The sequence below is a fragment of the Hemicordylus capensis genome, chromosome 2 (genome assembly GCF_027244095.1).
Source record: "Hemicordylus capensis ecotype Gifberg chromosome 2, rHemCap1.1.pri, whole genome shotgun sequence".
NCBI lineage: Eukaryota > Metazoa > Chordata > Lepidosauria > Squamata > Cordylidae > Hemicordylus > Hemicordylus capensis.
This window is the reverse complement of record NC_069658.1, coordinates 66706007-66778095: the sequence shown is the minus strand read 5'-3', so window position 1 is coordinate 66778095 and position 72089 is coordinate 66706007. Positions and strand designations below refer to the sequence as shown.

The 72089-nt window shown below is 44.2% G+C and overlaps 1 long non-coding RNA gene across 1 annotated transcript; it reads left to right on the top strand.

Moving 5' to 3' along the window:
* The first annotated feature begins 33696 nt into the window (after window positions 1-33696).
* On the top strand, window positions 33697-55611 carry LOC128346120 (uncharacterized). Its single transcript, XR_008316793.1, has 2 exons — window positions 33697-33767; window positions 52080-55611. It is a non-coding gene; the product is annotated as an uncharacterized LOC128346120 (long non-coding RNA).
* The last annotated feature ends 16478 nt before the right edge of the window (window positions 55612-72089 follow it).

Sequence of the window (72089 nt, the reverse complement as noted above, 5' to 3'; positions counted from 1 at the left end):
GAACACCCCATTGTTCCCCATGGGTAGCTCCTAAGGACACCAAAGTGAGTTGGGTGGTAGGACATGATGGGTGTTAGGGCACTCAACCCACAAAATATATGTACATGTGGGAATTTTTTTTAAAAAAATTAACCTTTCCCCCAAACCCCCATAGGATCCTATAGGGAAAGGTTAAAATTTCGTTTAAAACCTCTTGTTTTCCTTCTGTGGGTTGGGTACTAGGTAGTACCCATCATGCCCTACCACCAACCCACTTTGGTGTCCCTAGGAGCTACCCATGAGGAATAATGGGGTGTTTTGTGTTCCCCATTGTTCCCTGTGGCCAGAACAAGCAGAGTGCAAAATTTTGGAACCCTGCCTTGAAAAACACTGCGGAAGTACACAGTAAAAAGGAATCTGTCCCTCCTGACACAGAAAACACGTTTCAGAGATAATCCAAAAATGGTCAAAAAAGGAATAAGTGACCCAGAATCCACTGCTACCCACAGTGCCTGCGCTACAGTAATATCATTGGCAAGTTGTGGTTTTGTTTGTGTGATAGTGTTGTGGTGAAAAATTGACAGTTGTAGCTGTGTGTGTGTGTGTGTGTGTGTGTGTGTGAGAGAGAGAGAGAGAGAGAGAGAGAGAGAGAGAGAGAGAGAGAGAGAGATTTGTTGGTGGTTGCTGTGATGAGCTTCATGTCTGGCCCTGAGACTAACTTGTGCTTCACTCACTACTCAGGTGTGCTCTGCAATCTGCATTGCAAGGTCAAAATGTGGTTGATCTTGCTCTAGTTAAGCATATGGCTATGCTTGCTGCTAAGGGTGCTGGTGTGGCAGCTGCTGCAATGCTAGGAAATAACATAAAGGAGTCATAATTGTGTGTCTCTGTGTGTCAAGAGCATTAACAGGCAGACTAACAGGCAGACTTGTTTGGGGGTTGGCCAGGGTGGGGCAAGCTGCCAGTGGTGTTGCATTGGGTAGGGGTGACCATGAGTCACTCACCCTCCATGTCCAGCTCTGGATAGCCCGGCAGGGGGAGGTTGGCCTTCAGGAAGGCCAGCCACTCCACCAAGTCAGCATCCAAGCATGAGCAATGGGGTGTCACCACATCCCCAGCCATGGAGAGGAACCGTCTGGCAACCGTCGCCAAGTCCAGCCAGACTTGGTGATGTGTTGCCCCAAACTGGACCAGCTCCATCTCCCTGCCTGCTACGGGCTCCTGCAGTACTTCAACACACACTGCTCAGCCCTGCAGACTTGGTGGGCTCCTCCTGTTCCCTTGGCAGGGTGCCAAGGAACCCCTTAGTGAACCACCAGATGGAACATGGAGGCGGAACTGTCGGCTCACTTGTCCCTTCCAGGAACACCATGCTGCTGGACCAAAAAGTGGTGGTGATAGTACTGCTGCTAGGGGTGGGCTGTGCACTAGCAGTAGGCACTACAGCACCCTCCCCCTGGTTGCGCCTCTGCAACCAGCAGGTCCCTCCACCTGGGCAGCTGGTCACGTGTTACAGTTTGCCCTTCATCCTTGGGTCACATAAGCAGGATAAAACATGCACTGCCAATGCACCCAAGGGTGTCCTGTGCTGATCAACCACTCCAGTCCACAGCCAACCTGCCAAGGTTATTGCTTCCTCAGTGGTCAGCATGGACGTTCACCCATTGTCTTCTCGAGGAAAAGAGCAGTGGGCAAAGCCTGGCTCAGCATTGTTATCACAGCACACAAGCTGTTTGTGACAACAGAAAATTGTTCGAGTGCCAAGACAACCTTGGAAATGAGTGCCCAGTCCTGGTTGGACACTTCCAAGCCACGCCTCCTTGCCAGGCTGTGGATGGCCAGCTCTTGCTCCTGCAGGTGCTGGAATGAGAGAAAGGTGGAGTTCCAATGGGTCAGAACGTCCTGATGGATCGGTTGATAAAAATTTTGGAATATGCTGAGATGGCAAAACTTACAGTACTGATAAGAGATCAAAACTTGGAATGTTTTAAAGAAGATTGGAAACCATTCTTATTATACCTAAAGAACTATTTTTCTAATATTGATGTTTCAACAGGGTTTGAAATTTAGTAATATTAGCAGGTTGAGTAGAGTAAAATCGAGTTTGTAAGGTATAGGATATATGTTTTGAATTACTATAGCAATGGTTGAATTGTATAGTTAGTGATTCGCGCGGATGGGTGAGCAGGAAGTCAACATTTGTTTAATTGGATGTAACGAGATTGTTAAGATATTGTAAAAATCAATAAAAATTTTAAAAGCAAAAAAAGAACATCCTGATGGATCAGTTGTTCAGGTAGACTGAGCGCAAGCTGCCTCTCCTTGAACATCTACCTACCCTTTTCACGATGGTGGAAGTAAGCTGCTCTCTTGTGGCACCTGTCCACAAGAGCAGCCATGGCAGCAGCAGGCTGGCACTCAGCGCCTGCAGCGTGAATGTCTCATCTGGCTGCAGCCCCAGAAAGGCCAAGCGCATCCTGCATGGCCAGGCCCAGAGTGTGTGTCAGACAACAGATGGACACAAGCTGAAGCCACTCGTCTCCATTCACTATGTTAAGAGCATTGTCAGTCACCATGAACCCATGGCGAACATTTGACAGCCCAGACAGCCACCCCTCCATCAGTGGGGTGGCCACCGACAGCTCATCTGCCTTTCGATCACTGTCCAGCATCGCCACATGCAGCACAACGCACCTGTGCACTGCTGCACGGGAGAGGCTGCTCACACCACCAGCAGCAGATGTCCCCTCACTCTCCTGCCCCCACCAGTGCACCGTGAGGGACAGGAAAGCAGTGAGGAGCCCACTGCCACTGGTCCACAGATCTGTGGCAAAGTGCACGCTAGTGTCAGGAACTGCTGCGTGCAGCAGCCCCGGCTCAGCTTCCCTGCATGATTGCCTGCACTGCAGGACCACCCTCCTCCCGAAAAGAGAGCCTGGGCCCAATGGGAATGACTCAGGGAGTAGGCCGCTCTCACTGTTGCCCATGACCAGCATCACCCCTCCCTCTATCTGCCAATCTGCTCCTGGCCCTGCATCGCACCATCTCAGACATCTTGGGTGGTGTTTGTTGTTTTTATTCAAGTTCTAACTCTGATGGGGGAGCGGGAGAAGAAGTGCCTTTAAAGCAGGTATTTTAAAAGGGGTCTGTTTACAGTGCCGTCTGTATAGATAGATAGTGTGCATTACACTGTAGTACACACACAGAAGCTAGAAAAATCAAATTCCTCCAAATAAAGAAGCAGGCTTTATTTGGGGGTGGGGGTTGGGGGGGTTGGAGGGGAGTGAGCAACAATGGTGTAAGTCCAAGGGAAGGGAAGGGGAAAGGGAGTTACTGTAGTCTGTCGCCTAACCCACCCCTCTTGTCCTATAGTCCTATGTACTACCTGGCAAGTACAGTACCTAATCCCTTCCCCAAACTAAGCCTTATTTAAAGAAATATTACCTGACCTTCCAGTGATCAGTGTCTTCTGCAGGAGGTGCTGGTCCTGGTGCTGGTCCCGGTGCTGGTCTCGGAGGCACTTGGGTAGATACTCTTGGACTCAAGCAGACACTCTTGGACTCAACAACTGGGAATAGAGCGGCACCCACCTACCCAAAAAAGAAAAAAAGAAAAATGCACACAGCAGTAACAAAGGTAGTGCAGCTTGGGACTGCAAATTTGTTTTTAAAAAGTCTCAACACAGTACTCCAGTTATTAAAGCAACTGGGGGCTGGATACAACAAGAAGAAGAAAATCCACAAAAAGGGTGGGGGGAGAGATTCACAGCAGCACCCAGGTATGGCCACCGGAGTTGCTGGTACAATTAAAAACAAATAAGAAAAATTTAAAAAAAACCAAACAGTTGGCACTGCAAAGAAGAGGGAGAGAGAAAGAGGGAGGGAAGGAAGGAGAGAGAGAGAGGGAAGGAGAGAGAGGGAGGGAGGGAGGGAGGGGGGCGGCATCACAGGCACCCTCTGTCTCTCTCTCCACTCTCCACACAGACAGGTCCCTGTCCATCAGTCTCACTTTGTACTGCAGTGCTGAACCTTCCTCCTCTGAGAGGCACACTAAGAGAGGGCTTTCTGGCCTCCCAGTCCCTTAAATACCCCAGTAGAGCTACAGTTGCCCATGACAACATTTGATTTGAATGATAACAAGCCAACCAAGAAGCAAGAAAATTGCAAGCCAGTCAGAACGCAGTTCCAAAAAACCAATCAGAAGGGGAAAACAGTTTTCTAAAATGGGGCTTGAAACACTCAAAACGTTTCAAGTCGAAACAGGGTTATTTTGTTTTGAGTTCGAAACAGGCCCTTTCTTCTAAGGGTGATTTGTTTTGAGCTCAAAACATTCAAAACAACGGTTTTGAGCTCAAAATGTTTTGAACATTCAATGGTGCAGCGGGGAAATGACTTGATTATCAAGGCAGAGGTTGCCGGTTCTAATCCCTGCTGGTATGTTTCCCAGACTGTGGGAAACACCTATATCGGGCAGCAGTGACATAGGAAGATGCTGAAAGGCATCATCTCATACTGTGCGGGAGGAGGCAATGGTAAACTCCTCCTGTATGATACCAAAGACAACACAGGACTTTGTGGTCATCAGGAGTCGAAACCAACTTGACAGCACACTTTACCTTGAGGTGGGTCTCACCATCAGTGAGACCCACTTTTGCTGGTTTTGTGGGGAAGGGGGGTAAGCCCGCTCTACCCGCAGACCATCGGGCAGACCTGCCTGGGCAGCCAGATAGGCCGCCCACACGACTGCTGGCTCTGTGACGGAGCTGGCAGGAGCTGGGGAGTTCAGGGGCAGCGTGGCCCCCGGAAGCTCCCGTATGCCCTGCGTGAGTGCGCAGGGCATACTGGAGAGACTCCCAAGCTGGGAGGCTGCTTTTCAGCCTCCAGCCGGGGGTGTGTGTGTGTCTATTCATGAGTAGTTGCAGTGCGGAGCCACGCCATGGCTACTCATGATCCCAAAAACTGGGTTTGCGGAGCACTCGCTCCGCAAACCCAGTTTAAGAGACGGGCTACTTGAGCAGGTTACCCGATTAGGAACCACTGGGCTCACATCTGAGCCCGGTGGTTCCCACGGTGGGACAAAATCGGGCTAGCAGAGGCTAGCCCGATTTCGTCCCATCGTGTGAATAGTCTCCTTTACTTCCTAGCACTGTTGCTCGGGATGTAACTGGGGGCTTGAACCTGGGACTATTTTTGTGGAAGTCTGTGCTCTCTGTAAGCTATGGGCCCTCCCAAGGTAGTACACATGACCATCTTTTACATTGGAAAATACCCTAAGCCCAAAGAGTTAGTCATATCATCTTTTGCAGCTACCCGATGGTGAACATCCACATGTACAGGTGAAACTTGGAAAATCAGAATATCGTGCAAAAGTCCATTAATTTCAGTAATGCAAATTAAAAGGTGAAACTGATATATGAGACAGACGCATTACGTGCAAAGCGAGATAAGTCAAGCCTTAATTTGTTATAATTGTGATGATCATGGCGTACAGCTCATGAAAACCCCAAATCCACAATCCCAGAAAATTAGAATATTACATGGAACCAAGAAGACAAGGATTGTAGAATAGAACAATATCGGACCTCTGAAAAGTATACAGTGTACTGTGCTTGATTGGCCAGCAAACTCGCCTGACCTGACCCCATAGAGAATCTATGGGGCATTGCCAAGAGAAAGATGAGAGACATGAAACCAAACAATGCAGAAGAGCTGAAGGCCGCTAATGAAGCATCCTGGTCTTCCATAACACCTCATCAGTGCCACAGGCTGATAGCATCCATGCCACGCCGCATTGAGGCAGTAATTGCTGCAAAAGGGGCCCAAACCAAGTACTGAATACATATGCATGCTTATACTTTTCAGAGGTCTGATATTGTTCTATTCTACAATCCTTGTCTTCTTGGTTCCATGTAATATTCTAATTTTCTGGGATTGTGGATTTGGGGTTTTCATGAGCTGTACGCCATGATCATCACAATTATAACAAATTAAGGCTTGACTTATCTCGCTTTGCATGTAATGCGTCTGTCTCATATATCAGTTTCACCTTTTAATTTGCATTACTGAAATTAATGGACTTTTGCATGATATTCTAATTTTCCGAGTTTCACCTGTATTCCAGTCTTGTGAGTGCATTATTTCAAACCACACTTGATCACAGATTAGCACAAGGTCACTAAGACATGTTGAATCTGTACAGAAAGGAATGCATGGAAATCTCCATGCTAGGGTAACTAAAAGTCACTGAGGAAAGAGTTAAGAGAATATACCACCTTTATTACTCCACACAGGATGCTTCATCTATACCTTATTAGTCCAAAACTCCTTATCAGAATCCACACATAGATAGGATGTTGCTTGCTGTAGGTACTCTGCCCTGTAAGCTTACTCAAGTAATGCTCCCCTTTTGCTAAACATCTGATTATCCAAATGCTTTGGATGATCCCCATGGACTATCAATCCATATAAAGACTGTTATGTTAGTCATAGCTAAACTGATGCAGCAGACAGAATGTTTAATGGTTCCATACCAGATAGAGGAATTAAGGTTCAATGAGATTAGATTTAGGGCAAACCTTGTTATTGATTTCAGTGAAGAAGGAATTAGGCACTCCGATGTGATCAATGGTCTTTCTAGAAGCAGTGACATGACGATGACACTTAGGAAGTATTAGTCATTATAAGCGTTAAATACTTGTTTTTTACCCAAGCTTTAAAACTTGGTTGAGGTTTTAATTTTTTAAAGGTTTTTATTTTTGTCTTAGATATTGTTTTTGTAAACTGTCTAGAGACCGAAGTTTGGGGTGGACTACCAACTAGATAGACAGACAGACAGATAGATAGATAGAATAAATTATGGTATATGGACCTGATCCAGCTTCTATACAAGACAATTTGCTTTGATTCCAGTGAAAGGCAGGACAGACTCCTTGAGACATCGGTCTCATTTCTGAAGAACGCTGTGGAAGCTGCATTGATTTAGACATTTAATATTTATAAGTGGGCACCACATGTAGAACTGCTTTTTAAAGCCCCTCATACAATCTTAAAAGGAAACCAATATATCTCATTGGACCTATCCCACCACCTCATAATCCTCCAGGCATTAATCAGACTGGAAGGAGGCATACATACTCAGTTCTTGTGGTATGTTTGATTTCCTTATGGCAGCCCACTAGGCTCTCCCTTTGGACCATTTCAGGCATCAGGTGTTCTTGTGCTTTTGTTATCCATCATGTTGGGAACTGTAAAGAGAAAGGCAATGAATACATGTTAAACAAATAACTGTCTCTTGGAGAATACCTACAAGAGAAAAACTGAGCAGTCAAATTTATCTAAATGTTTTCTGTATCTCTGATATTTGCGGTCTTGTTCCATTTCTACTGATGGGAAAGCCAAAGTGGCATATTGGCTAGAGTGCTGCAATAGGATCAGGGAGACCAGGGCTCAAATCCAAGATTTTTAGGTTAGTCACTGGCTGACATACAGAGTAACAGAGTAACAGAGCACTGGTGCCTCTGAAAAGTTCCAGAGTGACTAATGTACTGGCACTCATGGTGGTGGTGCAATTTCAGTGACCTTCCCTTCCCCTGAAAGTGCTTTGTGCCACCCCAAAATATGTCTCTGCAGGCTGTGTGACCCTCAGGGAAATATTTTCACTTGGGACAGAGTAATTCCAGGAGAAGGGGAGGTAATCAAAATTAATCCAACTTCCAGAATAAGCACCAGAGTTGGTTTAGTCAAACTCCTCAGAAGCAGTGCTTCTCCTGTTGCACTGGTTCTTTGTTAGTCTGGATGTCGGCCACTGAGGCTCTTCACATGATCAGTGCTGCATTTGCAATACAATATCAAGGGTCTATCTGTGATGTCTTATCTGTGATCACTCATTCACACATGCCTGCTGTCTCTTGATGCGGTTGTCATCTAGTGATCACGAATATCAGTCTTATTGTGTGGAATGTCTGCTTTAAAAAGTAAGAAAACATTCCCTAATAATTGTATTTATTCTGCCTTTGAAGTCAATGTCCTGATTGCAGGGTCATAGCTAGACTTTTATGAGTGCTTGAAATGAGTAGTATGTAGCAGTTTGGTCGCAGACATCATTAAACATGCAAATAAATTATGTATTAAAATGCAAACAGTCTGGGAAGCAGCATTGGGCTGGCTTACACATGCAAGCTAGCCACTTGTTTTCTCATGAGATCCTGTCTGTGCATGAGATCATGTGAACAAATGTCTGCTGATTGCCACGTGCTGAATACAGGAGAGATCTCGTGGAGAAAATAAGTCACTGATTCAGCTTTCTGCTTTCCAAATTCCAAATAAAACTTTTAAAAAACAATTCCTGTCACACACCTTTCTAAAAATTCTAAAAATAGAAGCTTAACATCTATGAAAGCAACATAAATTGTTCAGTGTAATGCTACTGCTGAGTACTACCACAATAAATTTCCCAGTTAGTTACCCTGCAAGTTTTCACAGCCACGGTGCTGGCAGAAATCCACCAAACAGTTATTTGCCAAAACCGTTTTTAGCATGATTACCCACTTTGCTTTTAGATACTTCATAAAAACAAACAGTAACTTCTGGTATGGTTAATGATGCACTTTCTATTTGGTACTGATAAAAAAGAAATGAGGTTGGAGTTACTTTTTTGTAAATAAATGAGGAGTGCTTGGAAATCTCATTCCAGAATTATAATGCAATGGTTATTAAACTACTAAAACCACAAATTGTAGATTCAGTAAAGGTTTATTGAATGCTTCTTAGGGATCAGTTCTCCATAACGTTATGTAGTTAGAAGTATGCATTTATTCCAAATGTTCAGTGGATGTAAGAAGAAAATGCTTTTCAAAATAAATTGAAACATACATTAAAATACACCCCGAGCTACACCAATTTTGTATCTTTAGAACAATGATATTCAGTAGATCAGGCTAAAATATAGTGAGGCTATTCTCACGATCACCCAAAAGAGGGATAAGGGAGCCTAGCCCACTTTGGGGCAATCATGTGCTGCAACGGGAGTAGTATGGCTCCTGGCAGCAAACCTCGCTAAGTACCCCTCCCCTTAGTTGAGGTTAACAGAGTGAGCACTCTGTTAACCTCATCTTTTTGCTCGTGTGTTGCCACGGCACGCAGTGACACATTAGTAGACCCCCCAACCGGGAAGCTGCAAGCAGCCTCCTGGGCTTGGAGGTCTCTCCAGGATGCCCTGCGCACTTGTGCGGGGCATCCTGGAATTTCCAGGGGGCGTGCAGCCCCCGATCTCTGCAGTCGCCGCCAGCTCCGTGATGGAGCCGGCAGTTGTGTGGGCAGCCGAATTGGCCACCCAGGGCTGCATTTTGATCATCTGCAGGGGAGAGTGGGCTAAGCCTGCTCTCCCTGCAAACCCCCTTATGGCTCTTCACTCTGATTTCCCCCCCACTCCCTTTCTGCTGCTGAGAGAATCACTGCCTGCGCCTGCTGTCTGTGCAAATCAATTTGGGTACAAAACAATTTGTACTCAAATTACCTTTTTGGGGAGATTTGTGGACAAAACAAATCCCCCCCCCCCCGTGCTAGCTGGTCAGATTTGGACCCAAAACAAATCAAGGGTGATTCGATTTGGGTACAAATTGAATTTAAAAATAATAATAATTCATGCACATCCCTATTTATGAGGGCGGAGCAAGAGCAGCCCTCAGGGACATATTTCTGGCTTTTGCATGGAGGAGAGAGGAGTGAATATCACCTCCCTCCCTCCCTCCCCATGTGCTTGCAAGCAAGCCTCACCTGCATCTAGTTTTTAGGCTACTTGTGAGGACTGAGCTCTTGCTCTGCCCTTGTAAGGCTGCATATCAGATCAGCTACTGGAATTAGTTCCCATGTTCTGCAGCTGACAACTATATAGCAATCAATTGCAGATAAATGAAGTGTTATATAGGTACATGCAAATTGACCCTAGACATCATTTTCTCAAAATGATTGTTACACATTTGCAGGTTGTCAGAGCTTTATGGAAGATGTGAATGCCCAAGAGGGAGTACTCTCACAACTGTGTGCTACTTAAGTTGCCAAACTAGCCTCGTTTGAATCAGTCCTTTTGAGAAGCAGCGTCTCTAAAGAGTTGGATTTTGAAATGATTTACATTTGAAGACTGAGGATTATAACTTAAGTTGCACACAGTTGTGAGTGATTTCAGTGATTAATTCTGAAGCCTTCTTTGTGTTCATATTCAGTTGGGAGCTAACATGTATGCTGATACAGAATCATTAAGGAGTAGGCGTCACATCTTGAAGATAGGGGTTTGAAATCCAAGTTGCGCACCGTAGTGAATAACTTATTCCATTCTGAAGATTTCTGTGTGCATAATGAATTGTGAGATAATTGCTGTTTGTGAAAATACAACTGCATAAAGAGTTCTGAAACATAGAAAATAGCATTACATATGTTAGTGCTGTCTTCTCATTCATTTGGTCATTGCTGTTATAATTGCAATATCTGATGTATATACTTTGTAACTTTCACTAGTAATTTTGTTTAATAAAGCATTTATATTGGCTGACATTGACTAATGAAAAGCTTGTGTAAACAGGTTGCAGAAGTACTAGCTAGTTGTGCTAAGAGCCACCTTAAGTGGCACAGTGGGTAAATGCTTGACTAACAAGCAGAAAGTTGCCGGTTCAAATCTCTGCTGGTATGTTTCCCAGACTATGTTTCCCAGACTATGGGAAACACCTATATCGGGCAGCAGCAATATAGGAAGATGCTGAAAGGCATCATCTCACACTGCGCAGGAGGAGGCAATAGTAACCCTCTCCTGTATTGTACTAAAGAAAACCACAGGGCTCTGTGGGCACCAGGAGTCGAAATCAACTTGATGGCACACTTTACCTTTACTTTAGTTGTGCTAAGTTATGGAAGGAGAGCTGGTCTTGTGGTAGCAAGCATGAATTGCCCCCCTTCCTAAGCAGGGTCTGCCTTGGTTTGCATTTGAATGGGAGACTACATGTGAACACTGTAAGATATTCCCTTTAGGGATGGGGCCTCTCTGGGAAGAGCACCTGCATGCTTACATGCAGAAGGTTCCAGGTTCCCTCCCTGGCATCTCCAAGATAGGGCTGAGAGAAAATCCTGCCTGCAACCCTGGAGAAGGTGCTGCCAGTCTGTGTAGACAATACGGAGCTAGATGGACCAGTAGTCTGGTTGTATAAGGCAACTTCCTATGTTCCTGTGCTATGTTGGGAGCCTGTATTCCATTGCCCTAGCACAAACATCCTTGTGCTTACACAATGTGCACAACTTGTGGTGCCCCCCCTGCTGAGAAACCGCTTCTCATTCATTCACTCAATTCATTCACCCTGAATGAATTCACCATTCATTCATTCATTCAGTTTATATACCACCCTTCTTAAAGTGGCTCAGGAATCTTCTTTCCATTTATATTAAAGGGAACATCTGCGGAAAAAGTACAGCTTTGGAAATTTGTGCAGCTACTTGATCTCGTGTAAGCACTTTGTCAATCTGGATGTCAGCCATCGAGGCTTGGCTGCTCATGAGAACTGCCAGGATCCACACAGATCCTGGTGGTGCCAGGGTGCAAAACCCAGCACAGAAGCCCAGCTCTTAGCATGGCTTAACGTGGCTCCTGGGATCGTGTGTCAGTGTGAGCTGCTTGCAGCTCACGCTGACAGAGAAAGGTGCTTATCCCCTGGGGGAATCCCCCAGTGCATTGCATTCAGCACGTGGTGCACTATGGGATTCTTGGAGGCTGAGACAATGACTGCTGGGCTCTGTTTACCTGTGCTGCTTCATGCGGGTGTATGGCTTGTGCACTGCAGAGGTTTAGAGCATTCATCTGGGGGAAGGTAGGTTGAACCCTGCTTCCCCACCACCACCCGACTGCCCATGTGATTAGCCCCATTATTTTATAGTCTTGTTTTTGTTTTGGTTCATTTTGTTTGACTTTCTGCTTTATGGAAGTTGCCAGCTACTCAAGACTCATGATGATTTCATAAAATGTCAGTTCTGTGATATGTGTATTCATACATGTTTCTGATTCTATCTACCGATCAGCAGAAATACTTAAGATTGAACACAGTCATAGGAGCATAGGAAGCTGACTTATAGAGGGTATAAGGCATCTAGCTTAATATTTTCTTCTACAATGACTGGCACTGGCTCTTTAAGGTTTCATGCAGAAGTTTTTCCCAGCCCCACCTGGAGATAGCAAGGATTGACAATGGGGCCTTCTGCATGCAAAACTGACGCTCTACCATTGAGCTATGACCCCACACCCCAAACATTGTTTAGGGGAACAATGCCACATGGAAGGTACATAGACCATTGGTTCATCTAGCTCACTATTGTTTATGCTGACTGGCAGTGAGGCAGGAGTCTTTCCCAGCCCTACCTGGAGATGCCAGGGATTAACCCAGGGACCTTCTGCATGCAAGGCAGATTCAATGTTATGGACCCATAACACTGAATCTGTTAAACAATCCATCATATTCTTGACATGCTTATGACGTTATGAATGCTGGCTGACATGATGAGGAAAATTATAATGCCTAACTTGTCCTTTTGATTTCAACAGGACTACTTTGAGTAATTTTCCTAATTTTACCAGCCACTGGCATTACCATTATTGATTTCAGTTAGGTTTCTATCAAATGATCACTTAGTAGACTGTAGCCTATGAGTAATGTGCCAGCCAATGCACAAATGGATATAACTATATCCATCTTAAGAGGGAAATTCCCCATCAGTTTCAAAATGTTCACACTAATGCTACAGTCCTATACACACTTATTTTATTCATTCATTCATTCATTCATTCATTCATTCAATTTCTATACTGCCCTTCCAAAGATAGCACGGGGCAGTTTACACCAAGAAATAACAAAAAAATTAAGATGGATTCCTGTCCCCAAAGGGCTCACAATCTAAAAAGAAAAGAAAAGAAAAGAAAGATAGACACCAGCAACGGTCACTGGAGGTACTGTGCTGGGGGTGGAAAGGGCAAGTTACTCTCCACCTGCTAAATAAAGAGAATCACCATATGTAGGTAGAATACATAAGTCCTTATACAGGTGGAATAAGACCCACATCAAACACAGTGGGTATTGTTTCCAAATAAATATCCAATGAATTGTGTAATCCTGAAGTTCAAGACTTTTCAGTCACTATATTTCATCCTGAATCTTATGATGTATGTGTGATCTCCTGCAGGTACAGGAAAATCTGTACCTCCAGGCTGTGGTCATGCATTACGATAACTGGAATAATTTTTCATGGTCATAGCCCATTTGAATTTTGATTCTAAAATCCCACTGTAGCCAGAAAATCTTTTGAGATTTCTTTCTCCTGCTATCCATTTAAAATAGATTTCCTCAGACACACCTTCTAACCCAAATCAAAGGAAATCAGGCTAATGTGGTTTTAAGCAATTGAGAAAAAGGCTATTAAAGGAAGGTGCTGTCAATGTATCAGATTTAGGAGGAATAGAACAGCCAATGCAAAGCTCATAGAAATGTGGCAGAGGTTGAGCAGAAAAAAAGTGTGTATACAATATGCAAATATGTCCAACCCAATTCCCTTTTGCACATAAATCAGTATACAGTGCTTTTGTATACTGGTTTTATTTTACTGTTTTCATTATGTCCCAAAATACAGTTGGGAAGTCCTTGCTCAGATTTCATAAAATGGTCATGTGCTTATTTTCCTTTGAATAACTGCAAGGCTCAGATAAAAAACATGAGTATTTTAGAGCAATGTTTCAGTTGCAAGGCAGGGATAACCTATGTGAACAGAAGGCATTATAATCACCGAATTTGGACATACTAGGAAACCAGAGGTCCCTTCAGGTCCAGTTTCCCAAGCCAAATGTCTGAATTGGCAAAACCAGCATTAAGGGCGAGTTAAGAGTGAGAAGGAACCCACTGTTAATCTTCCCAAACTCCACTCTGAACCTTCAGTCAGACTGGAGTTTTGCTGCCCTTTCCTCCAGTTTTGCGGTGCCAGCATTACATGTGAATGCCAGCACTGCAGTTTCAGCTCCAAGGAATGGGAGTTGAGGGAGGAAGTTCATCCCTCACTCCAACACTATTGGCTATGCGGACTGTCCTTCTGTCAACAAGGAAGCCCGCACAGCCAGCTCCTCCGCTTCTCTGCAGTCTTGCTGCAGAGAGGCAACTCTCCCAAACATCTGAAAGCAGACAGAAGAGTGGAAGGGGGGCATGGAACCACGGGTCCATTGGATCAGTGGTTCCATGTTATGTATGGTTTGAGTAATGGATAATGAAAATAAATTAGCTATAAGACTGTAGAATTTGGCTTTATTGAAATTTAGTGCCAGCAGCTCTCTACTGCCTAGTTTGTCTGGAAAACTGCACTATTCTCTCTCTCTCTCTCTCTCTCTCTCTCTCTCTCACACACACACACACACACACACACACACACACACACACACACACTTGCTTTTTACAATACTTTATTTATGTAAAGCCTAGTAGAATATAAGCCTTTCCTTATGGAAGTAAGCTAGAGCAACTCATACACCAAATTCGGATGTACTAGGAAACTGTAGGTCCCTTTCAGTTTCCCAAGCTGCATGTCTGAATTAGCAAAACCAGAGTTAAGGGGGGAAAGGTGTTGGAGCTAGGACCCTGGCAGCATCAGCTCTCAGCTGCAATGTCTCATAGTGACTACTGAGATGGGGGGTTAGAGATAAAAGTGCTGGACTCCTCCCCTCTTTGTTCTTTCAGTGTTAGTCTCCATTTTGTCTCTCTAGATATGGCTGTTTGTTTTGGTCTCTCTTCAGCCATGAGCTACAACTGAAATTAAGCTGCAGGCTTTCTCACATTTGTTTGTAACCTTTTCTTTAAATAAATCCTTGTAGTTCTTCAATATTAAAGAACTGTCTCAAGACCTTTTTCTTTGCTGCTTTCTGTCATGGCTCAGACTTCTGACTCAGAAGAGTCAGAGCAGGAACGGGAGGATTTGCCTGCTAGTGAGGGCTCAGAGGCACAGCAACAGGACTTGGCAGGGAGCCCAGACTCTGGAGCTGAGGATTTGCAACAGCTGCCAGACATGATTTCTGATGGGGAGGAGCCTGGGATTTCACCTGTCTTGAGAAGATGGCTCAAGAGGGAGGCTCAGTGGAAGTCATGCAGGTGCAGGAGATCACTAGAGAGGAAGCCAAAGTGCTGACTCAGGGAAGCCTGATTGGCTGCTGGTTCTCTTGAGCCATATATATTTGGTAGTCTCTCAATTAACGTGGCAGGTACCTTGCCAACAGCGACCAATGTGGTCATCCAGAACCCAAAACCCTTCACCAGCTTGTCTCGAGACCACAACTTCACAAAGCCCTGAGCATATTGATGCTCCTCATCTCTACCCCTCTGGGTACAGAACAAAAGCAGCTGCAAAATATTTCAGTAGTCCATGGACAAAAATTAACCATTTACGTCTGCCTCAACAGGTCGCCGCCCATAAGAACCTGCCAGTTCCTTAAAACACATTCCAGAGGGGTGCCAAACTCCCCTCTCAATCTGCTCTGAGCCTTCCCCATCACTATGTGGGGCTTGGGACTTTAACCCAGTGAGTGGGACTTAAACCAAGTGGCTAACCCACCCTGTGCACCTTGACTATGTCCAGGCGTGCACAACACTCACCCCAATACATCAATCTGCCCACTCACTTTTGCCCCTTCTGTGCCCTCTCTAATTTTTCCTGGTGCCACCACTGTAATGACTTTAATCACATTGGCTTAGATGATGCACAGCATTACACCTCCATAACACCATTGTGCCTCAGAGCTGCTGTGGACTCCTAAGCAGCCCTGATGCTATTCTGAAAAAAAACTTGCTCAAGTAGTTTTACTGCCATTTCCCTCATTCACAACATTGGGGGAAACAGTGGTAGTGCTGCTTACACAACCACTTCTTCAGAGCAGTGTTAGGGCTGCTCAGGAGTCTCCAGCAGCCCTGGGGCACAGCATTATGGAGATAAGACACAGTGAGGTGCTTCACACGACCCGTGTGAGGTATCAGACAGGGTTCAGTGGGGAGAGCGGGCTAAGCTTTCATGGGGAGAGTGACTAAGACTGCAACTAAGTCTTAGTCAACATAGAGCAACTAAGACTAAGACTAAGCAGTCACAGGGAGAGTGGGCTTAAGGGGAGGGGATGTTAGGTGGCCTAGCCACCAGAGAACCACTGGGCCCACCCACAAGACTCTTTTAGCCCTGTTTCCCCCCATCGTGAGAATAGCCTCAGTACATCATGTAAACTATTGTTTGCTCTTACCTATTCTTTGTTGTTTCTGTAAATAACAGTCTCAGAGGATCCTAATCCAGATTTCAAGGACAGATGAGTAACTCTTCTCCTCACTGAGACCCAGATATGCATTGCAATATGCATTGCATCACTGTGGCTATTGTTTGTCTCAGGACTCAGAAAACTGCAATTGGAGGCATCCCCCATCCTGGCACACATTCACTGAATATATGGAGGGGAGTGCACCATTGCAACAATGGGTTTCTTTAGGATTTATTTATTTCATTTGTACCCCACCCTTCCTTCAAGGAGTTCAGGTCAGCTGAGTTATCCCTATCTATCTATCTATCTATCTATCTATCTATCTATCTATCTATCTATCTATCTATCTATCTTTCTATACTGCCTGACATCTCTAGGCAGTGTACAAAGTTAAAACATAACAAATTTATTTATTTATGTTTAAATAAAAATTAAAATAAAATGTAAAGATGATATAAAACAGTTTAAACTCATAAAATGGATAAAAACAATCTCAGTAAATAAAAACATTAACATTTAAATTTCAGTTAAAAGCCTGGGAAAACAGGAACGTCTTGAAGGTCTTCCTAAAAGCAAGCAGAGAAGGAGATGTATTCCAGAGCCCCGGGGCAGCTACAGAGAAGGTTTGGTCCTGCATCTCCACCAAACAAGCTGGCGGCAACTGTGACAACAGGCACTTTCTGTGCTTTTGTCAAGATCACCCAACGTACTTCATGGACAACTGAGGATTTAAACCCAGATCTCCTTGGTTCAAGTTCAACTTTATCCAATATCCCACAGTGAATGTAAAGCATCCTAAAGATGTGCCTATTATCATACTGGATATATTATATATTATCATACTGGCTCAAGGTTGACTCAGCCTTCCATCCTTCTGAGGTCGGTAAAATGAGTACCCAGAATGCTGGGGGCAATATGCTAAAATCATTGTAAACCGCTTAGAGAGCTCCGGCTATAGAGCGGTATATAAATGTAAGTGCTATTGCTATTGCTATTTATGAGTTGGCTGTTAATGTATAACTGAGACGTGGCTTGAGGAGGTGAGTGGTCCAGTGTGGGCTCAGCTTCTCCCTCCAGGTTATTCTGTTGTGGAGCAGGTTAGGGGAAGTGGGAGGGGTGTGTGTGTATGTGTGTGTGTGTGTGTGGAGTGGCTGTGGTCCATAAGAATACCATTTCCCTTACCAGGACCGCTGTGAGGCAGCTGACTTATATCAAGTGTGTATTTTTGAAGCTGGCAACGAGGATAGATTGGGGATTCTGTTGGTGTACTGATCACCCTGCTGCCCAACTGACTCCCTAACTGAGCTGTCCGAGCTGGTCACAGAGTTGGTGTTGGAGTGTCCCAGGCTTTTGGTTCTGGAAGACTGCAATATCCACTTTGGGGCTGGCTTGTCTGGTGTGGCTCAGGAGTTCATAGCAGCCATGACAACTATGGGCCTATCTCAACTAGTATCTGAACCAACTCATGTTGCTGGCCACACGCTCTATCTGCTCTTCTGTTTGGATCACAGGGGTGTTCCATGGGTGGGGGATCTGTTGGTTTCCCCATTGTCATGGACAGACTACTACCTGGTTAAGGTTGGTATTACGGCCTCAATCCACTCCTGCAGGGGTGATGGACCAATTAGGATGGTCCGTCCAAAAAAGCTGCTGGACCCAGAAGGGTTCCAAAAGGCCTTGGAGTGTTTCGAAATTGGTGCTGCTGGTGATTCTGTTGATTCCACTTCTGGGAACCTGGAACAAGGAATTTGTCAGAGCAGTAGACATGATTGCTCCTAAGCATCCCTCCAGACTCACTTCAAAATCGGCTCCTTGGTATACTGAGGAGTTGCCAGGGTTGAAGCGGCTGGGTAGGCGACTGGAACGCAGGTGGTTGAGTACTTGGCTCAAATTTGACAGGATGCAGCATGTGACCCACTTGAGGGCTTACACAGAGGCAGTGCATACAGCAAAAAAGAAGTTCTGGTCAGCTTGCATTGCTTCCGCGGATTCACGTTCGGCGGAGTTATCCCGGGTAGTAAGGAGTCTAATTTCTACTCCTGTTTCTAATCAGCTCCTGGAGGTGCTCTGCTGTGATGCCCTCAGTGGGTTCTTTGTGGATAAAATCTCCTGTATTCGGGCCGACTTGGATTCCACTTTTTCTGCAGCATATACGGAGGAGGTGTCCAGCAATCCTTCTTGCAGTGTTAGGTTGGATCAGTTTCAACCTGTGATTCCTGAGGATGTGGACAAGCTGCTTGGAACAGTGCAGTCCACCACTTGTTTTCTAGACCTTTGCCTGACTTGGCTGCTTCGATCTAGCAGGGAGATTATTCAAGGAGGCCTCATGAATATCATAAATGCATTGCTGAGGGAGGGTAAGGCGCCTCCATGCTTGAAGGTGGCGATAATTAGACCTTTTCTTAAGAAGCCTTCCCTGGATCCTTTGGCGATGGATAGTTATAGGCTATTCTCTAATCTCCCTTGGTTGGGAAATGTGATAGAGAGGGTGGTGGCTGACCAGCTCCAGGTGGTTTTGGAGGAAACTGATTATCTAGAGCCATTTCAAACTGGCTTTAGAGCGGGCTATGGGGTTGAGTCAGCCTTGGTGGGCCTGATGGATGACCTATACCAGGGAATCGACAGAAGGAGTGTGACTTTGTTGGTTCTCTTGGATCTCTCAGTGGCATTCGATACCATCGACCATGGTATCCTTCCGGGTTGCCTGGGTGAGTTGGGGATAGGAGGCACTGATCTGCAGTGGTTCCGCTCCTATCTCTTGGGCAGATTCCAGATGGTGGAGCTTGGTGACAGTTGCTCTTCTAAACCAGAGTTGTTATATGGAGTCCCTCCATTCTGTCACCAATGCTTTTCAATATCTACATGAAACCGCTGGGTGATGTAATCAGGAGATTAGGTGCTGGGTGTTATCAGTATGCTGGTGACACCCAAATCTACTTCTCTCTTTCATCTGCTTCATCAGGAAATGGTGTTCATTCCCTAAATGCCTGCCTACAGACAGTAATGGGCTTCATGAGGGATAACACTGAATCCAAGCAAGACGGAGGTGCTCATTATAGAGCTAAGAATCTGAGGGATGAGTTAGATCTCCCTGTGATGGACAGCATTACATTCCCCCGGATGGAGCAGGTACACAGCTTGGGGGTACTCCTGGATCCAGACCTCACCCTGGTATCACCCTGGAGGCTGTGGCCAGGAGCGCTTTTTATCAGCTTAGGCTGAGTCCATTCCTAGAGGAGGATGACCTCAGAACAGTGGTGCACCAGCTGGTAACCTCCAGGCTTGACTACTGTAATGCGCTCTATGTGGGGCTGCCTTTGTACGTAGTTCGGAAACTTCAGTTAGTTCAAAATGCGGCAGCCAGGCTGGTCTCCATGGCAACTTGGAGAGACAATATTATGCCTGTTTTGAAACAGCTGCACTGGCTGCCGATACGTTTCCAGGCAAAATACAAAGTGCTGGTTATTAACTTTAAAGCCCTGAATGGCTTAGGCCCAGCTTACTTTAGAGAGTGCCTTCTTCAGTCTGATCCCCACCACACGTTAAGATTATCTGAGGAGGTCCTGCTCCAGTTGCCACCGGCTTGTCTAGTGGTGACCCAGAGGTGGGCCTTCTCTGTAGTCGCTCCTAGATTGTGGAATGTGCTCCCTGCAGAAATCTGTAATTTGAATTCTTTATTGGCATTTAGGAGAGCCCTAAAGACCTACCTGTTCAGCCTGGACTTCCAGGGTTTTAAAATTGTTTTAAAAGGTTTTTAATGTATCGAGGTTTTATAAGGTTTTGAATTGTTCTATTTTTTAGCTGTTTTATTGTATTTTAAAATTTTCATTCCCGATCATTGATTGATTTTAACCGTTTTATGATATTTGTGAACCACCCTGAGCTATTCTGTAAGGGCGGTCTAAAAATCGAACAAACAAACAAACAAACAAACAAACAATGAGCTATATCCAAGCAAGATGGATATAGGTATGAAATTAGTGAATTGTGCTTTTTTCTAGAGATGATAATCTTGCCCTCAATTAAAAAATATTTCCTAGAACACCAGTAGAGTGTTCTTAGAAATGGATGGATATAAGTAATTGTTTTCAGTTCTAATATAAATCTGATTATGTTTAAAAAAACAGGTAGAACATTATAATGATGTTCAGATTGCAGACTGCAAAGACTATTCAGTGCCCAGTAATAGGACATCCAGAATCAGTTGCTATGCTGGAAGCTGCTCGATGTATATTTTCCTATTGCTTTCTTTCTGCTTTTTCAAACTTTAGTGGAGTTTCTCCAAGTCAATGACTTTCTGGTGTGTAGAATACAAATTTCTGTGGATGTTACTTTTGTTGCAGTTACTACAGATGTTCTTCCAGGGAGCGCCTGGCTTTTGCTTTCCTCTACACCTATAAGCTTCTGATAACATCTATTTGGTATATGTGGCACATACAACTTCTCTCAAAATAAAAGGTGCGGTTCTCCCATCTGTTTCTTTTGTAGAGATAACAAAGCTTAGTTTCCCATTTGGTTGCACTGGCAATACTGGTTGTTTACTGGAGCTAAAGAATTAAAAAGAAGAAGAGTTAAGATAAACATGTCCAGAAGAGAATATAAATCTTTGCTTGATTGTTTATGCAAGGAAATTGCAACAAGCAATCAGATCTTTGTACTGACAGGAGCAGCTGATCTGACTTTAGTATGGCTGGTCCCAGTGGTGAATATAAAACTTTGTGACAGATTTAGGTATGAGAATACCAGTTTCACTGAAGTTTGCTCCATCTGGGTCAGCTATATACAGCTCTATGCTGCAACTGGCAAGCGTTTGTTTGTATACTGCTGTGCATTTTTATTAATCCACAAAAGCCTTATGCCCTTTACTCCAGGTACGAGGTCATGTGTGTGCTCAGGCTTCATGCTAAGCAGGGTCTGCCCTGGTTGCATATGAATGGGAGACTAGAAGTGTGAGCACTGTAAGATATTCCCCTCAGGGGATGGAGCCACTCTGTGAAGAGCAGAAGGTTTCAGGTTCCCTCCCTGGCTTCTCCAAGATAGGGCTGAGAGAGATTCCTGCCTGCAACCTTGGAGAGGCTGCTGCCAGTCTGTGAAGACAATACTGAGCTTGATAGACCAATGGTCTGACTCAGTATATGACAGCTTCCTATGTTCCTATGTTCCTAGGTTCATCCCTGCCTTCTCTCCCCTTCCCCCCACCCCCCGCTCATGGTCATGTGTATGACCTTAGTATTTAGAGCTCTCCAAACACACTCAGTATGCATTTCCTGTGTATTTCATGTGTGACAGTGTCATGTCTAAATCAGTCTTCTCAACTGCATCTGGAATTATGAGGAGGCCTTCCAGATTAGAAGATGTGGCCTAAAACTTGTCATTTCAGAAACTGGTCAATAATCCAGCTTGATGTAGTGGTTAAAGTGCTGAACTACAACTTGGGAGATCTGCGTTCAGTCCCCACTCACGAGTAACCTCAGATCAGTCACCACATTTAACCTAACCTGCCTCAGTGAGTTGGAAAGCTGGAAGGCAGAGAGACAGTCAAAAAGGCTGCTGTTGTATTCTTAGAGAAAAGGTAAGATAGGAAGGTAATAAATACATAGGGCAGCATCAAACGACCACTGGCAAGCCTGTAAACTGCAAACCGAAAGTTTAATCCAATGAAACTGAATACCAGGAATTTTAGAACCAACAGAAGGAAGTATTTTTTTCACGCAGCACATAATTAATCTATGGAATTCTCTCCACAGGAAGTGGTGATGGTCACTAACTTGGATGGCTTTGAAAGGGGCTAAAACAAATTAATGGAGGACAAGTCTATCAATGGTTACTAGTCTGTTGACTATAGGCCATCTCCAGCCTCAGAAGCAGGGTGCTCTAAATACCAGTTGCAGGGGAGCAACAGCAAGAGAGAGGGCTCTTGCCTGTGGGCTTCTCAGAGGCATCTGGTGGGCCACTGTGTGAAACAGGATACTGCACTGGATGGGTCTTGAGACTGATCCAGCAGAGATGTTCTTATGCACTTAATGTGTGTGCTCCTGGCAGGCGGGATGTCTGAATCCGTCCAAGTCCAGTTTCCACACTCTCCACCTGACATTCTTCCGAAATTCTCCACCTGACTTAAAACTTAGTAACTGAAGTTGGGTGGAAGTTGGGAGAATGTCAGATGGAGAATTACACTGGGAGAATGACATTGGGTAGTGGAGAATCTCAGGAACCCAACTTGGGTAGGTTCAAACATCACACCCACTGGGAGTATCTGTACTCAGTTCCCAACATATACCCAACATTTCCTCCACTTACAGACTTGCCAGCAAGTGTATGAAGCCACACACAGATAATCCTTGGATAAGTAAACGTTTCTGTAAAGATTGGTGTAATAGCGAAGTAACTAGCGTGATAATACGGATGAGCATAATAAATATTATAAGACATTTTGCAGGTCAAATGGGAAGAGAGCTGGTCTTGTGGTAGCAAGCATGACTTGTCCCCTTAAGCTAAGCAGGATCTGCCCTGGTTGCATGTGAATGGGAGACTAGAAGTGTGAGCACTGTAAGATATTCCCCTCAGGGGATGGAGCCGCTCTGGGAAGAGCATTTAGGCTCCAAGTTCCTTCCCTGGCATCTCCAAGATAGGGCTAAGAGAGATTCCTACCCGCAACCCTGGAGAAGCCACTGCCAGTCTGTGTAGACAATACTGAGCGAGATGGACCTATGGTCTGACTCAGTATATGGCAGCTTCCTATGTTCCTATGTTCCTATGTGCTATATAAATGACTGTATTATATTGAAAATTGGCCTAACATATTATGCCTGTTTAACCCAGGTTAAAGCCTGGGTTAAAAACTCGGGCTTGCAGGGCAGGCAGTGCTGGAATCGGCCCCAATCCTGGCACTTCACATGGGCAGCCAAACCCTGGCAGGCCTGCTAGCCTGCATGATTTTGATGCTCGTGTGAACAGCCTCATGGGGCTATAAAATGAGATATAAGTATGTTAAGAAAGAAATATAAGAAATATATAAGAAATATAAGAAATATATAAGAAATATAAGAAATATAAAGAAATATAAAGTAATATAAGAAAAGAAAGGAAGAAGGAAAGGTAGAGGAATTACCTAATTCACGGAGGTGCTCACACATTCTCAGCATGTCCTTTACTTATGTGTAATGTATGATCAGCCAAATGGCCCCTCTATGTGCTGCAAAACCCTATTTAATCAGGGCTTTGCAGCGCTTGTTGAGGGGTTGTTTGGCTGATCACCCTTTACACACGAGTAAAGGACATGCTTAGAATGCATCCCTGAGTGAGGTAGGGTCAGGCATATTTCTGATGAGGCTCCAGTTTTATTACATGTAAAAAGGACAACGGGTTGAGGTTCCTCTGAACTGGCCCAGTACTCATTATTACTGTGCTATGCATCAGGGCTGATCTCTAGTATTGGCTGTAGGTTACTTAATTGCTGCCAAGATCAACCAGCAAATCTATGGCAGAGGTTGTGGGGGATAAAACCATCTTACCTAGCCTTCCATCCCATGGATCACTCTTTTCCTGCCTATATTTTCTTTGATTTACCCACAAGTAAGAATATTTTATTTATGTTTGACAACTCTAGACTGCAGAGATAAAGATCAAAGATTCACATCTAAAATTAATTAGGAATATACTGTGGTAACCTTTTATTCAGAAGCAAAAGAGCGAAAGATAAAAATGTTAATGCAAAGGGCAAATCAATCTATGCATTTATAGGAGTAATTAGATGACCAGTGGTGCAAAAGTCAATCAAAAGACCTAATCGCCAATCAGGTTCTTGTTCTGCAGGTCAATTTCTTCATAATACTGAGTCCCAACATTTATTGATTCCATCACCAGGAAGCTGTTTTTGAAGCCTTTTGCTTATAGCATTTGAGCAACCAGACACTCCAGTAACAACTAATAAATAATGAGAGCATTAGTAGTTTGGTTCAGAACAAAAAACATAGACCAAAGGGTGAATTAATGAATGAATATAAGGCTTTTAAAGAAGAAACACAGCTTTGAGAGGGTCTAATTTTGAACTGGTGAGTGGGAAAGGGTGCCATCAAGTCGATTTCAACTCCTGGTGCCCACAGAGCCCTGTGGTTTTCACCACCAGCCCGTCCTTCTCCAAGCTGATCCCCTCCCCCCCTAAGATTGCAAGTTTATGTTTGCTTACATCTGGGACATCATTGGGGAGCAAAGTGTTGGAAATGGCAATGGCAGTTGGATTATTCCAGAAAGTAAAGAGTTAATCTTAACTTTAGAGGTGGCGCAGCCGGGAAATGCTTGTCTCACAAGTAGAAGGTTGCCAGTTCAGATCCCCGCTGGTACTATATCGGGCAGCAGTGATAGAGGAAGATGCTGAAAGGCATCATCTCAGGAGGCAATGGTAAGCCCCTCCTGTAGGAACATAGGAACATAGGAAACTGCCAAATACTGAGTCAGACCAGTGGTCTATCTAGCTCAGTATTGTCTTCACAGACTGGCAGCGGCTTCTCCAAGGTTGCAGGCAGGAATCTCTCTCAGCCCTATCTTGGAGAAGCCAGGGAGGGAACTTGAAACCTTCTGCTTTTCCCAGAGCGGCTTCATCCCCTGAGGGGAATATCTTGCAGTGCTCACACATCAAGTCTCCCATTCAGATGCAACCAGGGCAGACCCTGCTTAGCTATGGGGACAAGTCATGCTTGCTACCACAAGACCAGCTCTCCTCTCATTCTACCAAAGAAAACCACAGGGCTCTGTGGGCACCGGGAGTCGAAATCGACTTGATGGCACACTTTGCCTTTTAGAGGTGAATGGAGGTGGGGGGATTCATATGTAAATAAACTCTCTCTATACCTGCTCTGTGTCACTTAAAGGTAAAGTTGTGCCCTCCAGTCAGTGTCAACTCCTGGTGACCACAGACCCATTTGGTTTCCACACAGAAAAAGACAAAGATGCAGTCACAGACTTCTCTCACTCTATTCAAAACTGACATGTAACTCAGCTAAGTTTTCCTTAAGTAAAGTTTCTCACAGTTATGGATTGTGATTCCTTCCAAGTGGTTTCTTCAGAACCCAACTCTGCTAATACAAAGGAGGCTGAGGGACAATTTGGAGCAGAATAATGGTCCAGATTAAGCACCCCTATGCGACTTCTCTTTTCATAATGGGCCTTTCTAGAAGCAGATTTTCTCTGGGGTGGGGGGGAGCAGCCATTAGGACCATTTGTTTATAATGTGTAGTTTGCCTCTGAGTGTACGTATTACTTTCATGACATGATTGTTTCCTTTTCTCAGCTGAGTTTCACATTGCCCTATAATCATTTGTATTTAATTCATATCGTTGAACCTGTGTCTTATTTATTGCACTTGGAAATCTCCTTTCTCTGTGAAGATCCTATTCTGTGGCTCCATTTTTCTTTCTCATTACCTCATGAGAAAGCCACTTAATGGCACAGTGGGGAAGCTGCCTAGAGAGCAGGAGGCTGTTGGTTCAAATCCCTGCTGCTATGTTTCCCAGACTATGGGAAACACCTATATTGGGCAGCAGCGATATAGGAAGGTGCTGAAAGGCATCGTCTCATACTGCACAGGAGAAGGCAATGGTAAACTACTCCTGTATTCCACTAAGAAAACCACATGGCTCTGTGGTCACCAGGAGTCGACACTGACTCGATTGCACAACCAGCCAACAACCTCATGAGAATCTCTCTGTGTGCTTGGGTTCATGTTAAGGTATCTTAAAATGAGAGATTTGCTCTGACTGTCCCAGCATAGGTAGTTGTGAAAGGACTGTTTTGGAAGCTTCTCTGTGGTATTTTAGCAGGGCCAATGGTGTATTCCGTTACCAGATGTTCATACCTCTTGTCCATAAGGGCTCCAGCTAATGTATATTCATGCTATAATGCTACATTCTGACCAAAGATTTTTTTTAACCATCCACGTGTTCCTCTTCTTAAATCATGCACCTTTAAAAACAAAACCATAGACTGGAGAAGGCCCAATAAAAGAGAGAGAGGTTTCAAGTTTGCTATGTGTATATCAGTGTGTCTACGTGTTTTTGTTTTGTTATTTAGGGAGGTGGTCATAGTACCTGATTGCTCTTTCGCCCATGATCTTCTTCATTCTAATGTTATTGGATGAAGCTGTACAAACTGGGGGCATAGTATACTGCTTCTGTAAAGTAACAACCGGTCATAAGAATGTTTGTTTTTGCCAAATCCAAATGCTAATGATTCTATGCTGTTCAAATTATTTGTTCTTGATTTGCCTATTGTGTGTAGTTTATTCATTAAATCCTGGAATGCTAGAGTGGGAGAATGGGGCCATCTCTCACTTTAGTGCTATAAAGCTTTAGAACTATATTTGGTTATAGTAAATGCAGTTTGATTTCTCTTGCCTTTCGCAGATGTTATACATGTTCTTCCTGCTGACCTCTTCTGATGTTCAGATCCATCCCTATCTTTAATTCTCCACTAAAGCAGTAGGAATTCTTTGTGGGGCCTGGGGGAATTGCTCATGTTTGTGTTTGCCAAATGCTGGCTTAACCTACTACAACCACATTAATAATCTCAAAAATGACTGGGTAAAATTTGCTGCAGGTGCTCAACTTTCTGAATAAATTGTAACAGGTAGGAGGAATTTCTATTAAAAAATTTCAGGGGAAGTTTGTACATTTTTATCTGTTTCCTTCAGCCTTCCTTCATGTGAATTGTCTTCTTGATATTTTTTCCCCCATACTTACTGCTCTCATCCGAATCTCTTTCAGTCTGTCAACATCCTCTTTGAACTAAAATGCTCAGAGCAGAATGCATAATTCTAAACAACATTTTTCTAGAAATTTCTAGGGATGAGAAAGAACCAAGTTTGACCCTTGGAAATGATGATCTTCACAATGCAGCCTAAAATGCATTCTTGAGTCATTATAACCTTTTAATTTTACTTTCAGAAGTACCCCATACCATACAATTACTTGTTTGACTGTACTTTCTGGTGTATATCTACAGTTACGTTGGCATGAATATACTGTAGGGGCACATAGCAGCTGACATACTGTGCATGGGTACATCAGCCCAGTAATGTTGCATGTATGCATGTTGTGCCAATGCAAAAATTAAGGAAATGATATTACACAAGACTAAGAACATTAGTTCCAATAGGCCTACACTTGTGTAATGTCATTTGCTCAATTTTTGCATTTGTACAACTTATGAATGCACAGTGTTATGGGGCTGGTGTACCCTTAGGTGGCATGTCAGCCAGCACATTCTGATGAATTCATTGGAGTGCCTGATGGCAAGATTTTGACAGTGTGAACCCAAATGTACAACTATTTCATTTATATCAGATTTTGCTATTCCTTGATTAAAACAGTGTCTGATCTTATGTAAGAACAGCTCTGCTGTATCAGGCCCAAGGCTTATCTAGTCCAGTGTCCTGTTTCACACAGTGGCCCACCAGATGCCTCTGAGAAGCCCACAGCAAGAGGGGAGGGCATGCTACCTTTGGTGGGGAACTTTGTCAAATGTATTTTGGAAGTCCAAGTATACTATGTCAACTGCATCACCTTTATCCACATGCCTGTTGACACTCTCAAAGAACTCCAAAAGGTTAGTGAGGCAAGAACTTGCCCTTGCAGAAGCCAAGCTGGTTCTCCTTCAGCAAGGCCTGTTCTTCTATATGTTTAACAATTTTGTGCTTACGTATGCTTTCCATCAATTTACCCAGCACAGAAGTTAAGCTAACTGGCCTGCAGTTTCCCAGATTCCCCTGATCCATTTTTGAAAATCTGAGTTACATTAGCTACTTTCCAGTCCTCTGGTACAGAGCCTGATTGTACAGACAAGTTATATATTTTTGCTAGGAGATCAGCGATTTCACATTTGAGTTCCTTCAGAACTCTTGAGTAGATGCCATCTGGCCCTGGCGATTTTTAATTTTTTTAGTTTTTCAAAACAGTTTATAACATCCTCTCTTATCACCCTAAAGTGGCCCATTTCTTCAGCTTCCAAGCCTGAGAAGCTCGGTTCCAGAGTGGGTATATGGTCAGTATCCTCCTCCGCAAGCGCAGAGCCACCACTGGGCAAAAGGTTCAAAGAACCCGGGCCTCTGCCAATCAGAGGCCACACCTCGCGGCCCTAGACACACACACACACACACACACATCTGACGTCAGATGTGGGGGTGTGATTTTGCTCCCAACTGGTGATGCATGGCCCCATTTTCAAGCCAGATCGGCCAGTGCTGCATTTGCAGTGTGGCTGGAGCAACTCTCCCTGCCTCCAGGCACCACCGTCTCATCCACACATTGAGCTCCACCTGTCTCACTGGCCCTGTGCATGGAACAGGTAGCACTTCAAAGAACACTACCCTGGATGTCCTGGACTCAAGATAGCAAAGAAAAAAATAACACCCAATGAATAAAGCGTAAACAAATACAAAAAGCAATGATGACCAGTATACATATCAAATATCACTTCATTAATCACTTCATTTTTGACAAGGTTTCGCAATATATCCTATCCTATACGTAGACACTGTGTGACATCCACAACCTTTGCACCAGGCAGGCAAGTCAACTACACGTGGGTCACAAACCCATCTCTCTATGCCCCACTGATCAAATCACCCACTACTAGGAGACCACCAACCGCTGGAGGAATATTCTCTGTGTGTGAGAGGATATGGGTGCATCACCCAAGAAATGGGCCCCATCTAAGGGAGCATTCCCTTTTTCCTCAAACTGATGTCCTCCTTCCCTTAGACCTTCATTCACCATGGTCGCAGAGGAGCTGTCAGCTTGGGAGTGGGATGCCTCTATCATATCCCTGAGGGCCTCATCCACATATCTCTCTTTCTCCCCGAGCATCTCCAGGTCAGCCACCGAGGGAAAGAACTTGTTCCCTGAGAGCTAGGAGCTCTTTGCACCGAGTGCACACCCACGGCATGCCCCTCAGGCATATAGTCATACACACAACACTCCATGCAATACACTCGGAAGAATCCCTTCCCCTGCTGGTATTCTACCTTCATAACTGGTTTTATTGGCTATTTAGAACATATAGAGCTTGTTTACTTGAAAGCTCAGTCCTAGCTGCAGTTGTCAGCTAAATAAAGGTTTTAAGCTCTGTTCTCCAAAAATTTACAAAAGTGGGGTAGTCCTTGTCCTGGGTGTCTCATTTGTGATAAAGGGAACCACTTGTGCACCTTCCCTCACACTTCCCCACCAAACTCTAGTCAAAGCTCCTTTGATATATGTTCACAAAGTTCTGGATAGCAAAGTTCCACTGCTCTGAGACTTGTCTTCTTGAGGGCTGCTTCCAAATTGAGCCACCTCAGAAATGCAGCCCCTCCTACAAGCTGTGTGACTCACCTGCAGCTAATCCCCACCCACTGTCTCTCTAGGCACATCTGAAACTGAAACTGCCCTGTCAAAAACAAATCCCTAGCCAGCCAGAAATCAAACCCTAGAAAAGATTAGCCCTAACAAACTTGCCTTGTCCTTTCCTCCTTGTGTTCTTGTTGATTGATTGTTTGATTGATTTATTTGCTTGTTTGCTTGCTTGCTTCTTTAGGAAAGAAAACAAAAGTTTGCTGCCTCCTTAAGCCTTGTTTTCTCAAGAGCTGCTTCCAAACAGAAACATTGGAAACACTGAGAGCAGCAGTCAGACGACATAGTGGAACTGCATCCCCATGCAGAGAAGCTGCTGCTATCTCAGGGCTGGAATTGATTTTGAGTATGCACGGAAGACAGCAGTGGTCTCTTCATGGGTCAGCTACAGACCCTACTGGGGCACTGAGGCCTCAGCAGCTGTCTGACAATAAATGCTAGTCCTTGACTCGAGTACTGCTTGGAATTTCAATCATGGAGTGCCAGTAAGCATCTTGATCCAGGTGTAGTAGAAAGTGAATCCTCACCTTCTATTCATCTACACTTTCTTACTTTCTTCCCAATGCAGCTTACACTCTAGGAGAGGTCAATAGGTACTCTTATTGCCCAGCAGGCATTATTCAAGCATAGAATTGCACTGTAAAGTAGCCCTGTGCACACTGTATATATGTATAGATCTGTACACATGTACAGTCATTGACACATTATGTTGAATGTAACTGCACCATGCATTTAAGGGACCTGTATCCAGGTTCGTTTGTAAAATGAATGCCTGCAAAGTCATTCACACAAAAAACATACATATATGTATGAACACCAGAGTACAAGTACAATGTAATGTCTGAATGAGGCTTGTTAACCACATTTTGGCATCTCATTCTACTTTGTCTTCATTATTGACACCTTGTACCTTCTTTTGTTTTGGCACTCAAAAAATGAGAGTCTGCCGAAAGTGGTTTTAAGTTATCTACACTTAATTTTGAAGACAATGTTTCAACCATATAGGATATCATTAAATTTTAATTTCCAGTCCTGATTCTGGGGGATGAATCCTGCCCATTAGATATATTCAAGTTGGTACTTTTTAGTGGCTGATGTCTAGAATAGACATCTGGGGACACCTCTGAACTGTGTTCCCACACAGAGAGGCTGCTCTCAGCCAGAATCTTGCCTAACAACAGAGCATGTGTGCAAGGTAAAGGAGGGGATGATTTTGCTGCTCTCCCCTGTGCCTGTAAATGCTCTTAACATTTGAAATATATGCCCCTGAGGGTCTCTCTATGTCCCTTCAGACAAGGTTGGGCATCCTCTGGTGGGACTCAGCATTGTGCTGCTGTCTGCAATGGCAGCGAATCATCTTCCTTCCAGTCTACTGTAGCCCACACCACAGAAATGGAAGCTGTGAGAGCAGTCAAAGCTGCCATCGACACCAGCTTTCTCTGTCTCTGAGGCAGTTGTGGGGGAAGGGAGGATGCTTGCTGCTGCCTGCAACATTGGTGACATCTAGGGGGCGGCTTGCCTTCCCAAACCTGGAGCTGTTCTTGTGTGGTCTGCTCTATATGCCTGTCAAAACGGACAGTTGTATGCAGACATTAAGGTCATGCACACAACCATTTACCCTGGATAGGGCTGGTGGGGAGATAGGCTCACATGCGGGATGTCAATTAAACTTTTTCGCTCATGCACCCACATGAGTGCCAGGTGGTGAGCGGCAGAGTGCTGGCAGGAGAGGGAAAGCTCACTCTCAGTCCTCCAGGGACCCAGGATGTAGCGTACAAGCAGCAGAGCAGCTGCTCCCAATATTGGAGCTGCTCCGCTCTGCATGGCCCCTCCTTCCCCTCAGCTCACTCCCTAAAATGATGGCAGGCTGGTCGGGAGCCCAGCTACTTGGGGCAACCATTCACGCGATTACCTATTGAGGTAGAATGGACTTTGGGCTCATCCTACCATGGCAAATTCCTGGGCTTCCCAAGTCTGGAGCAGCTGGGACTGCAGGTGCTTCAGACAACACGAGCTGCCTGAGTCACCCCAGGTAGCTCGTGTCATGTGAACAATGGCCATCTGAGGAGATCTATCTCCAGTGACCACAGGTACGTTTGGTGGCCACTTGGAACAGGGCCTTCTCTGTAGCTGCTCCTGGGCTGTGTAATGCACTCTCAGCAGAAATTTGTGGTTTGGAATCATTGTTGGCCTTCAAGAGTTTGGCCTTCCAGGCTTTTAAAACTGCTTTAAAATGTTCTTAATTGTTTTAATGATTTTAAACTGTTTTAAAATTTGTTTTTGTATTGATTGTTTTAAATGATTGTTGTGCACCACCCTGAGCCTTTGGATGGAGCGGTATGAAAAATGTAGTAAATAAATAAATAACCAACCAACCAACCAACCAACCAACTTCACTCTTTGTGAGTTGCCAGAGACTGAAACCCAAGCAGTAGCAGCCTGCACAAATAGAGTAGGGGGCTGGTGAACAAGCTGCAGATGTGGCTTGTTCCCACTCAGCTCTCCCCACAACAACCACCTGGTATGTTAACCCCAGGCACGCTCTGCTCATTTGCCTGGTCACAGGCAAATGCACAGACTGTGCATCTAAGTTTCACATGGCAGCAGAGGAGGTAATGGAAAACAAGGTGGCTGGGGCAGGGAGCGGTGAGTGGGAATGAGCCACACCTATGACTCATTTACCACCCTCCCTGCTCCACCCTTATGGACTGCTACTGAACCCAAGGAGCATATGACTAAGGGTGTCATGGCTTTCTGTCCAGTGCACCAAGGTGGTTGGGGTTCTGTCGTATTTTCACAGGCGCATGATTGTGTGTGGACTGGGTTGAGAGACATCATGGGATTGTTTGGGGCATCGCCATTTATGGATCAATACTGCATGTGCATAAATAATGCAAGGGTATTGGTCAGTGACCTTGTGATAGGAGGAGACTGGCAGGGTTTCAAAAAATGCTGTGGAAGTGTCTATCAATGTTGCTAGTATCAGTTGCTGTGAATGCATCAATTCATAATGCATAATGTTGAATGCATAAGTTGCGGGTATCAGGTGCTGTGAATGCATAAATTACTTCAGAATTAACCATCTAGAGGCCACCAGCATAGCAAGACAATAGGCACACACCATCCATCCATTCATCCATCCACCCATCGATTCATTTAATTTCATATATAACTCATCTTTCTTCCATCATGGAATTCAAGGTGGCATTCTTGTGCCACCATTCTAGGCACTGGCTAAACCTAAACCTCCTTAGCTTCAGCATGGTAGCTGTATCATGTACCCTCAGACAATAGGATCAAGCTATCTACATAGATAGAATCATGGCATCTTGAAATACAAAGTAATCTCGTATGCTTTGTGCTAGCCATGGATTTCTCTTTGGATTCACTCAGATTTTATTCATCTCATTTTCTTCTGGTGTAATAGAAATGCATGCTGTCACTGCAGTGAAACAAATAACTGCTTATGAGAATGTAAAAGGAAGAAAATTAGATATTGACTGAGGAGAGGAATTTCTAATTGGCTGTGAAAAGTTAATTCACTATGGTATAGAAGATGAGTTTCAAAACGGATTCTCAGCTATGCCTATGTCCTTTTGACTGTATATTTGGCACCAGCAATGAGATTCTCTCTCTTTTGGTTATTTACTCATCCCACCAACCCCCTGCCTTTTAATGCTGGCATTGCATATTTTCATATGAGTGCCTGGGCTACAGTTCCGTGTAGCTCCAAACAGGCGCGTAACAACGGATCGGGCAAGGGGAGACGGTTGTCTGGGGGCCCCACTGCCTGGAGGGGCACCCCAGGGGCACCTCACGTGACTCCCCATTGCCCCCTGCCCAGCCCCAAGGCCCCTCAACCACTTGCCCTCTTCGCCGTCTCTCCTGCTTGTTCTGCTGGCCCGCAATCGAAGCAGCAGGCAAGCTGCAAAGAGCTCCTTTTCTCCCGCCTCTCAGCTGATCGGCAGGTGGGCGGGGCTTCCACGGAGGCCTCCGTGTAGGCCGCAGTGAAGCCTGAACTCCAGTAGGGCCCAAGCCAGCCAGGAAGGAGGAGGCAGCCAGAGAGGCCTCCACTGTTCTCTGCAGCAGAAGACCCCCTGCTGCCAGGTAGAGTGTGAACTCCTTTTTGTGGTTACCTTCCCCACCCCCCCACCCCCAGATATATAGGGATCTGCTTGCCATAGGGCTTTGAAATGGGGGGGACTGAGAAGTCTCTGAATATTTATTTTTAAACAGCTTGGAAAATTTGCTGGCTTAAAAAAAACTATCTAAAAAGTCCTGTAAGTGGCTTGTTTCATGGCAGAAAATTACAAAAACTTCTGGAAGAAACAGTATTATATTTATGTTATTCATTCATTTATAAGTGCACTTATGTTCAAGTTGTTTTGCAACCCAGAAGGTCTGAGTGAGAACTGTGAAGCATGTCTTGTGCTTTTATTTTATTTTATTTTTCTTGTGTGTGAACTGCTCCCCAATAACTTGCAGGGACTTCAGGGTAAATCTGGCCAACATGTGAATGCAGCACCTCTATTCCAGAGGAGATGTGTGTTAAAGGGCTTTAAAAGCCTCCTGTGAAAAACCTCCTGGAATCAAACTTGACTGAATTTGTTCAGAATTCTGAGAAAACAAACATAGGCTCACCCTGCATGGTTGAAAGTCTCCTTTGCTAATCTGCAGCGAGGGGGCCATTTTAATCATTCATCTTTCTAGTGTGTTCTAGGCATTAAAAGTAAAACAAATGTATAGTACTCAATGTATATCACTATATATTGTGACGTGTGCGTGTGTGTATTCAGTGAAATGTATTTCCAGGCAGCATACTTATTTTGGAATATCAGACTTAAATCCTTGGGGGCCTGGGGTGTGCGGAGGCCCTGGACTTTGAGTGGGGGGGGCCCATTTTAAAATCTTGTCTCTGGGCCCACTCCAATCTTGCTACGCCCCTGGCTCCAAATCACGCAAATTAAAGGCAAACATATCCTATCGAAGCAACACCAGAGAGTCATTCATAAAGTGTGCCACACATCAAGGGAGAGGGTTAGGGCAGCAAAATTATAGCAAGAGGGGCTCACGGGTTTTTTCCCCCACAGTAAGCAACTCCTGCAATAGCTTTGCTGTAAAGAAATCTTTCTATAAATGTACGCAAATGTTATGGCAATTGTCAAGTTACTGCTTCCAATGGCCAGGATCAAGCCTCACAGAAAGACCCTCTTTTGTATGCAGAAGTGCAAGTTTTTGCATAAGATATACACGTACGCTGACATTCACTGCAGCATTGCTGTGCTGTGGCACCACTTCCATTCCGGACAATAGGGAAACTTACAGAAGTGTGGAGCTCTGGAGGCCAAGACAACGCATCCTGGTCTCAGGGTATTCCACAATGCACCATGCACTGAGTGTGGTGCATTGGAGGATCCCCCCAGGAGGTGGGTGCTCTAGGCACCTGCAAGCAGCCTGCATGGTCACACAGTCATGGAGCCTGGGTTAAGGGAGTCCTCACACCCCCAGGCTAAAAGTTGGGCTAAAACGCCAGGCTAGTTGGCGGCACTGCCCTGCTGGGATCGAGCCCAATCCCAGTGGTTCTCATGTGCAGTCTAACCTAGGCTGGGCTTCCCTAGCCTGGATTAGGCTGTATGTGAGAACAGCCTCAAAAACTGTTCTGCCAGGTTTGGAAGCTGTGTTGCTCTAGGGATGTGCACGAACCGGTTCGGAGGTCCCTCTGCCGGGCTTCAGACCAGTTTGGCAGTCCGGCATTCGGCCGGTTTGGTGGCAGGGAGTTACCTTTAAGGATCAGGGAAGGTGTCCTTAACACACACACCCCGCATTTCCCCCACCAGTGCTCTTGCCAAAATCACTGGCGTGGGGCAGCATCATACCTCCTTGCTGCCCGGGGGCCACAAGGAGGTATGCCGCCTGCACCGCCCGCCTCCCTGCACCAGCGATTTTGGTGGGAGCACTGGTGGGGGAAACACGGGAGGTGAGGTGAAAGTCCCCCCTTTTGCATTAAAAGCAACAATACTGCTGCACGGAGGTGGCAGTATCTGCGGAGAGGGGGTGAGGAGGGGAGAGTTCCCCTTTACCAAAATATTTGCCTTTACCCAGGGAGGGTGGGTGGGATGGGGTGCAGCAGTGGCAGCAGTAGCTGCAGGGAGGGAAAACGAGGAGGGGAGAGTTCCCCCTTTTACCAGGATGGGGGGCAGCGAGCTCCTTCCCCTCCCTCCTCCCAAGTGACTGCATGGCCCTCTCATCTCTCTTCTGAGCAGCCCATTTACGGCCTCATGGAGGAAGGCCAAAAGGGGCTGCTCAGCAGAGAGGTGAGAAGCCCATGCAGTCACTTGGGAGAAGGGAGGGGAGCTGGAAGGAGCCCCCTGCCCCCCATCCCAGTAAAAGAGGGAACTCTCCCCTCCTCACCCCCCACCCTACTTGCAACCGCCGCAACTGCTGCACCCCATCCCACACTCCTTCCCTGGTTAAAGGTAAATATTTTGGTAAAGGGGAACTCCCCCCTCCTCGGCCCCCCACCTTCCCCACAGCCTACAACCACCGCTGCACCGTGGCTTTTTAAGGTAAAAGGGCAGCAAAAGCCTTTTTGCCAATGGGTGGCAAACAGGTTAATCCACCCCTGTCTCCCTGCCATGCTAGTTTTATATGCACAGAGAACTCTGTTGTGGAGGAGACTTCAGACATCGATCTCCTACATGCAGTCAGAATTGTCCAGTCTACCAACAGATGCACCGTGTGGGGCTGCATGGTTATGGAGTTTGGCTCTCCGTGCCCCACACCAATATTGATCAGGAGCAGCAGAGTTGCAAATATTGTCAAGAAAGACCATAACAGGGAAAGTGCATGGACAGTTTTTATTCGCCATAGGGAATGTCAGATGAACGAATGGCTGAAGAAAGTCATTTGTCATACAGAAATATAAATGACAGCAGAGATATTTCTAGTCATTTTTCTTAGCTGTTAAATTTCCCATAGCAGGGAAGATTTGGGGAAAGTGTAAGATCCTTAAAAAGAGGCAACATATGGTATCTCATGAGGCTAAATCAAGACATATTGGTCATTTGTTTCTCAAGTTCATAGAGAGCTGAGATTCAGATTAAAATTGTGGATCTTTGGTCATATCATGTGGGTAAGGCAGTAATTTTGGAATAGTGACTGAATTGATAAGGAAAATTACTCAAAGTAGTCCCATTGAAATTAAAAGGGCAAGTTAGACAATGCTTTGAGTAATTTTCCTCATTGAGTCATCAGCCACTGTCTAAAAGGCACACACTTTAGAGCTGCTGGTAATTATATAGTGTATCTTGGTTTGGCATAGTCTCCTTTGCTTACAGACTGAAATGCCTTTTAGACATATTTATACTTTATCCTGCTACTAACAAGCTCTGAACATCTTACATAGGTCTCAGAATCTGCAGGTCTCAGAATCTGGGACAGGTAGGCTCTGTGGAAGTGCAAATTCCTAGAGAGAACAAATGGTAGGTCCATCATACCCACACCAAGGTACTACCATGGTATCATGGACTGTGCACTCTCAAGTCTCCCTCATCTACTAAGCGCTGATTTACAGCAGAATTAGGTCAAACCCAATCATGTTAAATCAGAATGGGTCCAGTCTTTCCACTCTTTTCCAAATTCTTGGGGAAAGCCCAATTTTCTCCCAAGAATTTTCTGGGAGATCTGAAAGTCAAAGTCAATTCAGGGTGCTTTCCAGATTAGATCCTGCAATGGGACCACGTTGTATCTTGGAAGTGTGCTTCCACACTTCCTGCATCTTGACACCGCATTCCCTAAGTGCATAGCAGTATCACATTTCCAGTGTCTTGTTTCAAATTTAATCACTGCTATATAGAGCTAGGATGTCATATATCCAGCATTAAAAAGTTGCTGTTGTTTTGGTTGTTAGTTTCCATGAGACTGCTCCCCCTGCTGTTTACATTTTGAATGTGACTTGCCTGAACTGAGGCATTTTGCTGCTGTTGAGCAGCTAGCCTGGAAAGCGCCCAGGAGGTCCACCTGAGGTCCATTCAGGAGCTTCAGGCTTTCCCACTTTTTGTTTCCTTCCTCCTTTCATTTCCCAAATGTGCCTTATGAGGGGGAGGAGGATGGGGAACTGTGGCAAAGGAGAGCTTGTAATGGTGAAGGGCCCATTTTTAAGTTTCCCCTGTGCTCCTGTGACACAATGGAAACTCTGAGCATATTCAGAAGACTCCACCAGTGCTGTGCATGATGGAACCTGGACATTTAATTCCTCTGACTGAATAAATTAAGCAGGAATAATTAAAATTACAATGACCAGCATTTCAGTGACAATGGAAGGCTTTTGAGAATGCTAGGAAACCACCATGGTGATCTCTGAAATTCTGGGATATGAAGTTTTTATGAAGTTTTTATTTCCTTGGCCAGATTTAAGTCTAGGAGTGTGCACAAAGGGGTGTGCTAGGCTTGTGCACAAAACCACCTGGCCTGGTTTGGTTTGAGTTTGAATTGAACTCAAGGCCCGTTTGGTTTTGGCCCCCTTCGAACCCCCTGCTGTTTGGTTTGGTTGGGGGGGGGTGTCGACGAACAATTATTGAATTTTTCCTTTTTCTTGAACTTGCCCCCTTGGGGGAGGTCTTCTCCAAGGTGGTGGAGGGGTCAGTGGAGGCCACGCAGGGCTCCACTGTGCAGGCACAGCAGCCACCACGCCAGGTAATAGGCCCGGAAAGAAGATGCCTGAACTGGGCAATCTTTAGGAAAAGGAAGCCGGTGGAGGGAGGTGGAACCTCAGTTGACCCCCACCCCACCACCTTAGAGAAGCCCCTGGAGGTGGTAAGTTAAAAAAATATTCCCCCTCAAAAAAAAAAAATTGTTGGTCAAACCCCCGAACTGGGTGGGTGGGTGTTGGTTCAGGTCCAGACCAACCGAGGGTGATTCGGCTTGAACCTTCGAACTGAATCAGTTTGATGTCAAACCAGTTTGGATTTGAATGAGTTTGTACACCCCTAGTAGATGCAGCCAGCCAGCTAACCAAACAAGCAAAGCTGGGAAAAGGCACTTGGAACAAAAGCCTCCACCTGAGTTTCCAGGTGCAAAATTGCCAGATGTTTCTCAGATCCTCATTTATCAGAGTATTATGTAGCAACAGGAAGATTCATGTCCTCGCTGTTGTATACCCTACAGTTCTTAGGAGTAATGGTACATAGACCATGGCGTCATGAAAAACCATGCTGGCAAGGGCCACTACCTTAGATGTTGGAGAACTATTGCAAGCCTGTTAACCCCTTCTTACAATTAGTGAGATGGACTTGATGGTTGTGCGGGGAGGAAGGCTGCTGAAGCTTACCTCCTCAGAGACTATTGTTGTGTCCGTGCTGGGCATGCAGATCGCACCCCCCCAGGCAGGCATGGGCTGCCCCAGACAGCTTAGAGGGCCAGGGGCAAGACATATCATCCCTGCCCCCAGAAACTCACAATAATACACTCCACAAGCACATGGTGCATTGTGGGGAACCCTGCAGTGACGGGCAGGTGCATGTCACTGCTGCAGCACTGGCTGAAAACAGCCTATGGTGCGCATGATTAAAAAAACTGGGGCTTAAGCACTCACCCCCTTAACCTCATTTAAGAGGCTGGCTCCACAGGCGGGTTTGCTGCTGAACTGCCACCAGGATCAGGTGCAATCCCAGCGGTTCTCACGTGCAGCCATGGCTGTCCTTAAAGAGCCCTGGTGGGGTGTGGGGCCCAGGGCAAATCAGCCAGTGCAGGCCCCCCTACCAGTTAATTCTAATGGGAGTTAAAAGAGTGGGGCCTGGGGCGGTCACCCTGCTTGCCATGCCCCAATGACAGCCATGCGTGCAACCAAGCCCAGGCTTGGCTGCCTTAGACCAGCCTTGGTTATGCATGAGAACAGCCTCAGTGTCTGATTGACTCAGTATATTTATGCACTCCCTGCTTTTCTGAGGAGTGAGAAGTTCCAGGGACAGCATGATCCAAGTTTGGTTTTCTTGGATGAGAGAGCACTGTAAATGTTTGACAGTTTTGTAATGTTTATTTACAAAAAAGCAAGCAGAACACAAGTGGTGACAAATAGCAGGCACTTAACAGATCCTCTATTCCACATCAGACTACCAGAAATTATGGAGATTCTCTCTGGTAAGAGATACCCTTCTATTACAGCAGAGTACACTGAGACACAACACAACAAAGTCTGCCTAGGCATGTATGCATGCTGAGAGTAAAAGAAACTTGGAGCCAGTTCATAGTTTCAAATCAATATAAGGAGTCTTTATTGGTGAACTCCATTCTAGATAGGAAAGTGGAGAGATAGGATCTCTAATCTATATAGCTAGATGGATGCAGAGAGATGATTTCTGCATCTCTGCACACATGGTGCAGGGAGAGAGGAGCATGTGTGTTGCAGGGGAGAATAAAAAGGAAAGAGGAAGTGGCAAGGCAGGCAGGAAGGAAGTCCCTGAGAATAGCAATCTACATATCAAAGGGATAGTGTCAGAGCAGTAGAGAAGGGATGACCAATGTCTTGACCCCTCTAGCCCTCTGACTCACTAGTCTGTCCCCCTCTGTCACTGAGATATGAGACAGTGCAGAGTCCTTCACTTCCAACAAGAAAGAGGCCCTACATCCTCAAGGTGCCTTCAGCCTACTTTCTCTCTGCCTCTTTCTCTCTCTTCCAAAACATGAAGTGCTGTTTTTACACACACAAATGCTTGTTCTGAGCACAATCTCAATTGCTAACTATCTTCCAATGCTTATTAGATTATTATTAGCGAGCAATCTCCTTCAGAAATGAGTGGTCGGTCACTTCTAATACCATGTCCACCCCTTTGAGATTCTGAAAATGGCTGCTCAGCATGGGAGCTTCATCCTGGAGTTTCAGTCCAGCTGGGATATGGCAAACCTCATAAACTTGATTCTGCAGATGGGAGCCTGATTGGGAATATTGCCTTTCTGGGGACTGCAGGAGCTGCCCATGTGTTTGTTTTTCTTCAGAGCCATCTGTGATACTAATCAAACATTCTGGGACAAATTCTGCTCTTATTTACCCACATATTGCTTCTTTTACTTAAAGGGAGCAGCACAATGAAATGAGCTCAGAATGTATCCCAATGTGATTTAATATGCCATGTGTGAGAAGATGAATGAGCAGATTTCCTTGTAATCCATCATCCAGCTCCCTCCCCAAAAAACAAACCACTGTTAGAAGGAAGTCAAGCTTGAAGATCTTGATTTAAACAAACAAGTTTAAAGAAATATGGCATATAATACATTGTGAAATAATTACAGCATATACATATATGCTTATTCATATACTTCATAATTCCTGAAGGATTATTTATTTATAAGTAAAAATGATTAAGTAAAATAAGGCATTACAGAAAGGAACTGCTTGCATGAGCATTTATATTTCCATTTAAGGAGGGATTTAGTCAGGTAAAGTGTAGAGATTGCAAAAACTATTAAAGCTGCATGATATTTTACTTGAATAAAAAGAAACAACCCTTGTGGACTGAAATGCATATAGTTTCTTTTTAGACATATTCATAATTTATCCTGCTGCTCCTCTAACAAGCTCCAAACATCTTACAAGTGATTTTCCATTGTATCTTTCTTTATACAGCTGAGGGCTGACTTGTAAGGCAGACCTCTAATCTGTAGACCTCATAGGAACTTGCAAATGTCTTGTTCCTTTCTACAATGCCCTTGTTCATTAAAAACTAGTGTTTAAAAGGAAAAGGAAAAAAACTAAGCCTGTTTAGTTCAACTTTCACCACAAATGATGGAATCACCACCTAACAGTCTTCACACGCCTAATAACTGTATACCACAATCAAAAATCTGGGGCACCACATAATAAATCTGCAGAACACCAAATTCCACCTTACTGAATTGTAAAAGCTTTCTTCTTCTTTAAATAAAGGTAGTGAACTTTGATAAAATAACACAGAAAATAATTTGCATGTGTATTTCATATTTTTCACACCCTTTAATGCTGTAAATTCCCCTAAAGGTCTTTCTGAAATCTGAAACTTAGGAGTCAGCAGAATAACTGGTACTGTAATTAATATACTTTACACACACACACACACACACACACACACACACACACACCCCGCATGATTTAACACACTACATTACCATCTGTTTTGTTCTCAATCCCTAAAGTAAATATGTTGCTCTTTTTATATGCAGGCTTTCACAGTAATCTAAAATAAAAACACTTAATAACTACAACAGAAAAAAACAGAACTATATAAACTTCCAAACTTAATTGCAAGATAGAAGTTTGCTGAGCATCTTTTATATCCCACGATATGACAAATCTTAACGAATATTCACAGAAGCTGTTTTGTTTGGTCATAATTCCCCTTTCCTGGTGCTCCTGCCCAGCCTAACCCCATCCCCAAGACTGGCTCTAAGCTGAGGTTAAGGGAGCAAGTGCTTCCTTAGCCCGGCTGCCAGGATCGTGTGTCTCCTCAGGCTCCACGCAGCCCGAAGAGACACATAGGTTCTCTGCACTTAGAGCACCCATCTGATGGGGATCCCATCAATGCCCCACGCACATGGTACAGTGCATTGTGGGGATATTTGGATACCGGGACACAGCCTGGCCTCTGGAGCGCCACATCACATGGGGGAGCACGGTCCACGCTCCCAGCAGCATTTATGTGATCATCTGGCAGAGGGAGGGGAGGTGAGTTGGAGCAGCCTTCCAGCACTCTCAGTTGTGTGAATGGCGCCATTTACTTTCCCCACTGCTGCCACCTGCCACATTTTAGTCAACTATTTTTCTGCTCTGGGAACACCTTCAGTTTTCAGTGTTTTCTGTTTTGTAAAGACAATCTTAGCTGCCACTAATAAAGTCAGTAGAAACAGTCTTGTTTTTACCCTTGTGTCCTTGTAGAACCCCAACAAAATTACCTTTCCGGCCTGATTTGGACAATGCATCCATCTGTCCCTGCCTACCGTGATGCGATGTGGGAGATAAACATCCACATTCTGCTCTCGTTCCTGGTGCACTGTCCCAAAGCCTCATAATTGCAAAGGTAGTAATTAGAGATGTGCACAGAATCGGTGGGGGGTGGTTCAAGGCAGGGGAGGGTGCCTTACCCCTCCTGCCATGTTTCCCCCGCCAGCATTCCATTTAAAAAGTTGGGGCAGCAGCATACCTCCCTGCAACCTCGGTGTCCTCCTTGGCTGGAAGTAAAAGGAAGTACCTGGCACACGTGTGCACATGCCGGGCGCATATGCGTGCGCGTACATGTGCATGTGCATGTAATGTTCGCTAGTGCACATATTGAGTGGGCATGCTAGCGGGTGCAATGTACACATGCTGGGTACTTCCTTTTACATTTTAAATGGTGTGGAAATGTAGCAGGAGGAGTAAGGGCACCCTCCTCCGCTCTTAAAGGTATGCCCCCCCACCTTCGAACCAGCAGAACCGCCAGTTGTTCGAAGCGGTTTGGAGGCCCATAAAGGGCCTCTGAACCAGTTCTGTGCACATCCCTAGAAGTAATTTGGCAAAACACACCCTATCACATGATTTAAATATTACATTGAAGTAGTATTTAAATCACATGTGTGGGCAATTTTCATGAACTGCCCCCCCCCACCATATAATTGTGAGACTCGGGTGTGGTGTGCAGGAAGTGGGGTGGGACAAAGAACTTTCTTATGGGCCTTGTTTCCTGAGCATCCTCATGTTCAAGGTTTGTCTGAAGAGAGCAACAGGGAACATGGAGAGAAATCCTCAAAACGAAGAACTCAGGCTGGCTCTGCATAAGGCTACTGTTCTGACCATTTCCCTATATGTAATAACTCTATGGCATCAGAACTGTATATAATCTACATCTGAAATACTACATTCTGGGCATCTCTACCAATTGATTTCATATATCAAATTAATGCTCTTTGTTGTTTAGGACCACATACATGTAGGCTTATACTGAGCTTTATTTAGATTAAAAGCAGATGTAACATACATGTAACTGTTGCTTTTATATGTTTTCCACACGTATGCTGGTTAAGTTTGATAGTGGCTGACATCCAGACTCATGAAGTTTCTGTGCAGTGATACTGCACTGATGTTATGGTTGGGGAGGGGTGATTTCCATCAGTCTCCCATTCCTTCAGAAGCTGATTGTGCCTCCCAAAAATGTTTCCCTGAGGGCTACACAGTTCGTAGGGACATATCTTCAGGAGCCACCATCAGCTTCAGAGGAAGGGGGCTGTTGGCTTTAAAATGCCTACTCCTGTGCCTCCAGGCATTGTCCAGTGCTTCATTTGTCTGGATGTTGGCCAGAAACTCTGTTCCATTGAATTATAATATAATCTTCATGCCCTACACAGATTCCATCCCCAGCTTCAGAACAAACAGGAGTTTACTTGCGCAACTGTGTGCATGCTGTGTTACAGTACATGCATGGGAGGAGAGCTGGTCTTGTGGTAGCAAGCATGACATGTCTCCTTAGCTAAGCAGGGTCTGCCCTGGTTACAAATGAATGGGAGACTAGAAGTGCAAGCACTGTAAGATATTCCCCTTAGGGGATGGAGCTGCTCTGGGAAGAGCATCAGAAGGTTCCAAGTTCCCTCCCTGGCTTCTTCAAGATAGGGCTGAGAGAGACGCCTGCCTGCAACCTTGGAGAAGCTGCCCTCAGTCTGTGTGAAGACAATACTGAGCTAGATAGACCAATGGTCTGACTCGGTATATGACAGCTTCCTATGTTCCATGGCAATTTGTTCTGTATGTGAGGCACTATAACTAAAATGGTAGTGGGTTTTGCTATTGATCAAGTGCTTTTGCTTTTTATACCTTACTCCAAATTGTATATTTCATTTTCTTTCCGGTTTGTATTCTACTGTATGTGTATGGCTTTTCCTCTTTGTATTCAAAGGAGGAAATTATTTCTTATTTTCTTTTTATATTTATTATATAATAATAAATATACTATTAAAATTATTTCTTCCTTATTTGGTATATTTCCAAATTTGCCAAGATCAAGGGTGGTGCTCTCAAATTAGATACCCAATAATGAAGTATGTTGTTATCTATTTTTCTAGCATAAATGTCCCCCCTCCTCCAATTTGTTAGGTATTGTATATACATGCTCTATAAGATGCTGGTTATACAAAGTGCTACATTGTCTATGGTTTTCTAAGTCAGTACACGTTTCAAAGTTGTTGCACAATGATACACCTCAGAATTTTAATTCCTTCCTGCAATGATCAAAAGTTTCAAGCATAAATCTTTTTCATTAATTTTCAGTAACAACTGCTTTATTAATTAAGATATTTTAAATACAGATGACCTTACAGTACAACTCAGTGACGTATTTGCAGAAAAAACCTTGCATTTAATTTGACCTCTTATTTTAATTCAGTAGTCTTTCCAGATAGTTATACATGTAAAGTGCATTATTGTAGCTGAACTGAACTATTTAATTAACACATTAAAACTTTATGCTGAATAATTTAAGGTTACAAATATTGCTCTTTAATGTTGCTAATTTACTTTCCTAGTGAAGTTGATTAAACATATTTAATGAAAATTCCCACAAAGAGCTATTTAATTAAATACAACAATTTACAGTGGGTGGGATCAGTACAACCAAGAACAGAGTTTCGGCTTTCCATTTTCCCTCTTCCTTCCAAGTTCAGCCTTGCTTGTGCCCTCTGTAATGCTTGAAGGGGGAATAGATATATTTTGATGTTGTGTGACTAGAAGTGTCTTTCTTCTACACAAGGGGCTCTCTCTTAGATTCCCCATCCCCTAAGGGGAATCAGCATAATTATGGTCAAACTAGATGTTCTTCAACTTACAGTAAGAGGCTGTTTATTTGGTTCAATAAAAGCAGTCATGGGAAGTGCTTATTCTAAGCAGCACTGTGGTACATGGGGAGGTGGGTGTTAGCCTCATGGGTGATTTTCAGTAAGAAATCAGCATGGTGGTAAAAAGCTAAGTGCCCCAAAGCGGCTACCTGAAGCATTTTGAAGACATATAAGAGATTTGGGGAGCTGATTTTTGGGAGGAATATGCATAATGAGAAAAGACTAACCTCTTCTTCCTGGTACACCATGGTCCCAATCATAATCAGGCCCACAAAGCTTATTTTAGTCAAATAAGAGGCACTTCTGCTTCTCAGCATGCAATTCATATTAATGCAAATAGGGACATACCTAATTAGTATGGCTGTAGAGAATGTTTTGAGCTCAAAATGAGCCGTTTTGAGTGTTACGAGCTCGAAACAGAACACCCTTCAAATGAAGGGCCTGTTTTCAGCTTGAAATAGAATGACCCCAAAACAAAATGTCCTCGTTCTGATTCGGAATGTTTCAAGTGTTCTGAGGACCATTTTGGAGACGTGTTTTCCACTTGCTGACTGGTTTTGGCACTGGCTTCCAGTCTCCTTGCTTCTTGGCTTGCTTGTTATCATACAAATACAAAAATAAATAAAATAAAAATACAAAAAACAAATACAACAAATATTTATATACCGCTTTTGAAGAGAAGTTCCCAAATTTTGAATCCGAATTTGCAAAGGCCTACCATCTAGCTCAGTATTGCCTACACTGACTGGTGGCAGCTCTTCAAGATTACAGGCAGGATTCTGTTCTAGTCCTATCTGGAGATGCCAAGGATTGAACCTGGGACCTTCTGATGCTCTACCAGTGAACTATACGGTCCCATCCCCTAATAGTTCACATCACTCACATGTAGTTACCCATCCAAATGTAAACCAAGATAAACCCTGCTTAGGAAGGGGGACAATTCATGCTACTATTGCAAGACTGACTCTTCACCCCACAGCATGGTATGAAAATAATTCATTCCCAGGTCCTATAAGGGTGACCATGACCACAAATGGAGGGTGAGGTGTTCTAGCGCTGCCTGATTTGTCCCCAAACATACTAGCCAAAGGCATGAACAAGCTTTATAGTTCCCCTTCTTGCACCTTTTGGTCCTAACATTCCTCAGTGATCTGCAAGAGCAAGTTATCTAAAGAAGTCAGGATGTTTCCACCCATTTCTCCTGCAGCCACCTCCCAGGCTGCACTGGGAGCTAGCGAGGAAGGGACCCTTTTCTACAACTCAGAAACATTCGGAAAAATCTGCTGGAGATGCCCTTTGAGATGAAATGTCAGTTTCTCTTTGCATTTGGTTTAAATGTCTACATGTGAAGCTTAGAATGTCCAGAAATGACAACTTGTACACAAGAATAAATGTAGTTGCCTGGGACCACATTGGCCTAGCATACAAAATAGAAATTAGACCTCTGTCAAATGCATCAGTTTTATGGAGCAAAGCTTGACAAGTGCTGGACAGGCAAAGATTGTATGTAAAGCAGATTCTTTCTAACCCAAGGCTCACTGTTTCCTAGCACTGAATATTCAGCATAAAACCATAGACCATGAATGCATACCTGCCAACATGTCCCTATTTTTCCCTTCAGGTGAATTAGGGACATTTTGGCTGGTATGCATAAGCATGTGGAGGCATCAAAGACAGAATGAAGGAAGGATCATAGGAAACTGCCATATACTGAGTCAGACCATTGGTCTATCTTGCTCAGTATTGTCTTCACAGACTGGCAGCGGCTTCTCCAAGGTTGCAGGCAGGAATCTCTCTCAGCCCTATCCTGGAGAAGCCAGGGAGGGAACTTGAAACCTTCTGCTCTTCCCAGAGTGACTTCATCCCCTGAGGGGAATATCTTGCAGTGCTCACACATCAAGTCTCCCATTCAGATGCAACCAGGGCAGACCCTGCTTAGCTATGGGGACAAGTCATGCTTGCTACCACAAGACCAGCTCTCCTCTCCTTCAGACCAGCCTCTCAGGGTTAGCGTCCTGAGAGGACAGGAGCAGGAACACTATTAGGCCATGCCTGCCTCATCCAACCAAAGCTATTGGGTCGAGGGTAGGAATTTAGGAAATCCTCTATCATCACATCTAATGGGTGTGTGGTGATGAGAAAATGCAAACAATGATTTAACTGCTCCTGAGGATGGAAGCATGAAAGGGTTTGCCTGGATATTTGGGAGATGAGGAAAGTGGAGAAAATACCTGTTGTGGCATCCTAGGGGTTCTACTAATACTACTATTACCACTACTACTATTTATATACTGCTTTTCAACAAAAGTTTCCAAAGTGGTTTATACATACATACACATACATACATACATACATACATGTCTACCCTGAGTAGTGGGAGTGACATAATTTAGTAGCAGGTTTGTTAAATAGTCAATAATGTTGTGCCTCTTGCTATCCCAAAAGCTTGTGTCTCATCTCCTTATTGCCAGGTGTGGTCCTGATGAACTTTTCCTTTGCATATGCTTTTCTGAAATATACCCAGGATCCCCCAGGGTCCCGTAGCGATCTGTACTGGGACCAGCTCCTTTAAATTTATTCATACATGATCTAGAAGTTGGGGCAAGAAGTGAGGTGGCCAGATTTGTAGGTGATACTAAACTATTTAGGGCAGTGAAATACAAAAGAGGTTGTAAGGAGCTCTAAAAGGATCTCTCCAAACTGAATGAGTGGGCCACAAAATGTCATATGTGGTTCAGTTTTAGTAAGTGTAAGTGAAGCTTATTGCAAATATATGTGGGGCCCCCCAAAAGTGAAGATTATTGCAGCATATGTGTGTGTGGTGGTGGGGAACCTCACATATATGCTGATGAGGTCTGAGCTATCGATGACTGCCCATGAAAGTGTTCTTGAGGTCATAGTGGTCAGGTCATTGAAAGTGTCAGTTCAATGAGCCAGTGTGGTATAGTGGTTGGAGTGCTGGACTAGGAAGGGAGAGACTCAAGTTCCAATCCCCATTCAGCCATAAAACTCACTGGGTGACTCTGGGTCAGACATGTATCTCTCAGCCTAACCTACCTCACAGGATGGTTGTGAGGATCAACATAAGAGGAAGAGTGGGATATAAATGTTTTTTTTTAAAAAAATGTGCAGCAGCTGCGAAAAAAGCCAGTTCCATGCTTGGAATCATTAGGAAGAGGACTAAACATAAAACTGATATTATCATGCCCTTATGCAAAACTATGGTGCAGGTGCATTTGGAGTGCTGTGCACAATTCTGGAAGCCAGCGTGGCGTAGTGGTTAGAGTGCTGGACTAGGACCGGGGAGACCCAAGTTCAAATCCCCATTCAGCCATGAGACTTGCTGGGTGACTCTGGGCCAGTCACTTCTCTCTCAGCCTAACCTACTTCACAGGGTTGTTATGAAAGAGAAACTCAAGGATGTAGTACACCGCTCTGGGCTCCTTGAAGGAAGAGCGGGATATAAATGTAATAATAATAATAATAATAATTCTGGTCAGCATACCTCAGAAAGGACATTTTATAACTGGAAAAGGTACAGAAGATGGCAACGAAGATGTTCAGGGGCCTAGAGCACCTTCCCTATGAGGCAAGGCTACAACACCTGGGGCTTTTTAGTTTAGAAAAAAGACAACTGAGTGGAGACATGATAGAGGTCTATAAAATCATGCATGGTGTGGAGAAAATTGATAGAAGAAAAATTTTCTCCCTCTTGCATAAGACTAAAATCAGGGGTCATCCCATGAAACTGCCAATAAATTTAGGTCTGGCAAAAGGAAATACCTTTTCACACAACAGATAATTAACCTATGGAATTCTCTGCCACAAGATGTGGTGACAGCCACCAGCCTGGATGGCTTTAAGAAGGGTTTAGATAAATTCATGGAGAACAAGTCTATCAATGGCTAATAGTCTGAGGACTATAGGCCACTTCCAGCATAAGAGGCAAGATGACTAAATACCAGTTGCAGGAGAGCAACAGCAGGGGAGAGGGCATGTGTGAAAGAATCCCAGAGGCATGTGAGAAACAGGAGGCTGGACTAGATGGGCCTTAGGCCTGATCCAGCAGGACTGTCTTTTGTATCTGATTTCTGTTGGTTTATCCTCCTTCACTCTGTATTTGGCAGGGCCGCTTAGAAACGACATTCTGATATATAAACATGTCATGTGAGCAGCTTATATGGGGAAGGGCAGGAATCAGACTGAATCATTGAACCCAAAACCCAGAAGAATAATGGATTTGGGACCCATGTTATTTGCAAGAGAAAATCAACTGCTTCAAAGCCTTGCCTCTCATATTTATTCTTTTTTTAAAAAATTACCCTGCTAAATATTCACTAAGAAGTTTCAAAGTGACTTAAAGACACACAATAAAAAAGAGTAAAAATATAATCAAAGTATAATGCAATAAAACAATGTCAGTAAAGCAACAGTTTTTACATGTTTTTACATAAAAACATAAGCAGAAGAAAAACCAAATCATAAATTAAGGGAAGGACCCTGAAATAGGTATTGAATTTCCATTTAAAGTGAAACAAGAAGGAAGCAATCCTAGAATCCATATTCTAGTGAATAGTGTTAACTTCTGTATATACTCTCCTGTTTTGATACTTTAGCACTTATTGACTTGATTATATTCAATAGGCATTGGTCATTTGTTTTAAAGGTAGATGTTAAGGAAGTCAACTATCCCTGCAGCAGTTTGTGTTACCACACAAACAAACAGCTTGAGACAAGCCCTTGCCTACAGAACTAACAGAAGGCGAAGCTCTTGCAGAGTGTTGTAAATAAAACTAATTTAAATAATGCCTTCAATTGTATTGGAACACAACAGGTTGTGCAAATGTTTGGGTGGTTTCGCACTTCTCAGTATGGGTAAATGGACTAAGGCACTGAGGAGATTTCACTTCTCAGGTCAGAGGTTGGGGCTAACAAACTGCCCAGAGATGCAGGTTTGGGGCGGTATAGAAATATAATAAATAAATAAATAAACAAACAAACAAACAAACAAACAAACAAACAAATGAGTTCCTGCCAAAGGGAGCAGGTCTTAGGGTAGCAAGCATGCCTTGTCCCCTTTTTAAATCTGGGTCTGCCCTGGTTACATTTGAATGGGAGACTACGAAGCTCTCCTCACCATCAGTGAGGAGAGCTGCCAAGGTTAACTGCAGGGAAGGAGGCTTTACCTTCCCTTCCCCAAAGACGATCCGAGGGTGTTCCCTGCATGGGCGGATCGGTGGCACAGACTAGTGGTGGCTCTCCTGTCATCCACTGTGTCTCACCCAGCAGCTTTGGGGGTTGAGTGAAAGGAAGCACTGCCACGCGGCGCTCTGCCCCCCAGAATCCCTGTAACGTACCATGCAAGTGAGCAGAGCATTCCTGGGGGACCCCCTCCCCGAGTGTGTCCACCATGGCTGTAAGCAGCTGCGGCAGCCACACAATCAGAAAAATTGAATTAGTGAAGCACTAACCCAGGGGGGCATTTAAAGAGGGGTATTTAAGCTGGCTTGCTGCTGGGAGCCATGCAGCTTGTGTTGGAGGACACAACCAGCCGAAACCGGGCTGGGGTCCCTTAGCCTGGTTCCGGTTGGTCATGAAAATTGCCTCTACATGTGAGCACTATAAGGTATTCCCCTTAGAAGATGGAGTTGCTCTGGGAAGAGCATTTCCTATGTTCCTTTCTGCATACTTGCATGCAGAAGGTTCCAAGTTCCCTCCCTGGCATCTCCAAGATAGGGCTGAGAAAAATTCCTGCCTGCGACCTTGGACAAGCTGCTGCCAGTCTGTGTAGACAATACTGAGCTAGATGGACCAGTGGTATGTATGTGCGTGTGTATATATATAAATACCTGAGAAAAGTTGTAAGATCTCTATAACTGATCTACTTTGAGGACTGTGTTTTAAGCGGCATGGGTTCATTTTGACATTGGTAATGCTTTAGTTATAGTTTTTTTTAAATGGATATTTTATGCATTCATTTTTATCTATTGTTTCTTCCTTTCAAAAGCTGTGTTCTGTAAATTGGTTGATAAATACAATGCAAGCAATTCTAGCCAGCGGGGGACGGGGGGAGTGCGTATCTAGAACAACCGATATCATGAAGTATTCAACTGAATTTCAAACAAGAAGTCATTTAGCTTCCGTTATCAAAACCAAGCCAAGAGTCAGTGCAAGTGTTATTTTATCCCCCTTTTAAGGTACTTGAGACAGCCATGTAATTGATGTGCCATGGCGTGTGTATGGGGGTGGGGAGCTTATGATTAATCTGTAAGATTTGAGTTCTACAATTCACTGAATCTCTGGCTTGAATATTTAGAGTGCTAATAAAGCATAACCTACAAACAATTGGCAAGGGGATGCTGTGCTGTCATAGGCTTTAGAATTAGTTCCACTGTTTGAGTCAATTCATGTATTAATGAACTCGGGCATCTACCAGCTCCTAGACATCTGTGATGGCAAAGGGGGGGGGGAAAGTGCATTATTATCTTTGCTATCTGGGTTGTGAAGTCATGTTGCATTGAAATGCTCTGTATGTTCTTATGCCAAACTGCATTAACATAGCACAGAAATGCATTTACATCTTGCCAACAGGAGGCTGAGAACAAGTCAGTGTCCCCAGACTTGCTGCATCTATAGTGAATATCAATCTTTCAGACATTGTGCATGAAGGTAGTGACAGCACTGGATCAACAGAGAAGTGTCACATCGTAAGAAAAGAGGGGATGTATGTTCCAGACAGACGGATGAAGAAGCTGGGGGGGAAATCAGGCATGAACTTCTAAGCCTTTGGGCCAGCCTGAACGCATACAGGGCATGTTTATTCTGACTGAACATTTTTGAATGGAAGTATAATTTGATCGTTGGTGTTTTTACAGTAAAGGTTTATATTTTGCAGGAAAGGTGGCTCTAAAAGAAGAGGTACAGTTTGTAGATATAACTGCAGTTGTGCCCCCAACAAATATTCATTTCTTCAACAAGCAAGTGTCCTCCTAAGCATCCTCCTAAGTGTCCTCTCTAACCTGCTCCAAAGTCAGCCCCGCGGTGTTCAGAAGAACTACGGGAGCTGAAGCGGTTAAGAGTGCAAGTGGAGGAAGACTCAGCATGGATCTGACAGATTACAACACAGAGCACATTTGAAGCGCTATACTCTGGCAGTGCAAGCAGCAATGAAGCAGTTCTTTTCTGCCTGCATTGCTTCTGCAGATTCACGTCCAGCTGAATGTGAACATCACAACCAGTCTAGGGTTGTGAGGGAGCTAGTTTATGCCCCATCCCCCTTGAATTTGAACGTGGAGCCATCAGTCACTCGCTGTGACGCTTCCAATGACTTTTTTGCAGATAAAATCTCTCATATTCGGGCTGAACTGGATTCCAGAGTCCAATGTGGAGAGGTAATCAGCTATTCCTGGATATCTCCAGGATACTATTACTGCCAAGTCCAATGTGGAGGTATCCAGCTGTTCTTCTTATATTGTTATATTGGATCACATTCAGTTTGTGACTCCTGAGGATGTGGACAAACCGCTTTGGATTGTGCATCCCAGCCCTACAACCTGTTCTCTTGATCCTTTCCCAACTTGGCTTATTTCATCTGGTAATCAGAGAGGGTCTGGTAAATATCATAAATGCTTCTCTGAGTGAGGGCAGGATGCCTCCTTGTCTTAAGGAGGCTATTATTAGACTTTATTTGAAGAAACCTGCATTGGACCCCTCAGAGCTGGCAAATTACAGACCTGTTTCTAATCTTCCATGGTTGGGCAAGGTGGTTGACCAGATGGTGGCCTCTCAGCTCCAGGCAGTTTGGGATGATACAGATTATCTAGACCCATTTCAAACTGGCTTCCAAGTAGGCTATGGGGCTGAGACTGCCCTGGTCAGCCTGATGGATGATCTCCAATTGGCTATTGACTGAGGGATCTCTTGGTGGCTTTCGATACAATCGACCATGATATCCTTCTGGGTTGCTTGAGGGAGGTGGGATTGGGTGGCACTGTTTTACAGCAGTACCATTCAATACCATCGACCATGATATCCTTCTGGGTTGCTTGAGGGAGGTGGGATTGGGTGGCACTGTTTTACAGCAGTACCATAACAGATTATGTCTCTTAGAGACTGCTGCTCTGCAAAGCAGGAGCTAAAGTGTGTGGATCCACAAGGTTCTATACTATAGCCAATGCTTTTTAACATCTATTCTACACGAAAATGCTGAGAGAGATCATCAGGGGTTTTGGTGTTATCAATATGCTGATGACACCCAGATGTATTTCTCCATATCAACTTCATCAGGAAATGGCATAACCCAAATTGCCTGCTTGGAGGAGGTAATGGGCTGGATGAGGGATAACAAACTGAAGTTGAATCCAAAGAAGACATAGTTACTGACTGTGGGGAGTTAGGACCCGAGAGATGGTTTAGAACTGCCTGTTCTGGGTGGGGTTACACTCTCCCTGAAAGATCAGGTACATAACTAGGAAGTGCTCCTGGATCCCAAACTCTGTGGTTTCTCAGCTTGAGGCAGTGGCCAGGAACACTTTTTTTCAGCTTTAGCCAATATGTCAGCTACATCCATTTCTGGAGGTAAATGACCTTTAAACAGTAGTACATATGTTGGTAACCTCCTGTAATGCACTCTGTGTGACGCTGCCTTTGTATGTGGCCTAGAAACTACAATTGGTACAGAATGCGACAGCCAGATCGGTCTCTGGGACGACCCGAAGGGACCACATAAAACCGATTTTGAAAGAATTTTACTGGCTGCTGCTATGTTTCCATGTGAAAAACAAAGTGCTGGTTATTACCTATAAAGCCCTTAACAGCTTGGGTCCAGGGTACTTAAGAGAGTGCCTTCTTTGTCATGAACCCTGTTGCCTATTAAGATCATCTGGAGATCCATTTGTTTGGGACTTGGGGCCAGGACTTCTCCGTGTCTGTCCTGGGGCTTTGGAATATGCTCCCTGTTGAAATCAGAGCACCTCCTTCTCTGTTTGTTTTTTGGAGAAACCCTTAAGATGTACCAGTTTTCTCCAGCTTTTAACTGAAAATTTTTAATTATGTAATGTGTTTTTATCTTTGAGCTTGTTTCATTTGTTTCATGAATTTTAACTGTTTTATACTGTTTTTACATTGGTTGTGTTTTTCAAAATATGTACACTACCTAGAAATGTATATATCAGGAGGTATAGAAAGAGGAAAATACCAATTCCAGGCATCCCCCTCTCAAAGTGTTAAAATTAGAATTTAATTTTTATTTTATTTCTAACATTTATTTTGTGCTCTTTCTCCAAGGCCCAGGGCAGTGTAAATAGTTGTGTTGGACAGAGCTGTAATTGTATGCATGGCGCTGTCCACCCAGCATCTCTTTTCTCCCCACTGAATTCAGGGTGCCCCTTTCCCACCCACTGAGTGTGTGCGAGGTACCAGCAGTGGTGGCAGTGGCAGCAGCTGTGATGGCAGCTGTGGCAGCAGCCTGGGGTAGGTTTCCCTGCCCCACCGCTTAGCTGGTTGCTATGCATGCATGACAGACAGCTGAGTGGAAGGCAAGGCACTCAGCTGCCATGCCAACCACTCAAATAGCCACTGCGTATGTGTGGCTGCCCACTGAGTGGCAGGGCAGAGCAGCCTACCCTGGGCTGCTCTGTGAAGGAAGCTGCCACCACTGCCAACACTGTGCACACACAGTAGGGAGAGAAGTTAGGGTTGCCATATACAAGCTCCCCAAATCCGGGTGGCCTAATTTGCATAGTATGCAAATTATGTAGCAACTAATTTGCATTTTTTTAAAAAAATTATCCCATATGTGCATCAGGGAGAGAGAGGGTGCCTGGGGGCCCACCACTGGGTGGGGGGCGGGTAGGTGGCTTGAACAAGGACCGCCTATGTCCTCCCTCTGCCACTATGTTCATAACTACTCTCTCAGTGAATGTCCGCTCTTGGATATTTGTGGCTGCTTAAAAAAAATAATGAAAGATTTTCGATTTGTTCAGGCTTTTACCCCTTAGGGGCTGCTGGGTCTCTCAGCTTTCCTGCTTCTGTTTCCTGTTTTTCTGGTGGATTTTTCTGGTGTTTTATCATTTTTTATTGTTTAATTGATTTTAAGGTATTAAATGTGATTTTTTAAATGGAATGTTATTGTATTCTAATTTTTGTAATCCAGCTTGGGATGTTTTATGGAAGGCGGTTTAAAAACTGAACAAGCAAACCAAGAGTACATCGTACACCTCAGAATCTTGCACACAGAGGCATTGTTAAGATGGCGATATTGGATGATCATATAGGTTGTGCTTTATTAGCACTGTAAATATGTAGGCCAGATCATTGTATATTCAGCCTTGTTCTTCTACATATAGTCCAACCCTACTAAACATGCCATTCTCTCTTCAAATGAAAGTATGAGGCAAAGCTAGGAGGCCACGGCTTCCATCATTGCCCTGAACATCGGTGTTGCCACCAGTCTTGAAAGCAAGAGGGCCCTCTCCTAAGACATATAGCAGCTTTAAGAGAGCATTTTTTTTGTTGAGACTACAGTACAAGAAAAAAGGATTAAGAGGGTCCTCTCACTGTGAATGCAGTGAGGGAGTAGTTTGCACTGAGCCAAGGGAGAACCACAGCGTTGTTTCTGCTCAGGAGTGGGAGGGGTAATCCACCTGTTGGGTGACTTTGTGAGAGGTGGGGAAGTGCCCTATATGGCACAGCCATTTTGTTGAGCCTCAGCATGTTTTGTTGAGCCTCAATATCCAAACTACAGTTTGGAGTGTTTGGGGTGCAACCCTCCCACCACCCTCCCTCCCTTTCATTAGTCTCTTTCTAGGTTTAACCAGTTGCCCTGAAGGCCCTGCAGGCTTTTGCCTCCTGCTGTAATTGGCCCTTGAGTAGAGAGGGTCTTGCCCGCATCAGGTTATACTATTTGTAATTTGGCTGTTGGGTTTCTGTTGTTAGGGTGGTAATAGGAGGGTATTGTTAGGCAGATGCCTAGAAGGAAGTGCAATCTTCAAGGTCAGGGAGAAAAGGGCAATTTGCTCTGTTTAGGAGTTGCCCAAGTTTGGTAATGGTTGGAAGTGAGCTTGCCCCTATGTATGGTTAAGGGCAAGGACAAATTTTGTACAGTGTGCCCCAGTCCTTAGCCTGTACTTAGCTGGTCTTGTGGTAGCAAGCATGACTTGTCATCTTAGCTAAGCAGGGTCCACCCTGGTTGCATTTGAATGGGAGACTTTATGTGTGAGCACTGTAAGATATTCCCCTTAGTGGATGGAGCTGCTCTAGGAAGAGCATCTAGGTTCCAGGTTCCCTCTCTGGCATCTCCAAGATAGAGCTGAGAGAGATTCCTGCCTGCAACCTTAGAGAAGCCGCTGCCAGTCTGTGAAGACAATACTGAGCTAGATAGACCAATGGTCTGACTCGATATATGGCAGCTTCCTATGTTCCTATGTACAAGTGCTTCCCCTCATCAGCTGCAGATGTTTACTGATGGTGGTTTTTTAGGTCTAATCAGGGGCCGAGAAGATGTTGGAATTATTAGGAGTTAATTTACTGCCTTCCCTTTATTTACTTCTAATGCCTAGGCTGTGTTGTTTAATAAAGTTATGGCCAGGGAATTTGCCTGTGCCCTTTTACCCATGTGTTTCTGGTTCATTATTGATATCTGTGCAAATGCCCCTTCCCCAAGTGCTGTGGTTACCAATCCTGACAACCCTTCACTGCATCAGTTCTAGTGAAGGAAAAGAAATGCAAGTACAAATGACGTACTTTAGCATCACTTCTGGTTCAATTCCGATTTTAACTGTGATGATGATGTGGATAATAATACAGTCCAAGCTGTTAATAAAAATGGGATGCTGATAAAAGCAAAACAAAATTTAAAATGTACACCTCTGAGTATAATCGGGACTACATAAAAAATTGTGTTCCAGACAGCTGAATAATGAACTGAATCTGTTTGAGCTTGCCAGCTTAGCTTGAATACAAAACAGTATGAATATTGAATACAAACCTAAACACAATCAATTATTTTATGTCTTGCCTTTTGTGTTTCCCCCCAAGAATGGAGTAATTTCGTCTTTTGTAGTAGGAAAGAAGTAGATATATGGTTTCTTTCATCATTAGGAAATGTATACGCTATGTCTGAGTGCCTGGTTGCAAAATGTTGTGCTGCTACATTCTAACAGCCTCAGCCTATTAGCCTCCTTGCACTGAGGCAGATTTCATAAGATGAAAGAGCCCCAGCACTAATGAAGAGGTCAAAGGAACATAAGAAGCTGCCTTCTACTGAGTCAGACCATTGGTCCATCTAGCTCAGTATTGCCCACCCAGATTGGCAGCAGCTTCTCCAAGGTTGCAGGCAGGAGTCTCTCTCAGGGCTATCTTGGAGATGCCAGGGAGGGAACTTGAAGCCTTCTGCAGGCAAGCATGCAGATGCTTTTCCCAGTGCAGCCTCATCCCCTAAAGGGAATCTCTTAGAGTGCTCAAATTATTACTCTCATACAAATGCAAACCAAGGCAGACCCTGCTTAGCAAAGGGGACAATTCATTCTTGTTACCAAAAGACCAGCTCTCCTCCTAGTGCTACAACACACACATGCTAGGAAGCTACTTCACCCTAGACTCTGTTGTATCCTTGCTGCTCTTCCCATATGGCATAGATGTGTTAATGCCATTAGCTCTCTTCAATCATGATCATACCTGGGTTACAGGGGGAAATGGGAGTGTACCAGCAAGCTCTGCCCCTGTAGCCCCACTCCACTTGTCCATGAGTACATTTGTCTGAAGAGACGACAAGTTCTGTTTCCAGGAACATAGTTTTCTAGTGTTGTGTTCCCCAGAGTTCCTGATTACAGGAGGGTTCTCTCCCTAGGCACAACAGTGGGGATGAGGCTTCCAAGTCTCTTAGTGAAGGGGCAGAATCTGCTGGCACATTCCAGTTTTCCCTGAAACTGGATACAATCACACCCCTGCAAACTGGGCAAAGAGGCATCTTACAAAGTGCTGATTATCTTTATATTTAGCAGGGGAGAGCAACTGTAGCACAGCATCCCTCCAGTGGCTGTTAGGGTCAGGAATTCTCAAATTCTTCTTATTCTTATTCTTTTTCTATGTAAAAAGAGAAATTGGGGTGAAAAAATGGCACAAAGGATAGTTTTTTGTTTCTTTCTGAAACATCTTAAGAACTATTTTCATTTTACAGAATTGTAGAACACTAGTCATAACTAAGAAAAAGGGGAAAGGGTTTCCTGGAAAGCAAGGCAGAGCTAGCCTGGGAAATGCTGCCTGTCGGCATAAATCACAACACGAGACGCTGAAGCTTAAGGACTGAGGTGCCAAGTAGCTCCATGAAGAGCTAGCCAGAAACAGCTGTTGCATTTCCTTCATGGTCAGTGCGCTTGAGTGGGTGCAGATGATATCAAATGTCTATGCCCAGGTGTTATATGTTAGTATGCTTGTGCCAACTAGAAATATTGTTGAACTTTACCATGCTCAGGCTGAGAGAAGAAATCTTGGGGCTTGGATACACCCACCCCTGAGAAGAGAGATGAACTTCCTGAGTGCCACAAATTCTTCTGAGCTCAGATTGCTTGGAGACGTTAGGGATGTACAAACAAGTTCAGAACCAGGCCACACAGAGGCCCATTGTGCAGGTGCGGTGGCCTCCAAAATCGCCACTGCATGGGGCGGAAAGGCCCAAATGGGTCAAAGAATGACCGAACAGGGCTGTTTTTGAAGGAGGGAAGGCTGGTGGCAGAAGGGGGAACCTCTGTGCACCCCCTGACACTGCATTGGAGACCCCCCCGAGGGGGTAAGTTAATTTGTGTTTTTTTAAAACTATTTTCATTCACGAACCCTCCTGGGTGTGGGGGGTGGGATTGGTTTCAAGGGGGTGCCAGACTGAACTGGCCTGGTATGGTTTGGGTCTGGTTCAGACTCGAACCGAACCAAACTAGCCGTTCCCTACTCTCCCTATCTAACCCAGTGTTTGCATGGCAGCATGATGAGCAGCAATTTATGTGGGGAGGAGAAAGCCTTCTTTTCCTCCTCCCCCCCCCACTGTCGTGCATTCCAGTACACCAGGACAAAAGTGACTGAGTGGGAACCAATGAGCTTTTTCCTCCCCTTCCCTCTGTTGGAAGGAAAGGACTTTGCGCTGTCTCTTTGCCTCAGACAGTGGAGGACAGACTAGTAAGTCAGAGGGCTAGAAGGTCAAAGACATTTGGTCATCACTTCCTGCTGCTCTGATGCTATCCCTTTGAAATGTAGATTGCTAATCTTAGGGGATTCAACTTCCTTCCTCCTTCTCTCTCTTCCTACCTGGCTGTTGACCTTGCAACATGGCAAGTCTCTTGCCCTGCACCATATGTGCAGAGAAGATGGTGAATCCATCTGCATCCATTTAGATAGATAGATTAGAGATCCTAAATCCTCACTTTCCTATCTAGAATGGAGTTCCTTAATAAATACCTTTTATATTGATTTGAAACTAGCAATTGGCTCCAAGTTACTTTACTCTTAGCACACATGCATGCATAACTAAATCCGCTGTGTTTGTGCCTCTGTGCACTCTGCTATATTGAAAAAGGGATTCTCTCACCACAGAGAATTTCCAACAGGTTATGGGCTCCAGCCAGTTATGGGAGCAGTATTTTGAGCTGCGTGTGCTGCAACTAGATAGTTAGGTTTGTTCCAGGAGATCCATTGAGATCTAGCGTGGACACTTTGAATTGCTAATCTACAGCAACTGCCTTTTGGAGCCGGTGAGCATGGCTGCATACCTGGAGGGAAAACTCAGGCTTACCATCCTGGAAGCGGATAATTACTTGGAATGGAAGACTCGACTGAGGATTGCACTGAAAGCAGAGGGACTCCACCAAGTTACTGAGGAAGACCCCCCGCCAGATGGAACCTCGGACGCTGAGAAAAAGGAGAAGGAACTCTGGCTAATTAAGGACCGAAAATCACAAGCGATGATTGCAGCTTCCGTGAGTAAAACTTTCCTTTATGCTATTTGTGATCTTGGAACCTCAAAGGAGATGCTAAACAAGCTAGATTCTATGCATATGAGGAAAGGATGGGCATACACGTTTAATTTACGCCGAAAATTGCAAGATCTCCAATATAAAGATGGGGACTGTTTCTCTACTTTTATTGGGACTTTGGAAGATTTCTTTTTTCAATTTAGACAAGCAGGAGAGGAATTTACAGAGAGTCAAAAGCTGGAGACTCTGTTCTTGAGCTTGCCTGCTTCCTATAGCACTATAATTGGGCAATTGGAAAACCACACCAATCTAAACTTTGAAAAGGCTGTAGAAACATTGTCTTCGGAGGCTAACCGAAGAAACCTTTTAAACTCACGCTATGAAAGTGAACTGGCTAGCAACTTTGCTCTTAAAGCAACAATTGATCATTCCAGACGTAACCCGAGATGGGGAGGGAATGCTGGAGGAAATGCTGCAAGAGGGAACCGCATGGGCACCTCACATTTGCATACAAAGAGAGCAGATTACACCAGAGAAACTCAGCCCAGAGAGAGAGGTCACATGACCGCCAGTGCTGAAATGAGGTCAGCTGGAAACAAAGCCTTCAGGTGTTTCCTGTGTAACGAATTTGGCCACCGGGTGGCGCATTGTCCCAAGAATCAGACCAGGAGGTCTGGGAATATCAGTCAAACAAAGGAGAATGAAAATAGAGATTCCAAGTATACAGACAGACATTTCAACAAGAACTATAGTGTTAATTTAATGAAAAATAATGAAAAGCTGATTTTAGATTCTGGGTCATCTGTCCATATTTCTAAAAATCTAAGTTTCTATACTGAACTGTTTGATATTCCTGAAGAGACCGTTTATTTGGGCAATAATACTACAATTAAAGCAAAGAAAAAGGGCGAAGGAATTTTATATTGCAAATTGCTGGATGGATCTGTTAAACCATTTTTTCTGAGAGATGTTTTGTATATCCCTGAATTCTCAAGCTCCTTGATTTCAATATCCAAGCTAGAGCAACAAGGCTGTGAATTGTATATTAAAAATGGACAATGTGTTGTTACCCAGAATGGAAAAGTTTGCCTTGTGGGCTCGGAATTTCAAGGTCTTTATCATGTGGAAGAGCAATTTACAGACAGAGAAAGACCAGCCCAGTCCAGACCTGAGGCATACCAGCCTAATGTAATGAACCTAGCCAAGTTGTGTCAGCATGGAAACTGCTTACAATTATGGCACAGAAGACTAGGACACAGAAGTGTTGAATCAATTCAAAACATGAAGGAACAGGGATTAGCTAATGGCATTGATTTTGTACCATGTGACACTGTAACTAACTGTGTTTCTTGTCTCGAGTTCAAAGCAGTAAACAAGCCATTCCCAAAGCAGAGTGAAAGGAAGACGAAAGGACCCTTGGATCTGATCCACAGTGACATATCTGGACCACTACCAGCAACCATAGGTAATCATAAATATTTTCTAACTATAACAGATGATTTCTCAAGATACACGTGTGTTTATTTACTGAAGGAAAAATCAGAGATGCTGGAGAAATTAAAACAATATGTGGCGATGGCAAGCAACAAATTTGGCTCGAAGCCAAAGATCCTGCGCACAGACAATGGAGGAGAATACATGTCCAATGCTACACAGCAGTTCTTAAGAGAACATGGAATTGTGCATCAAACTACGGTGCCTTACTGCCCGCCCCAAAATGGAATCGCAGAAAGAATGAACAGAACTCTACTGGACATGGTAAGATGCATGCTTGCTGACGCACACCTCCCACAGAAATTCTGGGGAGAAGGCATCATGACTGCTACATACATACACAACAGAATGAACACAAAACCTATTGAAACAACACCTTATGAACTTTGGCATGGTCATAAGCCGTCCATGACGCATCTGCGTGTCTTTGGAAGCACGGCTTACTCATACATCCCAAAGGAAAAAAGGACTAAGTTAGGGCCTAGGGCCACAAAAGGGATTTTTGTAGGCTACGCAGCACAATCCAAAGCCTACAGAATTCTGGATCCTGACACCAACAGGATAACCATAAGCAGAGCAGTGTGTTTTGAAGAGGATGAAAGAGCTACACCTTCAGAGGGGGCCTACACTGAAGCAAGCAACCAGACCAAGCACCCTGATGACTGGATTATGCTTCCTGATCTCAGAGGAACTGAGGAGGAGGAGGAGACAGCAGATCCAGATCCAACCACACTTGACACAGAGACCCCCAGCGATCCACCAGACGCACCTGAGGTGATAGAAGAGACCACAGAGGGTGAGGTGAGGCTATCAACGCGCTCAAACAGAGGTGTTCCAGCTCCGAGGCTGTCCTACCTCGCAAGAACAGCGGAACAACCAGAACCTTCATCATGGGAGGAAATATCCCAGCTACCACAACCAGAAGCCCAGAAGTGGAAACAGGCTGCAATTGAAGAGCTTGAGGCTCTACAGAAAAACAAAACCTGGACTCTTACTAAGTTACCACAAGGAAGAAAAGTTATTGGCTGCAAATGGGTTTTCAAACTCAAACATGATGCTGATGGTGAGATTCAGCGCTACAAAGCCAGATTAGTAGCAAAAGGATATTCACAAAAATATGGAGAAGATTATGATGAAACCTTTGCACCAGTGGTTAAACATACCACAGTAAGGACTCTGTTAAGTATTGCTGCTAGCAAAGGAATGCATGTTGAGCACCTAGACGTGAAAACTGCATTCTTGCATGGTGAACTAGAAGAGGACATTTACATGCAACAACCACCAGGTTTCTTACAGGAAGGCAAAGAGGACTATGTATGCAAACTGCAAAAGAGCATTTATGGTTTAAAACAAGCTGCCAGAGCATGGAATATAAAACTGAATGATATGCTGCTTCAAGCAAACTTCAAAAGAAGTGAAGCTGATCCCTGCCTGTACACGAGATGCAGAGATGGGAAATGGACTTACATTTTGGCGTATGTTGATGATTTGATTTTTGCCTATGAAAATCCAGATGACAGCAAGGAAATAATGGATCATCTGAACAAAGAAGTGGAAGTCAAGCAACTTGGCAACATTGCACACTACTTGGGCATTCAAGTACAAAGAGAGAAAGATGGAAGTTTCCTGATCAACCAAGAACAGAAAATTAAAGACTTGATAAACTTGCTCAGACTGGAAAATGCAAATCCTACACCAACTCCAATGGAAGTGAACTACATAAAGCAAGAAGATCAAACTGAGCCACTATCTGACAACCATAGATATCGTGAAGCATTGGGTAAGCTTTTATACATTAGTACACTCACTAGGCCAGATATTAGTACAGCAGTTGGTTTACTTTGTAGAAAGACTGCATCACCAACAGTCAAGGACTGGAATGCAATGAAAAGACTTGTTAGGTACCTAAAGGGTACTGCACACTTTAAGCTCAAGCTGCCAGCTAATAGTGAACCAAAACTAGAAGCATACGTAGATGCAGACTGGGGTGGAGATATAACAGACAGGAAATCCACCAGTGGTCACATAATTTTCTATGGAGATGGAGCGATAAGCTGGTCAAGCAGAAAACAAGACATAGTAGCATCATCAACCACTGAAGCGGAATATGTATCAGCTGCACAGGGCTGTCACGAGATACAATGGCTGTGTCAACTACTGAAGGACCTAGGTACAGATGTACCACAGCCCATACCAGTGTATGAAGACAACCAAAGCTGCATTCAACTCTCCAAACAAGAAGATGTAAAGAGGAGTACCAGACATATTGATGTGAAGTACCATGTAGTGAGAAGTCTGCAGAAAGATGGACTAATCAAGTTGCTCTACTGCCCGACAAATGAAATGCTCGCAGACTTACTCACTAAGCCACTACCAAGACCCTGCTTTGAAAAGCTGAGAGAGAAAATGAATATTGTGAACTGAGTCACGAGACAACGAGAGGGGGTGTTGGAAGGAAAGGACTTTGCGCTGTCTCTTTGCCTCAGACAGTGGAGGACAGACTAGTAAGTCAGAGGGCTAGAAGGTCAAAGACATTTGGTCATCACTTCCTGCTGCTCTGATGCTATCCCTTTGAAATGTAGATTGCTAATCTTAGGGGATTCAACTTCCTTCCTCCTTCTCTCTCTTCCTACCTGGCTGTTGACCTTGCAACATGGCAAGTCTCTTGCCCTGCACCATATGTGCAGAGAAGATGGTGAATCCATCTGCATCCATTTAGATAGATAGATTAGAGATCCTAAATCCTCACTTTCCTATCTAGAATGGAGTTCCTTAATAAATACCTTTTATATTGATTTGAAACTAGCAATTGGCTCCAAGTTACTTTACTCTTAGCACACATGCATGCATAACTAAATCCGCTGTGTTTGTGCCTCTGTGCACTCTGCTATATTGAAAAAGGGATTCTCTCACCACAGAGAATTTCCAACACCCTCTACCCTGTTGTTGCTCTGATGATTTGCAATTCATCAGAGTAAAGGCACAGTTGCTCTTTGGAATTTGGTGTCTTCCCATTTCTTGCACTTGCAAATGAAAGGAAGCAGAGTTTACTACAGAAACTTTTACATTGCCATTTTGCAAACAAGAATCAGTTTTTAAGTATTATCCAAATTACTATGAGCTTTTGTAAGAGCTACATATTGAAAAGATGCCTCAGGTAAATATGCAAGTGGTGAAACACTGATACCAATATTTGACATATGGATCTTAATGTAATTACTGAAGTTCCTATTTCTAGCAGCTTCAAGCATATAAGCTGGATCTTGATGAAATTTTAATATGCAATGTACTTTAAGGGCTAGCGATGCTTTAGTCTAATTAAATTTTATTAACACAAGGATATGAAGTTAATTTAAAATGAATGTGAGTTTTTTATTTTGCTAGTTGATGTCTAATGTTTATTAAATGTAAATGTTATTAAAGCTATTTGAGTTCCCTAAGAAGTACATAATGAAAATGGGTGGCATGGTCATAAATTGCAACATTTGTTCATTCTGTCTGGTATGTTTTGTGAAGGGGTGATCATGCTACAGAGGGACATGTGAACAGATGTTTGCCCAGTGGAGCTCTTGGTATGAATATTTCCTTACAAGGATATCAAGAAAGCTAGCAAGGGACATTACGGCCATGCTTTAAGAAAAAGCACAAGGGCTTTCAGATGGATATCTGTTTGAACCCAAGGGCTGAAATGCCAACTAAGAAACTACAAGGGACTGGAGGGACAGGCCGGGGGCCCTCATGGAACTCCCCAGGCCCATTACATGCATCCTGGTGTGCCAGAGGCCTTAGAGTATGGGTGGGCAATGTGTGGCTTTCCAGAGGTTGCTGAACTACAACTCCCATCATCCCTAGCTGTAATAAATTGTGGTTTGGGTGATGGGAGTTGTAGTCTAGCAGCATCTGGGAAGCCACACATTGCCTACTGCTGCCTTAGAGTTTGGAACACTCTCAAAGGGCTCCACAAGATCAGAGCCTTTGATCTTGTTGAGCATCCATGACATGTTTCCAATCTTGCTGAGCCCTTCCAGAGCACAGAGAGAGCCCTCTGGGCTCTGGCATTACAGCAGGGGGATTGAGGGAGCTGCATGAGGGCTCTTGGTGTGTCCCTACTACCGTCCCTCATAGGGACATAGGAAGCTGCCACATAGAGTCAGACAGTCCATTGGTCCATCTAGCTCAGTATTGTCTACCCAGACTGGCAGCGGCTTCTCCAAGGTTGCAGGCAGGAATCTCTCTCAGGGCTATCTTGGAGATGCCAGGGAGGGAACTTGGAACCTAGATGCTTTTCCCAGAGCGGCTCCATCCCTGAAAAGGAGCATCTTACAGTGCTCACACATGTAGTCTCCCTTTCATTTGTAAACAGGGCAGACCCTGCTTAGCTAAGGGGACAAGTCATGCTTGCTGCCACAAGACCCAGCTCTTCTCCCTTGAAGCATGTTCACTTCGTTAGTTAGGATGTCAGTCAAAGTACATGTTCTTAACAGCCCAAAGTGCTTAAGGCTGTACAGATGACAACCAGCACTTCGACTTGACCTCAGAAACTAACCAGGAGCTAATGGAGCTGGTACAACAGTGAAGTTGCACTGGTTGCCATGCCGATATGTTTCCGGGCAAAATACAAAGTGCTGATTATTACCTTTAAAGCCCTAAATGGCTTAGGCCCAGGTTACCTTAGAGAGTGCCTTCTTATATATGATCCTCACCGCACACTAAGGCCATCTGAGGAGGTCCATCTCCAGTTACCACTGGTGCGTCTGGTGGCCACTCAGAGGCGGGCCTTCTCTGTAGCCACTCCTGGACTGTGAAATGCACTCCCTGCAGAAATCCATAATTTGAACTCTTTATTGGCTTTTAGGAGAGTCCTTAATTAAGACTTATCTGTTTGGCCTGGCCTTCCAGGGTTTTTAAATTGTTGTAAAGGGTTTTAATGTACCTGGTTCTTCAGGGTTTTAAAACTTTTTTTTACTGTTTAACTGTTGTTTTATGGTATTTTAAAATCTTTGTTTTAATTGTTGATTGAGTTTAACTGTTTTTGTTTTATTTGTAAATTGCCCCGAGCCATTCTGGAAGGGCGGTGTAGAAATTGAATGAATGAATGAATGAATTTAAAGTGCATATTAAATGAATGGGTACAAGAATTAGACTCAGGCTTAGGTCTTTTGGCACTGAAAGCAAAATATCAAATGGAACTCCTTCATCACCTACAGCAGCTTCAGAAGTAAGTGTGTGTGTGTGTGTGTGTGTGTGTGTGAGAGAGAGAGAGAGAGAGAGAGATCAAGTCTGTCTGAGGATAGGGCCCACATAAAGTGTACTGTGTTCTGCCCCATAGTCCCTACCCCTACACTCAGTACCCTCAGGGTACTAGTACCCTGTTCCTCCTGACTTCTTCACAACCATAGTAATGGAAAAAGAACTGACCCAACAGACAGACAGGCAGGCACACACGGACACACACTTTCCCAACCCAATTGACCCTAAAATTTAAAATGACAGGGGTTTTTCACCAAAATGAAATAAAGGCCCACAAGTGGAACTGAACATACTTCAGTGAGTTTATGTAGAAATGTCTGATTCATTCCAAATAAATGTTCAATGAAGCCTGAGCATTCTTATGCTTTGTATTTATGCTGCTTTCCTGTTCTGCTTACTCTCCAAGCTGATCATTGCAACATCTTGACATATTCGAGGTATCAACTCTGCGACTTGTAAGCTCACTGCTGTATACCAAATTACTTGCACATAACAAATCCTAGAAACCTTTTGATTCCTCCATATCAGCCAAAATGAAATTACTGTTCTTCTAAAATGTGTTTGCCTTCCTTTGTTGTGCAAGACACAGTCTATTTGAAAATGATTTACCATTACAGCAAAGGCAGCTTGTGTTGACCTTGCTGAAGTGGTTCTTTAAATTCAAATTTTGCAGTATAGTCAACCATTTACTTTGAAGCGGGTTTCAAACGCACTTCATCATAGGTTCATTAGCAACGCTGGCAACAGGACAGAGCAGGCCTGTTGATAAGTCTTTAGCAGAATTCAGAGTGGCCCATACACACTCCAGAAATCTCCTTCTTTTCCAGCAAAGACTACCAAAGTCCATTACCCACTCCATCTGCTGTGTCTCTCAGTATACTGACGATGCTGGATCGCTCTGCCATTTTATGGCATCACAACCACACAAGCCACAAAGAGACCCAGCATACAATGCCAAGAATGAATATGTCATTTAATACAATACCATGTTGATGTACGAGACATAAAATAGTCACAACACAAATATAAAAGCTTTCTACATGCGTATAAAAAATTCTACAACAGACCACTGGTATCATTCCATTTCAACACATAATGAGGCTTACATGAGCAGCCCTACACAGGTTTGCACAGCCTTACCTGGGTAGCTCAAGATTTTTACTCAGGCTTTTACTGAGGTAGAAGGGTATGAATGCACCCTTCTACCTCAGTTCCCAGTCATGTGGCTGCTCAAGCTACCAGAAGCCTGAGCAGCCACAGAGCCAATGAGCACCCACAAGAGTGCCCAGAAGCGAGGAAATCCCCCAATGCACCACACCCTTTGCACCGTTTTTGCACGGTGCATTGTGGGATTTCTGGAGACCAGGCTGCATTTCCCCAACCTCCAGATGGCCGTGTCGCTCCAAGCAGCACACAGCAGTGCGGCTCGTGTGGGCGTGCAGATCGCGCAACTGAAGAGGATGTCTGGATCGTCTGGCGCGAAGGTAGGTGTAATCCTGCCTTCACCTCCAGCTCTCTCCACCCCATGTAACAGGGTCATGCGAGCAACCTTAATATGATTTTGTGCTAGCTCTGTTTAGCCAGGCAGCTCAAGAACGGGTCAAATATTTTGAACCTTTGGGGTCAATCAGCACTCCTTGGATGCTCTAGCTATTCTGATATGTTTTGGGGAGGTAAGGCTTTTGGCTCTTCAGTGCAAGAACAAGATGTAATGGATTCGTGATTGAGCCAGTCTTAGTTAGCAGTCAAAACTTGTCAATGAGCAGCACTGGAGAGCTTCTGTAGCAGGGAGTCGCATTTAAAGGCCTATTGTGTGAGTTGGTCCAAACACATGGAGGCATTTCACACAAGCAGTGTGAAGCGCCAAAACGGGATTTGCGGGGAGAGCGAGCTTGACCCACTCTCCCCATAGACGATTGCCTAGCCCTTCCTGTGCAGCCAGATCAGCCACCCAGGTGATTACCAGCTCCATCACAGAGTGGGTTGGGGTGGTGGGGTTTGGGGCCCTCCTGGCCCCTGGAAGTCCCAGAATGACCCATGCAAGTGTGCGGAGCATTCTGGGGAGCCTCCCAAAGCCAGGAGGCTTGTTGTAGCCTTCCCATCGGGGGGCTACTCATGAGTCACTGCAATGCGGAGCTGCGCCACAATGACACATGTTTGTCTAATCTGCTTTCTCCCACACCTCAAACCTGGGTTTAGCAGTGGGCTCCTTTAGTGGACTTGCTGCTGAGCTGCTCCCAGGAGCTGTGCAGCTCCTGTTGCTTCTCACGATCAAGAGAAATCGGGCTAGCCTTCCCTAGCCCGATTTCTCCAGATCATGGGAATAGTTTCATGGAGTGTTTGAATACCAGCATCAGCTGGCTTCCGGGGAAGCAACATTGGTGTATGAATGTTTCATATATTTGGACTAATGTACAAAGTAAAGATATTTAAATGTTTCTGTGTATCATGTACTTTTCATATACGAGGAAGAGGTTGTTGGTGTCCATTCTGGGCAGATTTCTTAGATCCAACAGGCTATTCAATGGACCATACCACTTCCACAGCATATATGTTAAGATATACTCTGAACATCCCCAGAGCCTTCATACACATGCCTAAATCTTCATTTGAAATTTCCCAAACATTTCTGTCTCCCTTCTTTTGTGGCTTATGCAGGCCATACTTTGAAGCTGAGCAAGTAAGGGATATTGATTTATCCCTGATTTAACAAAAACGATTTGGAAAGTTTTCTATATAACTGAATGTTTGTCTTTGTTGTGAGGGTGATAATTTTTTCTCTCTAGAAGTCAATAGTAAGCCTGCTGGAATTCTTAATGTGTGCCTTGAAGCTGTCATTTCCAATAAAGACAGACACACTACGTTCCATTTAACACACTATTGACATTTGCCTCTCCTATTATTTTAAAGACATAAAGATGTATCTTGTCTTTTAAAATAAAATAACATACTAGAGGTTAATGTAGCTACTAAGTCAATTACTTAACAAACTATGTTTACCCAAAAGTGTTACAGCTTTGGATCCATTATGAGATCTAAATGAAATCCTTTGATTTTTTTTTAGCCATTACTTTGCAATCCTTACGCAGAAGCCAAGGTTAAGAAAGTGTGCACACGCAATGTATTGTAAATGTCAAGCTTGTCCACTGTTGATAAATTGGACTGGCTCCATATAACCAGGCCAAAGACTGGCTGTGATGCAAGAGACCTTGGAAAAAACCACTGGCTGACATCTAGACTACTGTTGTGTTAGCACAACAAATCTATGCACACTTGAGAAGTTCATGAAGCTGAGCAAAGCTGTGATGCTCCATGATGTTGCACAACTGCTAGTGGAAGAACTTTTTTTGGATTTATCCAAGTCTGCACAAATGTTGAACAAGGTGTTGTACAATGCATTGTGTAACATCTTTTGCAATGTGTTGTATGAATGAACAACTTTATTATAGTCTTTGACCAGACCAAAACGTGTCTTGTCAACATCTTCCACCAGTGCAGGGATTCTCAAACTTGCATTCCCAGACATTGTTAAACTACAACTCCCATCATCCCCAACCACAATACCCCAAAGCCAATGTAGTCCAACAACATCTGGGGACCCAGGTTTGAGAACGTCTGTGTTAGCAGAAGAACTCATCTGGAAGAGATTTCCTCTTTGTGCAATGTCCTTGTGATACATTCTTCCACTATCACACCAACACTACACTAGTACAGACCTGCTCAACTTAGACCCCCCTCCCAGGTGTCCCCAGGTGAATGACAACTCTCATGATTCACCAGCCACAGTGGCGAATAGCCAGGGATTATGGGAATTGTAGGCCAATGTTTTCAGGACGGCCGAAGCTGAGTAACCCTGCACTAGTGCAACATTAGCCTGGAGTAATCTAGCCCATACTGCTCATTTAGCTGCAGTTCTATGTACATATAATTTGAAGGAAGCCCCAGTGGGACATCAAGCATATCACTTGACAGAGGTGGCCAGGCTACGCAATATAGAATTACTTGCATAAGCAACAACAGTTGATGCTAGCAATTCATTCCAGCTTATTAAGCAGTCTTAGAAAGCACAGTGCAGGCACAACAGCTCACAAAGAGCCAAGTTCAAAGTTCCTAACAATGGTGAAAGGGTGCAAATGAAGCGACGCTGGTGCTTGCCTCAAGCAAAAGAAACAAGAAAATGAATCCAAAAGGGCTATGGAAATGTTGATGTAAATCCCAAATTAAAGCTGTTTATATAAATCATGTGGAATATCAGTAAGAATATATGCTAAATAACACATAATAAACAACTAAGCATATCAAATACACCAGAAACCTATCTCAAAAGAAACACACATAACCCAGTGGATAATCCGAGTTATCATATGTCTGGTATCATAGAGCCCAAAGAGTACAATATATCTGTGTGCATTATCCCACATTTTCTGTTCACATTCAAGGACCCTGCATAGCTCTTCCTTTTTCAGGACCGCCAGTCTCTTGACCCTGGATCTTAACCAGTTCTTATGCCAAGATGAGACATGAAGACATTGGCAATGAGGCATGGGCTAGCCAGAGCAAGTAGTCAGACAACAGTACCGAGACGGCGTTGTACATGCTGTCCTTAAAGCTTTTTGAGTGGCTCAGGAATGTTTTTTTATAGGTGTGCACGCGTGTGTGTTTTGCTGCTAAGGGTTGCCTTGCAAACTGTGCAGTTAGATGGATTTGTCTTTAGCTATTTGATATGCTGCAACTAAAATACCTACTGTTAGCCACAAAACTCATTTTAGTTACTTAATAAAGCTAGTTAAAGTCCATAAGTCAGAAATGAAAGCCTCAGCATCCTGGAACCAATACTGCAAGGCAGACATTTTCCTTCAGAAAATGACATTATTTTCCTCTAGATGATGATGTTTAC